The sequence below is a fragment of the Argentina silus genome, assembly GCF_951799395.1.
Source record: "Argentina silus genome assembly, chromosome: 16".
NCBI classification, from domain to species: Eukaryota; Metazoa; Chordata; class Actinopteri; order Argentiniformes; family Argentinidae; genus Argentina; species Argentina silus.
Window position 1 is genome coordinate 16,694,184 of NC_139670.1, and position 72,089 is coordinate 16,766,272.

Sequence of the window (72,089 nt, forward strand, 5' to 3'; positions counted from 1 at the left end):
TCTCCCCGCAGCTGTCACTTTTTTTGTCTCTTTGGTTTTAGCTGACATGGTTTGAGGTCCTCCGTGAACCAATCTGGACTTCTTTTTTTTTTTTTTTTTTTTTTTCCACTACAGTCATATCCATCAAAACGACGCGCGGCCATCAACCTACTGCAGCGATCGATTGGCACGCTCCTTCTCACGCATAGCCAATGCCCCGCTCTAGGTGAGGCTCGGGAGAAGCTCCTCATTTTAGCTCTTTAGCCTGGAGCAACCACTGTGATCCCCGGCCACGTTATTACAGTTGCATTGTGATGGATATCATGGCATCCAAACCATGAGTGTTTAAAAAGAGAGAGAGAGAGGGAAAGGGACGGGGGGGTCACTGACTGTTGTTCTTTTCTATTTTTGTTCTTACTAAACAATATAGCCGCTAGTTTAAACATGTTGCTTATTTTGCAAAGTAAATATGTTCAATTATCTGTGCATAACCTTCTCTGTCTGGGAAAAAGGTCAGCCACCAGTGGTAGTACCCTTCCACAACAGATGGGGGCGCTCCAATTCCAGGGATCACACCAGCGCCTTCTCTGAATCTCTCCTGCAAGACAAAGACTATTCAGAATAACACTGGGAGCTGTTTCACACCAATGTGACATCCAACACATCCACACATTTGAATGATAAGATTGTTTCAGATTTAGTTTAACTGTAACTTTACTGTAAGTGTTAATAGTAGCAGAGGAATGACAATAGATTCCATGAGAGTGTATTGCAATTTCAGCACTTTTGATCAAATGGCAGCTTGATGAGAAATAGAAAAAAAGTTTGTTTATGAGAAAAGGTAGATTATTCAGCCTATTGTGCGGTTATTTCATGTTTGGGAAGAACTGAATATCTGCAGTAGCGCTCTTGTACTATAGGAAGGAGAAAACACGTTGCTTTGTCTTCATCAGGTGATTTTGTTCCTTTTATATTTAGCTTTACATGTATCAATCAAAGCTACAGACAAATACTTTGATCCATAGCAAATTTTGAGCATTGCATTGACAACACAGAACGCTTAGATTTTTCTGGAGTGGTTAAAATGTGCTAGTACGTAAAGATCAAACAAACAATATTATTATTACCATTAAGCATGTAGAGTCTCAGAAGCGTGTCAGAAGCACCTCATTCCAGAGTTTTATTCACTCAAAAGTTTCATATTCTAACAAATGGAAAATCTATTGTGTTCAATCCAAACCTCAGTACCCATCTAAAAGCAGGAAAAAAAATAATAGTATTAGCTATTGTCAAACCGTACCAAAAAAATACATCCTCCTTTTTGAATAGAAGAAGTGTAGGAATAAAAGAGGGAAAGGCATGATTTGTGTATGAGATGGGACACCTCTTCACATTTATTATCTAAAGTATGGAAAAGAAGGGGAAAAATGACAAAGATCGTCAATGCTGGCTGTCTACTCAATTACACATTTAAAAGGACCTTAGATCCATCTGTTTAAAGGGATACATGAGCCTTTGTGGTCGATTCCCTAAATTACATCCGAATCAGCAGTTGATATCAAACAGGATTAAACGTAACATAAAGATCTCCTGCTCTTTGGTTGTGAAGGACAGCCCCACCAGTGCATTGCAGCTCTCTGTGGCTGACACATTCAGTGCTGTGACTTCTCCTGTACTAAAGGAGGAATTACTTGTTCATACTGAAAGCGCTTGCTTTTGAAACTAACTTTTATCGAGTGATTAATTAAACTATCGACAACTAACTTTGTAACTATGTTACACTCCTTAGATAGAGGACGTCGACGGTGTGCACACAGCATGGAACTTATGAATGACTGGTGAAAATGCAAAGGGTTATAAGTTACGAGTTAAAAGACAAGCAACACTTGACATTAAAGGAAGATTGTTTTACCTGCGTATTACAGGTAGAACAACAATTGTATTGCAAAATTATAAAAGTGTTCCCACACACACACACACACACACACACACACACACACTTACTCAGCTACTGTTGAATATTACAATGCAATAGCCAAAGTACTATGTAACAACATGTTTATACAATGTTGTTACCTAGATATGTACAGTATGTTACTAAACAGGCATAACTTAGGACTTTTTTTCTGATCCCATTGATATTATCTACTGTTTAGTGTCATGATATTCCGTGTATCAAGCCTGGGTCCACTAGGAAATAACAATGACATGCTTAGGACTTGGAGGTGAAGTCCAACAATGCGTGCACAATGAATGAATGTCGTACAGATTTATAGACATAACCTTGTCAATGGAATTAGATCACCACAATGGTATAACACCAATGAATGCAATTTCACTAATCCTGTGGCCTTGTTCAGCAGGCAGGAAAGGGCAGATGTGAGGAAATAACTCACTAAAATCCACTTATTGTGGAGAAGGCAAGGACTGTCAGCCAAAGTGCGTACGCTAATGTCACGGAAAAAAACCCATGTTCACCACAGAGGCAACTTAGACGAGATGACAACTCTTAGAACATTTCAGGTCTTTGGAATCAAAGTCGTTCCAACTCTCTCAAGTAGCAGGTAGCTTTGAGCTACAACAAAAAACTTGTCAGCCGTGCAGGTGACACTTTTTTCAGCAAACAAGGAAATCACAACTCTGGGAAGTGTTGAATTTTATGCCAACAACAATATGACAGTTCTGTGTGTAAAAGAAGACAAGACAAAAAAAAAGAAAAAAAAAAAGAAAAAAAAATCGACATGACACATTTCCAAATATCAAAAGATGCCTGTGTTGCTCAAGGGATTGCGCTACTGTCACAGACCCGGAAGGTCACTGGCTCTGCTCGCTCTCTCCAAAGTCTGGAGACACGGCGCTGGATCGCTGGCACACTAAACGCTGCAGGGCTTGGAGGGAAGCTGGTGTCTCCGGCTTTTTGAAGGGAATGACAAGATGCACAAAAAAAAAAAACACACACACAAAAAAAACACCCTCTCCCTTTTGACAACCGTAACCTCTGAGTTCAAAGGTCCTGCCACGAGAAACTCCAAGGTAAAATTACCCATGTAAATCAGTGGCCATGGCTGCCACGCTCGGCCGAAGCCAGAGATGGTGACTGTCAGGCATATTAGCCACAGAGATAAGATGGTGCCAAGTTCAACAGTCTTTTTCCCCCTCACTCACGGTCTTCACTCTCACTCCTCCCTTTCACACTGATTTTCTCTGCATCTCTTTTCCCTTCCTTCATCTTCGTCTCCTTTTGGTGTTTTTTTTTTTGAAATACAGAAGTTTGGGAGGGGGGTGGTGGGGTCCCAGCCCTGTGTGAGATCCAGCAGGATCACAGTGCGAATGCTTGGTTAATTAGCAATGAACAGATGAGAGCCGCATTCATAAGCGGGGCCGCAGCCAACCAGATAAATGTGGCACCGCAGCATGTAAGAGCTACACGCATCCTGTGTAGGCAAGCGGGGTGTGATAACGTGGCAGGGAAGCAGCCGTCTGATTCATTCCTTCAAAGTCTGCCCCCACGCTCCATGGATCAGTGACCTGTCCCAAAGTCTCCTAAACTGCTAGTCAAAGATGACATTGTTCAGTCTTGCTGTAAATCTTTTTTTTTTTTTTGCTGTGTGTGTGTGTGTGTGTGTGTGTGTGTGTGTGTGTGTGTGTGTGTGTCAGAGAGAGAGCAGAGGGGAGAGAGTAGAGAAGAGAGGGGAAGGGGGAGAGGGAACGGGGGGGGGGAAGGAGAAACAGGCTTGAAACTTTTCCGGAACCTTGATGTAAAAACTTTACCTTGTCAGGGTTTGCTCAAGGAGCCAAGTGGCAGTCACAGTGTCACTGACTTCCTCTGTCACCGAGACCCTCTGTCAAGACAATACAACTCCAGCAAACCTTTTGTTCGGAGCTTACACAAGCCACACTACCAGGTTTATGCAGTCTTGATAGTTACTGGATATTGAATATCCAGGTTTGTGGACTAGCCGGTTCACGTAGGCCAGTATTTACTGCTATTGTATGAGGTATAGACATCTTCAATGTCGTTAGTCTTGTTAGAGACAAGTTTGCACGTAAAAGCAGCATATCAACAACCTTACTTGGCTGCAATGAGTGAGGGGGAAAACAACAATGAACTAATGGTGCATTCAGCAGCTGTAGGAAACTTGGAGATACTAGTTCCCGAGTGGGAAATAACCACTAGAATGACTCTCCAAGTTGGACTTCCAAGTGGGAAAGTCGGACCAGTACAATGATACTTGAGTTTATGAGTTGTGACGCATCCAATGTGACCTTTCACCTTCTCGTCAGAAAACAGACGCTGATTTCGACAGTAAATAGTACAAATGTCAACAGTCTTCATCTTTCTGTACAGTTTCAACATATTTAATTGTTAACAATCACTCAAATGTTTATTGTATGTTTGTCGGTTTTTTTAAACGTTCAATTATGAATTGCAAATAAAATCCCATTGGTTGAAGAGGTGTTCCCACTTCAAAAGCACTTGAACGCTTTCATGTCGGAGTTATGACTTCCCCAACAGGGAGCTACGAGTTCCCGAGAACCAAACAAACATACCAAAAGACTGGTATTTGTGTCACGGATTCATTGTTCTATATGATTTCCACCAGAAACCGGAAAATCCCCCCCCCCAAAAAAAATAATAAAAAAGAGACCGTGATCACTTTTCACCTTGAATAGAAATAGAAATCTGACCCAACGAAAGACATCAGCTATGTTATTTCCATTTTCTCCCTTGGACAAAAACAACCATGGAAAAAGCCATTGGATATGAATGTAATATGGCCATGGGAGGAAGTAAGGAGGACACTGGTCCTCGGTCTCTTTTCTGTTGTAGCTGGCATCACATCAGCCCTCCAAAGCGACTATAGTGCATCCCAGTTGGGTCGTGTTGGAGAGCTGCACACCATGTGGCTCATTGAGACAGGGGGGCTGGAATTAGCCTTTATCAGCAGTCCCATACTGCAACACTGGGCCCTCGCTCTGGAACCTTCTGGAACCACCAAGTCAAGCCAAGCCAGGCTGATCAGGATTAGAGATGGACACAGCTACTCTGTGTGCTCCCCCTCCAAAAAACATAACCCGATTCAGTCTATTGTGCCATTGAAATTAAGCTGCATCAAAAGCAAAATAAATAAATAAATCAAACAGTTTGGATAGAGGGGGGAAAATATGTTGCGGCGTATTCCACTGTTGTTTTAACCTACTTAACTGTGGCCCATTCAGCCACAGTGGCAGAGTGGCTGTTGGATGCCGGGTGATAAGTGCTGGATCGCCTATTAAGACTCCAGAGATTTATTTAGGAGGGGGTATGGAGGGGAAAGGGGGTGGGGGGGGGCTATCGCATTGAACTCAAGCCGGAATGCCAAACACATTTCCAAAGGATTCCCAGGAATCCAGCTGAATGTAGTTAATCGCCTGCCGTGCTGCATGCCATCTCTCTCTCTCTCTCTCTCTCTCTCTCTCTCTGTCTCTCTCTCTCTCTATCTCTCTGTCCTCTGTGCTGTCCTGCTTATGGCTCCGACACGCCACCACAGTAAACCGTCCCTCTGTCTCCTGTCTGTCTGTCTGTCTGTCTGTCTGTCTGTCTGGCCTTGCTCCATTTCAATGGGCCTTTTTCACCTCCTGGCATTTGCCATCAGCATTCTCTCACCTAGATATTTACAACTAAATAAGGATGGAGGGGGGGGACACAAACAGCGCATCAACTAACGTTGAGATGAGTTGCAGCCAAAAATAATACATTTTGCAAAAGATGGAAGGAAGAATTCACTTTGACTCGGTTAAAGAGATTAAAAAGAGCACCAGTTTCACATTCTACATGTAATACGCTGCAGTGGTGAAGTATTCATTTCCCCTGTTCTACCTCTCCCTCTCTCTCTATTCAGGATCGACTGCCTTCATTTGTCAAATTGTTGACACCCAGGTGTGTCTCTAACTAGTCTTATTATGCGACGGTGAGCCTCCGCATTGTCTCAGACAGGAGGTGACGTGTTAATGGTTTAATAGTGTAATCCGACTGATAATGACAATAATACCCTGTCACATTAGCTGAGACGTCATGTTCACAAGAGGACCGGTAAATGTAGGATGACAGCGAATGGCGCGGGCATTAATTCACTGCTGTTTTCTCCATTTTAGGTGGTGTTCACGTCTCTCTGTCACTGCCACTGGGTGAAGCCATTGGTGACGGTGTTTGTTACCGTTCTTCATTCCACTTCATGCATTACAATGAGCCCATCCTCCGATTTCTTCGACCTCCACCAGCCTCCCCTGATCGCACAGTCTCTCTCTCGCTGGCTTACTCAGTACGACAAGGTTGCTAGATGGTTTCGCTCTAGCTAGCTTGCTCAGTCAGGAAAAGTCTGTGTGTGTGTGTGTGTGTGTGTGTGTGTGTGTGTGTGTGAGAGAGAGAGAGAGAGAGAGAGAGAGAGAGAGAGAGAGAGAGAGAGAGAGAGAGAGAGAGAGAGAGAGAGAGAGAGAGAGAGAGAGAGAGAGAGAGAGAGAGAGAGAGAGAGAGAGAGAGGGAAAGCGAGTTCACACCATCTTTTCGAAAACTCTCACTTAATTTTGCATGCTGGAGTACAGATGTGGTGTCAACTCGGCTGTTTAATTAATATGAGCTGGAGGTGCCGATTGAAATTCAGACACGATGCCATATGATTATGTATTTACAATCTGCAAAATGATCACCATTAAAAATGTGTCAGAGAGAGGCAACTTGCACGGTGCTATCCATGGAGGAATTAGAGGTGTCTGACTTGGAAGTTTGCACGGCCACTGGAGCCCCGAAGTTAGAAGGGGGAAGAGAATACATCCTGTGTTGTGGATTGAATCCGTGGTGAGAGCTTTGGTTCTCAGGTGACACTGACTCCAGATTTGTTCATTACCTTGTACACAATATGAGTTACATGCAGAGGGTAAATAGGGGAGGGTTGAAGGGGGCAGGTTGGGGGGGGGAGGGGTTGGCAACGTTCATTAGCAAGTGTCAAATACACAATCTTAAACAAGGTATGAAAAGCAATTTCTCCCCATATCACCTAAGAGGAGGATGTAGTATGCATTGCCATTCATTTGACAAAGAGACATTTTGGCCTATGTGTGATGCTGCTGCTATTCGATTATTTGCTCAAAAGTTTTGTTATCGAAACTAAAATATAAATATATATACATCATCTATACATCCTTGCTCCCCCCCCCCCCCCCCCCTCTCTCTCTCTCTCTCTCTCTCTCTCTCTCTCTCTCTCTCTCTCTCTCTCTCTCTCTATATATATATATATATATATATATATATATATATATATATATATATATATATATGCAGGAGCAAGGATGATTACTATTAAATGGAGTTACAACTTGTATCTGCATCTGAGAACACAAACATATTGGATTCATGTCTTATGACAATCAAATTGGTAATTTGAGAACGAAATAGATTGCATTTTACCCATTTAATCAGTGCGACATTAGTTTCATTTATCAAGCATTGTATAATTTGTCTTTTGCTGTTCCCTTTTACTCTTCAGTAATAACATATCCAGTTCTGCTCTCTAGGGTCATATACAACTAATTAGTATGTGGCATCATCCCATTGCATTATCTAGATTGGGCCAGGAGTACACAACAATGACTACAATAACAATTCACATAATCATGTCAACAGATAGCAAAAATGAAGCCAGACTCTGCATTCATCTTAGAAAAACAACACTGCAATAAAACACCATACAGCCTAATTGTAAAATGTTCATCTAATGTTTTCATTTGTATTAGTTTCTTGAAACAAAGATGGTGTTGGTTAAATGTTCTTGTTATATGTTTCTGATCATTTAACGGCCCCAAAATCTTATTCTGATTTTCCGTAGTTTTTTTTAATTTCAGGATCTACAGAACATACTACAGAAAGGCTGAGGTTGCCCAGCTCACAAATGAACACGAAGCTATACTTCTTGTGTCCTTTACAGTACGGTGCTAACTACTGCACAGGTAACACCGCATAGGCAACTAACTACTACTGCATACTGTAGGTCAGAGTGACTGGGATTAATTGGGGCGACGGAGACAGCTGTTTGCATATTTTTTTCTTCAGTGACACAATTTGTTCCTTCTAAATTGATCACACTATTGATGAAACTGCCTTCTCCAATTCAGCAGAGAGAGAAAAGACAATTAAAAGCGCCGCGTGCTAACCCTCCTAGCCGCTGAATACGGGAGGCTCGCATCGCTGATTGGATCGGTAAGTGCACTCTGTCAGATTGATGAATATGCAAAGATGTGCGCGACTAAGAAGGGCACCCAGGGCCAGTGTCTGAGCGGCACAAACTCAGGGAAACAGTTTGGTTGTGCGCAGCAAGCATTTATCAAATGCCATGGTAAAGGTTAGAGACTGTGGTCCGTATGCGCTGCATCCATCTATACACTGTCATGTCTCTTGGTTACTTGGCGAACAATATTTGTGGCCCGCAACTAGATAACACAATTATGTACACGCTCTAATCCGAGATGCATGTTAAATAGCAACTGTTAGGTCAAGTGCTGACAATTCATCATCGACAAAACAACATTTGCTTCGTTTTTTTCCTGGGCTACCTACTCCAGTGTTACTCCAGTACATGTACGGTATGGCGTCAGAAAGGCAGCCCAGGGAAATAGCGACTTCTATCGAAGTGAACTTCTATGATAGGCCGTCAGTTCTCGTGTTTGCTTTCTAGACTAGTGAGAGTGTGTTTGAGTGAGATGTGGTTGGCCTCTGCAGTGATGCTGATACAGTACGTCTTGATGAGGCCTCCCAGTCAAAGTGGCTCGTGGCCGGTGCCTGTTTCTTCCCCCCACACTGATGTTAAAGCAGCAGTCGGTGCATCCACCCAGCCACAGGGCGATGATTATCATCGAAGAGTGAACCAGTTATCCATCGTGGGTTTTTCCTGTAATTCACCCAAAATATTCACACAATATTAAAGCCAAGGAGAAAACAAAACAGAGTCGGAGGTGAAAAAAACAACACAACAGGTGTGGACGGATCCAGCTGAGGAGCTGAGAGGATCTTCTCCGGCTGGTGCTGCCTGGTGCTGGCTGGGCCGTGGAAGCCTCATCTGGAGACCGCTGGTGGACTGGGATTGATGGAACGGCTCGTGAAATCAGTCATGCTACTCTCTCTAGTCCCTAACATGGTTATTAACTCACTGCCAGCAGCCGGGTGCAAAAAAAGAAAACAAATGCCAACCATGAAGAGGATTTTTATTCTACCGATTTTCAAGTATCATCTGAAGATTGTTCAAGCTTGTTGTGGCCATGAAGACAAATGATGATTATTGTAATTTCTCTTTTATTGTTTTAAAGGAAATATCACGCTTGAAATTCACTTATACTGTCCTCTAAAACCACATGCTGCACAGAGCTCTGTAACATTCTTTTCAATGAGCGGCAGATAAAGTTTCAGACCCATATCTTCTCTTTGGTGTGAATTGGTGTTCTCAGATTTCTCTCTCAATGGCGCCCCAGTCACAATGAGTAGGTGTTTAAAATGCTTCCCCACTTCCCCCTCTCTGAATATTCACTATTCCTCTCTTTTCATGGCAATAATGACCCAGCCACTGGTGGGGCTGTCTTTGGGGGAAAGGGCCTATCAGTGACAGATTATTTCAACCTGCCCCCTGAAAGGCAGAGAGAGTGCGACAGAGGGTCTGTCTTTTTCTAAAGCCCTGTTTCCAAGGATGAAATCTTACTTGCAAAACTCCTTATTACTGCACGCTCATGGCCCCGAGCAGCCTTCACAACACCATTGACTTACAGGTGGCCCCGCGTATATACAAGGGAAAGCACTAAAGCCCTCAAGTCTTCAGTCACCACAATCATCCTCAACTCCCAAATTGTCCTGGAAAGGAGAGACGTGTTGGATTTGTCTTGGGCTGTTTTGTCCAAACTGGGGCACAGATGGGATAATGACTTTTACAAACAGCATTTTGATGAGAGGAGGGGAGAAGGAGTCATATGTAAAATGCACAAAGGCTGCATAAACACAGTGAGGCCTGCAGCTGGAACAAAACTAAAAAGATGTTTAATAATTTAGAAGCAAGCAGGCAGGCCTTATGCAGCTGTTGTGTGCAGGGGACCATGAAAGCCTTCCATTTGACAGCTGGCTCCATCTTTTCCCTTGGTTGCCGTGTGGCAAGGAGACGGCAGATTCAGGATTAGCCAATCCCAGCTACTCTCGCCCATCTGCCACCAAGACCCTGGCTTCTGACTCTCCCTCTCTCCTCCACAATAGGACTGCACTGGGGGGGGGGGGGGGGGGGGGGACTATGGAGGACTATGGAGAGTGTGTATGTCTGGGACACGGAGGGGGTAGAGTGTGGTGGAAAACACACACTCTCTGAGAGGGACACGTGTGCATACACAAACATATGCACGAGGATAGGATCCGCCATCAACTGCTGAGCATGTTAAGTTGACACGTGGCCAGAGCAAAGCTGTTGTCATTTCATTGCTGGAGGGCACATTTTACAATCCACACATTTGCAGGAATACAAAATGTTGCTGGCCACAAACAATGCTTGAGCCTAATTGGCTGAATTAACTGAGCCTTGTCTTGCATCCCCAACCTGATTACCACAGCTCAGCTGGGAGGGAAGGGGGGGGGGGGGGTAGGGTGGGAGATGGAGGGGGAGGGTGGGGGGGGGGGAGGGTGGGGAGCCGGATGGGGGGAGGGCGGGGGGGGCAGGTGAAGTTCTGTTTGCCCATGAAAGAGAAGAGATCCTGGGTATGGTCCCAGCTGAGCCCCTGATCTGAGTGCCAAACGGCTAGCTGTTAGCGGTGAGGGGGATTTGTACTGCTCGCAGCATCCCCTCCACAATGCCTGCACTCTTCCTGCCTCTCCAACCCAGACAATACAGCACATACCTAGGGTACCTCTCCAGAGCATCTCCAGCTCATACAGCCCTTCCTGTGATACCTCTGAGCCCTTCAATGTATCCTTACTGTCAATACAACTAATTTCTGTGGCTATAGGCCTACTGGTCAGCAGGTTGATAACTATTCTCATCCTTTCCCACTAGACTTGAAAATGGCAAGGGGGGAAATGCCCAGTGTTTTCGAACACATGCGAGCACAGGGGGGGGGGGTGGTGGGGAGTCAGGCTTCCTAGAGTGCAGGGCCTTGGCATTTCTAACGGGTGTGTGTTATACGGGGTGAGAAAACAATGAGGAAATAGCCATGGCTTGCCAGTCAAATCATCCATAGAGCTCTACATTATTTATGATGTCTCTTAAATATTGAAAAAAGTATAGTTGAGAGGGTTAAGATATACGCTGTAAGAGTCTGTCATATGCATGTCTGTGAACAATTCAAGTTTTGAAATGCACTTTACTGTATGTGCATATATTTATGATCTGTAGTATGATTAAATAACAATAAGGTCATGGTCATTTGACATTTGTATTTGTCTGATGTGCCATTTTCGGTAATGTGGAAAGATGTGTATTAGTCTTTAATGTCTGCAGTCCTCTGGGGAAATATCAAAGAATGAGACATGAGATCACCAGTCAGTAGATTTAAAAAAAAACTGAAATCCAACCAAAAAAGAAGAAAATGGGAATAAACCTTTTTTCTCAATAATTTCCCCCTACTGAATTGGCCATGGGAATATTGTGTTCAAGGTTGTGGGACAAGGTCCTGAAAGTGATAAAGTAGAGTAAGGAGAAGTTTATGGTCTCTGATCTCTGCGGAGCACACCCAGCTGTCCACTAACCTGGCATTGACTCTGTTACCTGGGTCCCATGCTGTGTTCATCACATCACATGCTGAATCTCTCTCTCTCTCTCTCTCGGTCTCGCTCTTTCTCTCTCTCTCTCTCTCTCTCTCTCTCTCTCTCTCTCTCGAAACCCTCACTAGAGCCAACCGTTTGAGGCACATTAAGCATTTTTCCTCTCTTGTGGATCGTACTAGAAATGGAAACAACAACTCCCAGAGTCAGAAAGCCACGGAGGATACTCAAAATAAAATTCTGTACCGGTAGTTAATACTTTGATCGCCTTGGGCTATCTGATTACCCCCACGTACTACTGAATGTACTTCTGTCGCCCGTTAAAACACACTTCTACAGCTAAGTTCCAGATTTCAGTTATTAATTATATTTCTCTTAATTCCCATGTCTTCCCGTCTATTCTTTTCATTTGTGCCGTTTTCTTTCCTCGACTGGCGTTTGGGGATCGTCCGATGGTGTCCTACTTAACTTTTCCGTGATCTTCAGATGTGACTCGTCATCGCTGATCAATCGCAAACCTCTTCTGGAAACACCTTAGTATAAACCCAGGACATTGCTTGTCACAAACGGAGGAAAAGTAATTAAATCCCCCAAAGATTTGCAAACTGTATGTGATTACAAGCCTTTTTACTGAGGTATGTAGGTGTAGGCATGGGACCAACAAGCCTTAGAGTAGAGATGGGACCAACAAGCCTTAGAGGAGTAGAGATGGGACCAATAAGCCTTAGAGGAGTAGATATGGGACCAACACACCTTAGAGAAGTAGAGATGGGACCAATAAGCCTCTTTGTTGTCTTCCTTCAAAGACACATTTCTTCTTTACTTCACTCTAACAGGTATATTGCTGTTCTTTAACTATACGGTACATGTCTGTTTGTGATACAGTACTTGTAGATGACATACTGATGTTTGGTCTCATTTGGGGAGATTTTTCCTGCTGGGTTCCTCCTCTCCCAGCCTGGTTCCATGGACAACTCAGGTGGACTACAGCAACTCGGTCTGACCCTGTCTGCCAACAGTGAGACCGGAGGTGCCTTGCCACGGGACACGTGGCACTCAAGGTGACCATGACGCTCTTTCATCAGTTTCACGGATCAATACCGTGTCGAACAGAAACCCAGGCGTCCCCCGGGGGTTGTCTAGGGACGCCAGCTGGGGGCAAGCCCCTCAGCAAGAGCCTCAGAGAGGGGCTTAGGCTGGAGAATCATCCCCCTCTAGGAAAGACATAGAGAGGAGAACCAGAGGGGACGATGAATACTCTCCTCTGCATGGAATACAGTGTTGTCAAAACATATTCCTAAATCATGTCACCGTATTACCGTGATGAATGATATTGACTTAGAGTATATTTGGGGATTTACTGTATGAATTACCCTGCCTGGGAAAGGATCATGCATCTTTACAATGCAGTGTCCCTGTAAGGAGCTGAATGTGTAGGCCTGCATGATAAGATGTATGTGATCATAAGCCCATGAAGACCAATCCCGCTTACTATCCTCATTAACTAAAGGCAATGACACCCCATGTGATTTTGCACCACAGCTCCTGTTCCTTGGTATTTAGTATATATCATGTTACAAACTGGCGGTCACGACGGTTACATCTTGACTGTATTATTTAATTGGACTAGTGGTGGTACTCTACTTTGGTGATGGGTTAGGGAGTTAAGAGAGATGGGGTCCCTGCTTAAATTGATCACTTGAGGAAATATGTCCACCCCCACCCAACTAGCTAACAACCGCCTCTCGCTCCACGACTACGCATAGAGGCAATTACTGCACCACGCGGCGACAAAAGTGCAATGCCGAGTTTGGGTTGCAGCTGGACAGATATATTTGAAACAAGTCAGTGTTTAATTAGGTTATGCAGTGATTTCCTCCCCGCAAATTAAAGCCCCAGAACCTTGGACAATTAATCTGTGTCTCCTGGTCCCGCGCAGGGCCCTGGGAACAGCCTCCACAAGCTCCACAGCTCCTGACCCTCTGGGTATGTGCTGCCCTGCCGCAGGGAGAAAAGCAATTATAAAAACAGCTCTCTCCTTCATCAGACCTCAGCTCCACCACCGAGCTGGGTTATTGATATTGCACGAAGACTTAATTTACCCCATCATCTACACAAAATAAGATTCAGTGTGTTGTTATTATTATTATTATTATTATTATTAGTAGTAGTAGTAGTAGTAGTAGTAGTAGTACTAGTAAGTATTATTAGTATTGTTATTACTACTAATAATAATCATACAATTACAATGCTATTACCGTTTTACTACGGAATGTCTCAGTAAGTACCAGGTAAATAGCAGACTGTAAAAAAAAAGCTTAACCTATCTTTTTCTACCGATTCCCTTGATAACCATCTCCAAACTGAGCTTCTCAACAAATGTATCTAATGTATCTAACTATCCATCCATCATTTATCGATGATATTAATCGCAGACCACTAAGCCGGAGCAGGTGGGACATGCGCTGAGAGAGAGAGAGAGATGGAGTGAAAGAGGGTTGGGAATGCTTTTGAAAGATAAAAAGTGTTTGTGTTTTGAAGTGAAAGTACACAAGTGGAGTACAAGAAAAAGCCATTTGACCACCCATCACGGGCCCTGTCCCATTTTAGAGGATAATGTCCCCCAGAGTCACCTTTAATTGCTGCTCGACTGACCTCAATCTTTAAACATCTTTCATCATTTACTTGAGTGTCATTTCTTTCTCAGGTCCACAAAAGACCCAAATAGAGAGAGAGAGAAAAAAACAAAACAAAGATTGTGTATTGCATAATGTTCAACTGACTACAGTCTCAACGTTACAGTAGCTTATAAATACAGTATTAGGATGGGGGGTGGGAACTATCATATTATAACTGTGCTCAAGGCAGAGGAAAAGTATTTGCATCCCCTCCCAAGCTGACTTTGCAAGTGTACAGTATTTGTCTACAAAGCACTTTTAAATGAATCTATACATGATTCATGCTGCTACTTTCAAGTTGCTTGGTGATGTGCGGGACAGCATCACTGTAGGCTAATTATTTGAAGCTGTCTTCTGGTGAAGAGACAGGTTGTCTGGGCAGGGGGATGTGGCACGAATGCAAACTATGGATCTATCATGGAATAGTCCGACAACCTCAAGGTACTGTCTCGAAACGCACTGTCTTTGTGTTGCCCATACTCAAAAAATAGAGTGCTGATGTTTTATTGGACGAATGGGAGCAAATTTACATGCAAATGTGAGTGTGTGTGCAAATGTGTTGTGCGATCGTTGGGGGAAGTTAACTTTGGATAGTCCCCTAAGCCACAACTCAGACTAACTTGCTCAGTGTAGACGTCCCATGCCTGAGGTCTAAGCCCTTTCTCGTACACAGGGAGGCCTGTGACCCTCGACCACCCAAGGGGGCCGAGGCAGGGCTGCTACACACAGATAACTCCTCCTTCGATAGCTTCTCTCACTCCCAGTCACTGTTCTTTCCATCTGACAATATGATCCTACTGGGTAAACATCCGCTGTCAAATTCACCTACAGTACAACATATTGCATCCTACTCCAACGTAGTGTCTTGACAAAAAAAACTTTCCTCCTATTACTTTTATTTTGACTGGAACGTCTATGCGAAAGACCAGGACAAGGTTATTTTCTGTTTGTGTATCTTTTTTTTTACAGTCAGGACAAGAATATTCAGTGTTTGTCACATTTTTGGTTAGTTTATTATGCCCCAGTGTCTTTTCACTAGTTGCGGAGAAGAAGCTTTTTCTGGCAGTTTTATTGTAAGCCCTCTGCAGGTATACTAGACTGTGCAACTAATGCTGCTCAGGGAATATCTGTCATGGCTTCCCAACAAAGGCTTCCTTTTTTATCATACTCTACTCAGTCCTTAAGTATTCATATTCATCACTTTGATTGTTTTCCTCAACTAACTAGGGATTTTGGTGGCAGACTAGTCCTCGGTTTTTCGAGGGGGGGTGTGTGTGTGTGTGTGTATGTGTGTGTGTGGGGTGTGTGTGGCGGGTGGGGGGGGTGGCTGGGGGGGGTAGAGACATTCCAATTGGAGCGTTGTGTCTCAACTGTGAGTCTCAACTGCTTGAATAAAATATGTATAAAATGCAAACCCCCTCCTTGACGACAGACTGATGCCTGATAACTCATCTAACCCAAAGACAAGATTATAGTTAGACAGATGTACAGTATTTGACAGGGAGAGGTCTTTTCGTACTGTCTCATCAAGTGGAAAAATACATCAGCATGTGTCCCTCCACAGGCATTGTTCCATGTCGAACCTTTGTTCCTTGTGATAATAGTCACAATGAAAGGTTAAGAAGTTCCGGAAGGAGATCTCTCATGCTCTTATCACATTAGAAATCTCTTTTTGGTTTTTATACATTGACAGGTTGGCACTGTCACTAAGGACATTGTTACGGGATACAGAGGCTTTTAGATAGTGAACAAAATATATTTTTTGTTTTCATAAGTAATTTAATGTTTCCGAGTTTCATTCGCCCTGGCTGGTGCGATAGGAAGAGAATAGAAAACGCATGTTTTGTACTCAAAAGAAACAAAAGAAAACTTAGTATTGCTTGATTTTAGGGCCATGTTTCTGCTGGTAATTATTTTACTAAGAATGTGCACACAAATAGCTTTGGTTTGTTCCTAAGAATGTATTAATTTATCATTCTGAAATGGTGTCTTCACTACCTGCAACACAGTCAAGACCGTTTGATATTTTAGGCAGTCATACTGCCTTTAAGTGGAGTTAAACTTGTGTCTAATAACCCTGTTAGCAGCTCCAGTGCTTGACACACCACATCCTTATCAGTCCCTGCTGCTGTACTACATGGATGAGCTCAAAGTGATTCAACCAGGGAAGTCTGTGGCTCATCCGTAGGGTCCAGGGGAGGCTGGTGGAGGTAGAAATCGGAGGAAAGGATCATTGATTTCTCCCTCCACCAGCCTCCCCTGTCAGGGTCACAGTACCTATCACAGCAGCTTTGGAATCACTGGCAGTAATATGTCAGAATAAACCCATTGTTTACCGCTCAGACTCAAACAGTACTTTCTAGAGCTATTGGTCTGAAAGACTAGGAAGTGTTGATAAGTGGTTCCACTCATCCTTCCACTACTACTGACCACGGTCGTGATCTTTTGTCTTCTTCACTTCACTTTTCCACAACCGGTCTTATCAAAAAAGCCTACACGTTACAGTCTGGACCACACGTGACCTTCATGCTGCCATTTCAACGAAAATAATTCAGAAATAAATACATGAATTAACAAACGTAGGAGTGAGAGCCACAGAGTCTTGTCGGCTTGTTTCCTCTTGCGGTGCGGTGTGGAGCCTGGGAATGCTTCATTAGGTATGCATGTGTGGTTGGGGTATGGACGGGGCCGTGCCCTGTGGACAGATAAGGAAGTGATTGCTCATTGGGGAATAGAGCAAGGACACCGGGCTGGCTGCCCCTGCTCATCACTGACAAGTGCTCAGGGATGTTAAACACACATCAGCCTGACGCGGGGGCTTTGATTTAATACTTTAGCTCGGAGGGAGAGCGAGCGAGCATTGGACTGTAGGAGGGGAGGCATTGTAATGGGGTTAGCAGACCTCCGTCATATCATAAAAGGTGGTCAGGGTCTAGGGAAACCCCTACCTTGTCAAACAAGACTTGTGTCATCCTGTGTGTAGAGGTCCTGTCGTCAGTTACCGCCTGACCCCGCCGGAGTGGGCAGTAAAAGACCTTTGTGGTCACAGGAATGACCCAGGGTATCACTAATGGGAATGCCACATCTGACAACAGCCTTGCCTTGTGGGTCACACTTCACAACAAGCCGCGGTAGAGATAGGAGTAAAACATCTGAGCACGAGAAAACTTTGCGAAATGAATAAACATGAGGTTGTATCTGTATAGTCCCAACTACTCTCAGGATTGATTCGGTTTGCAAATACCATTTTTTTTGGTATTAGTTAGTTAGGAAAATAATCAGAGTTTTCAGGCAGACAGGACTATGCAATATTTGAATAGGATCATAACAAAGCGGACTGTTTGGCTCATGGGCAGTTCTTGCAAAGCTAATTCCAGTCTAATTAATTTGCTCTTATTAGATAAATAAGTGGAAGGGGTGGGGGTGCGGGGAGGGAGGGAAGAAGGAGGGGGGGGACTTTTCCCTGTCATGACACTGTTTGCCCAGCGGAGACCCAGTAATAAAGTGTACAAATTCACCAGATAATTGTTAGCTGATACTGGCGGTGGCCCCTCGAGTGTGTGCACTTGAACCAGGCTGCTCCAGGCCCTGAAGGGAGACGCGGCCAGGAGTGGGTGTTACTACATTATTCATTCCCCTCCGCTACCAGCCACAGAAACACAGGGATGGGGGTCTTGCGCTCTGTCTGAAGTCAAGGAGAGAAAAGAAATTACCAGGCCAGACTTCTTCACATGGACTAATAGCCAAAAGGCACTCTCAAAGACAGATAAATGGATATTTAAATTGCATTTACTTTGGAAATTCAACTGAGATAGTTTTCATTAGATATGTAATCACTGCAGCGGTACGAGTGTGAGGTATGACTATGCTTAAGATGAAGGTATTATGAAACAAAACAGCACCTGGCACTTACGGTTAATAAGCTACATGATCCATACAAATTTGGCTATCAGAATAATAATCTAAGGTGACAGTTTCATCAGAAATTGAAATCAAACTGTGCTAGACAGCATAAATTGACTAAATAAAGGGAAGGTGTGGATTATTATTATTTTTATTTTTTTTATCAATTACGTATATCATAAAAGTCTCTTTACTTTTGAACACCATTCCAGACAAAATATTTTGATGTTTTGTGGACGTTGAACAGCTGTAGTTGCAATACAAACTGTATCGAAACAGTTTGCACAAGACAGACTATGATATCCCAGAAACCGCAGTGCAACTATCCAAACAGGAAAATAAGGAGACAGTGCAAGGCTTTTTTTTCCAGAATTGATTGTTTGTCTCTGACAGTTTTTTTTGTGAATCTACAGGCTTCCACCGCCACCGGTTACTGCTGGGCCTTGCCTTTACACAGGGGAGCTTCCATTGTCCGTCTGAAAATTCTAAAGAAATAAAGATTTCATTGCTTTTCCCTTCATTCTCTAATAAAAGAAGATACATGGACTTACTGGAGTTAGGTAAATTCCACCTCAGCATAAGCCCTTGTCTGCAGAAATCATTCTTGAGGGGCTATAAAACGTGTGCATGTGGAATTAACCCAGGGGAATCAGATGAGCAGAGGTGAGCCGCAGGTTTAGCAAACTGAATTGACTGGACACTGTCACTTAATTAGGCATTTCAATACACTATTTTTCAGCCGGGATTTTCACAGGCGTCAGTAGCTACAGAATATATTTCTGTCTTTAAAGCTTTATGGCCGGGCTCTATATCAAAAGCTTTACTAAGCAGGAGGGGGGATGCTGTCTCTTACAAGGATTGACAGAGAATAGCGGCTCAAATGTTATCGCCCGAATTGGAGAATAGGTAAATTTGTCAGAAGACAAAGAAGCAGCAGATTTCCGAGCAATATGTGTTCTATATTTTTCACATAATAAGGTATTAAATAGGTCTGAACAGCTCTAAGGAGGATCTTGTCCGTTATAAAGGAACTAGAGCTCCTTGAAATCCCAGACAATACCTTGTTCAGACAGTTTTACATGGTTTCAACATGCATTTATCATTCCGCTCCCAGCGACAGGAATCGTCCAGCTTGCTGAGCATCACCTCATATATTAAGATATGCCAACCATAATCTGTGCTTCTCCAGGAAACTTTCTCATGCTGCAAATAAATGGACCAGACCTGCCAGTGCATACATACTTAGGCTCCATCAGACTCCAGGCTATGGTGTCTTTCCTCTGAATAACAAAGACATACTGTAGGAATATATCCTTGCTAGACCTGCCTGAACATAAAGAAACAAGTAGCAGTGACTGTCCTAAAGATTTGTTTTCATGTACATGTCACCAACAGAATACAGTTTACATCACTGGGTATCTTTGAAAATGTCAGGAAATACTGTCTGAGAATATCTGAACCGCATAAGATCAAGCCGAACAAGACATACTGTACATGACAAAAACCCCAGAGGGTTTTTGTTTTTTTTCTCCCAAAGATGGCACTTTTGGTGTCAGTCGTGGCAACTGTTTTCCAGAAAACACGCTGGCACGCGCATGGCAATCATAGACAGAACTCATGCAGTCTACACGTCCCCCTGTCTCAGCCCTGCGCTGAAAACATGTGGTGTAGGAATCAAAGATGGGTGTCACGCCTCTTGTTTAAAACACTTAGTCCCTGGTTTGTCAGCGGTATGTAAGAGAAGCTCAGCGTGGAATGCGACACTGTAGGTTGCCGTCGTATTTCAAGTTAATCACACCCTTTGTCCTCGTACAGTGACAGAAACACAGACACATGCAAGAGAAACTCAACGCTGTACAATGACACATTGACATCAGAGCCTGCTCGCTGTCAAAACCAAACAGCTCAAAAACCGGTAGAAACGTACATGTGTTGTGGCAGCTCTAGTCAAACCCTATGGAGATGTTTGGGAAACACAAAGGTTCCTGTTTATTTATTTTGGAAACACGACTGTGTACGGGATTGATAATTCACAGTTTGTCAGGGGTTGGATGTGCTACACGACTGAGTCTGGCCTGACAGTGCTTTCCACCAGAGGCTTTCAAGTCTACTTACATTGGCTTCCCAAGACTTTTCATGTTCTTATGGAAAATATCCCTTTGAAATCCCTGAGCTGCACATTTTAATCTCATTTGTGGATGTGACTGATGCTGAGACAGGGCCAGGGAGAGGGAGGAACACTTTTTTTTTTCCGAGCATAATTTCATTCGCCAGGAGAATCCTGCGGCTGACATTGGAGGAGTGATTTAATTGATTTTAATCATACACCTGAGATTGGAAAATACGCGGCCTCTGTCCTGAAAGATAATTCCAGTCGTCTAGGAGGATATCTCACTCCTTGTTAATGGGGCCTCCTTTTCCTGTCATTGAATGAAAGGGAACTTTCGGAAATCACACACCATCATTTACATAACTAATTGCATCTATGTGTGTGTTTTACCCCTAAAGTGGAGTCAAGCTGTGGTATATTGTGTGATTTATTGTGGAGTCTAATTTATGGTTTAATGTAAGACTTATTGTGGAGTTTAACTTAAAGTAGGGTTTACTGTACCACTTAACATGGAGTCTAACTTCAGGGGTATTGTATGACTTTTTAGCCCATCAGCAATGACTATTTGGGACAGATATATTTGGGACAGTGTATGATAATCTGATGAAGAACACCTTGATGTTAATAGTCATTCCAGAGAATGATACAGTTCTATTTAGTAAATGCCAAAGAACAATAAAACGACTCTTAATGATTTGGGTTCTAGGCTGGGTTAGTGTGATGTTTACTAGACTTTAGAGTCCACATCGGCCCCACCAGGGGAATTAGGAAAGTTATGTGATGTGATTAATAATTTCTCAACTATTTAAATGCATATAATCCGGGATGAAGTTTGTTTATACTCATGAATTATGAATTTCTTTTTGATATTCAGTCCAAGAGGTTGCTGTCTATCTTGAAGGCCAGCCTTTAAAAGTCAATTCAATTCTCTTCATCATGATTAGTGATACATTTTCATTGAATTTGATAAACAAACACTTACTGTATCTGCCAATATCTTATCTGTCTACGTGTCAACTGTCTGTTTTTCTCTTAGTTGACATATGTGTCAGAACATGCATATGATATTGTTGCAACTTGTTTTGTAAACAAAACACAAACATACTGTATCAAAATAAACAAGCAAATCAGAGCACAGTACACTCACTAAGATCCTCCCCTTCAGCCCTGACGATACCATACTTTCTGTATATTGCACATGCAAGTGAAAGCAATTCTGAATGTCTTTTTGCATAGATAGTTTCAATTTCTCTCCTCTCTCCCTTTAGAATACTTTTGCAATTGGTTTATGGGAGAACCAGAGCAAAAGCAAATAGAATGCAAAACCCAACTGTAACAAGCTATTAGTTGGAAAATGGGTTGGTGAATATTATAGTACACAAGAATGGCAAAACAGGGCATGAAAAATGCCTGGGGAAATATTCAAATATGTGGTATACTAATATTTAGTTTATTTCTTCACATGGGAGCTGGGCATTTAGCAAAAGCATTTTTAGATAAAAGACAAGAAATAAATAATAATTAATGCCTCATCCAAATGACCATGATTTCTTTCTATACACAGGCCAAAGTAAGGAAAATGATCGCTGGCTATGCTTTCAACAGCACTTAACTGCACCGGAATCTTGGTGTTGCATGTAACTTTCAACAATGATTTATTGTAACGGAGAAACAACCAATGTTATTCTCATCTTACCTGAGTTCCTAGGTCCCCATGCAGGCATTGGAGGACTGTTGGTGTGGAGAATTAGTGCTCCTGTTTAGCCATTTGAACAGATTTCTAGTCAACAAGAAGCATACAGGTGAGGTGTTTCTAAAACCGACACTTACGTTTAGCTACCACTTCGAGCTTCTCATGGCCCTCATCCTCTGGAAAGATGTTTTCCTTTTTTTTTGGTGTGAAAATGTGCTGATAAGTAGTATCTTTACTGATTAAAAAGTGAAAGCTGTTTTGTTTAGATTTTGTGCTGCACTTTAATTGGACAAACATAATCAGCAGTAGAATGGGGCATGTTTAATATTGCAATTTGTGAGAGAAGAAGAAGAAGAACTGTCTTATCCCCTCCCGAAGGGCAGTTTGGCTCTCTGCTGAACTGTGTAGACTGGTTAGAAGGTGTATTTTTTTTCTATTTGTGATACAAAACATATTATCATTCTCTTTGAGGGATATTACCTCCCCCTCCCCTCATTTCCTACCCCACTTGTCGTAAAAAAAAAATCATTCATTAGTTTAAAAAAGCCAATTCACACCCATATCTGCTATATCTAGTTGCTACGTGAATTGGACATTGACAGTACTTGAGAGTGAAAGACATGACTACATGTAGCAATGGTAGTGGGATGTTTGAATGCTGTGAAACAATAAGTGAAATATTCTGGCATTATATATAGTTTATATGTATGTATTGTTTGGGTTCACAACATAACCACATAGCCATGTAAACAACATAACCTAACACATAGTATGTGTATACATGTATTGTAGGTGATCATAATTGACCACAAATACCCATCCAACCATATCTATTTAAATACTGTGATGTGTAATGTGACTTGACTGTAAAGAGAGAGGTGGATCTATACTGACATACATGATACAATACAAAGGGCTAAAGATCAGAATATCTTTAGATAAGAAGTTACAGTTTCAACGTGATCGCTACATGTATGTCGTCTACTGTAGCTACAGTAACAGCAACATTCCCTATTCTGTGTCTGTCCCAAAACAACCCCCGCCCCCCCACCCCCAAACAACCCCCGCCCCCCCCACCCCCAAACAACCCCCGCCCCCCCCACCCCCAAACAACCCCCCCCCCCCCAACACCTTTGCAATGCAAAAATGCAAAAAAAATCCTTGCTGAATATGAAATGATAGCGCGCGTGGCCTTGTTTAATTCACTGGTTTGATATTCTGATCACTTTCTCCTCTACAGCTTTTTTTAAGGGGCTTCATTAATCTGTGTTGAATACAATGACATACATCTTTAATGTGCTTGCTGTCACATCCTATTTCTGTTAGAGAGCTGCAAACTGAATGACAGCAAGCAATATTAATAAATTTAACATGGACTGTATGAATTTTTAACGTAACAAGAATGGGAGGCTCAGTTTTCTCTCGTGCTTTTTTTTTTTTTTTTAATGCTTGGATTTATGGCTTGCTCAATACACGCAGTTCTTCCAAGTTGAGGGCCTCAGTATAAATAGATTTACATGTCATTAATAAGTAAATTAGGAAAATGCCTTTCAAGTAGAGACAAGTACATAAGCATAATCTCCATATTAAAGGAATAGCCTTTGATAAACCACTGTGGAATAACAGCACTCAGACTGTATGTCATGCAGCTTGTGTCTGAACCCTCCACATGCCTACCTTTAATTGCTGTGGAGTGTCTCACCACCTGGCTGTCTCCCCACCTGGCTGTCTCCCCCCCTACTGTGGATAGAGTACGTGTCTCACTACATAGCCATCGCCCTGTTTAGCTGTCTCACCATCCTAGCTGTCTCAACACTTCACACCACCAACAGTATCCATCTCTCCACCTACTGTGGAAGTAAGTGTCTCACCACCTCCCTGTCTCACCACCTACTGTGGATGAAGTAAGCGTCTCACCACCTCACTGTCTCACCACCTATTGTGGGTGAAGTAAGCGTCTCACTGTCTCACCACCTCCCTGTCTCCCCTCCTACTGTGGATGAAGTAAGTGTCTCACTGTCTCACTACCTCCCTGTCTCCCCTCCTACTGTGGATGAAGTATGTGTCTCACCACCTCCTTGTCTCCCCTCCTACCGTGGATGAAGTAAGTGTCTCACCACCTCCCTGTCTCCCCTCCTACTGTGGATGGAGTAAATGTCTCATCACCTTGGTGCTGTAAATGAGCAGCATGGTGAGTCCACCCTAATCATTTCACACCAAGAGGAGGAAGAAAAAAAAGGTGGTAACAGTTACGGAAAACGAATTATCGACAGCTCTCTCATTTTCTTCCTCCTCCTGTAATAACATTAAAATATTAAGATTAATTCCTTCAAAGCTTGTAAAAAAATGTACGATTAAGGATGCCATTTCAAATTAGAAAAAATTACTGCTGTGATTTCAGGTTTTCTTGCCAAATCCCAGCAGAGATAATTTGCTGTACATTTAAGCCCGGTGAGAACTCTGCCTGTCTGTGTTCAATATGAAAGTTACGGTTGATATGAGACATGTTTTTGCAGTAGCTTTAGCGATTATAGGAAATTATATGCAAAGCCGGAGTTCTGATCCGAAGTTAATTTATAATTGTGTAGAACTTATTAATTAGCAATGTTGTTATTAGAGGAGCATGCGGTACAAAGGATTTATTTTCTCGCTGACAACATGGGCAGGAAACACTTCTGGAGTCACCTTTCTTCTTTCCTGTTTTTCATTTGTTTATTCAGACGAATCCTCGAAGAGAACACTCAACAGAGCTACTGTAGGGCTTTAGTGCATTACTAGCATAACAACAATATGTGTATGACTACAGTTGTCCAAATACGATGCTCTTCCTGAAGTACTGTGAAACAATACAGGAACATATTCTCGATAACTTCATACGGAAACTATGCAACACAGGTGTCAGGATAGTCAATGGGGTGGCAAACTGATGAAAAGCACAAACAGAACAAAGACACTGCATCCTTAAATCTAGAGATCCAGCTCAACTCTTCAATGTCAATATGTTTGTTGTATAAATTCACATCGTATGGTTGCAAGGAATCCCTTATACTATAGATGACGTGTTAAGTCAATGATGTACACTAAGTACACCAGAAACAATGTCTTTTTGAAACCCAGTATAATCAATACATGGGCTAAATGACAATACTGCCTGGGCAAACCTCCAACCAACCACCACCAACCCCACCCTCTCCTCCAAATAATAAAAAATTAAATAAAAATGCCAGAAGCTTCATCGAAACCCTCTAGAAATAACATATTGGGCCTAATTTCCGTCACAGGCTCTCTGCCAAACTAATTAATTTGGTGTGGAATGGGCAGTTTGGTCTCAGTATGCCGACAGCAGAAGACATAAATAAGGATCATCCTGATCCTACATACCCTGAGGACCAGATTGGGCTCACATGCATACTTAGTGTCACTCAAAGTAACTTTGAACATGTGTTGTTCCTCCACAACATAATGATTTCAAGGCTGAAAGAAGCAATTATGGGGAAAAGGGACGCATCCATGTATCTGTCTATTGCTTACGAGAGACACCTGGACCACAACGCACAATGTCAGCAGTGGCAACAGTTAAACCAGATTAGATTTTGGTTTGGAGCCTAATCCTTGATGTCGCTATCTAAACCCGGCAAAGCGATGCTATGTCTGCATAAATGGTAGCAGAACGTTTCAAACATACGATACCGATGCCAGTAACACATGATAATCAGACCCAAGCTTAATGACTGTATATATGTTAAAGTGTATCTTTTTCAGCGTGTTCCAGGAGTGCACCCCACTGCTTTATGTGCCTTCATGCATTGCTGTATACACAGCATTAAATTATTGTGAAGTGGTCTCTGTATCAGAAAATGCTTTGGATATGCTCAAAAGAAATCCTCTCTCAAAGGAAGTGCATCCTCAAAGAAGTCTAGGATATCTGCTATTCTTTTTAATGTCTGGATAGGCAGCAAAGCACAGCTCTGGTGGTGGCTTCACCATTACCAGCTGGCCTAGATTCCAGGGACCAGAGATACATGGCTCAGTGTACTGATAATCTACACGGATACGGACCTTCATTGGTCATTAGGCCTGCCTGAGATGATATCAGTAAGGACAAATAGACCCAATAACTTGTTCCTAGTCACCGTAATCGTGCAGCTCAATGAAGTGGTTTGACAATATCGCTACAGTATAAGCGTTTGGCACTGTATACCCCATGCTGCACTTATATACAGTAATTGGCTTTTCTCAGTTTAGCTTGATTCTATTCTTTAGTGCTATTTCTGGAGTGTTAGTATTGTACATTCAGACGCTGACAGCACACACGTAGCTTTGTCAGTACATTAGCAGCTCTGTCTGAAGGGTTTTTTCTGTAATGTTAGTATACTGTATAGTCTGAAGCTGATCTCACTCACTTCACATCTCTCTCTCTCTCTTTGTACTTTGTATGTCCAATGGGTTTTTTCGTACCTAGCTCATTTTTCAAGCTATGTTGGTTAATCAGTCAATACTGATACAATTGGTGTCAGGACAAAGGTCCCAATTGGGTCTGTAACCCTATTTTTCAACTTCTGTAATATACAATATGATGGACTATAATAGACTAACCCAGAACAATGACAATAGCAATGTGAGATGTGCAGGTAGGTAAAAAAAACAACAAAACAAAAAGGGAAAATAACTATTTTAAACCTCATTTGTAATGGTATCTTTAACTATTATGGTATTTTGTGTTATTATTTTATATTATCACAGAACCACATTTGATATTGCATATCTGATGACTAATGTATAGATGATTCACTTACTTAGTCAAATGTACTTGTTGTAAGCCTACTTTGGATAAATGCGTCTGCTAAATGTCTAAAATGTAAATGTCAAATATCAGATATCACGCAAATAAAATCTGTGACATTTCATCACAGGTTTAATAACAGATTATTCCGGCTCCATATACTGCAAGTGGGGCTATTGTTACTTTCTCTACATATCAAGAATAACAGCAATACTATTCTCCAAATCAAAACAGATTTTTGAGCATTGTGGACATGCAATCAGTCTCAGTTCTCTGCGTACCCCTGTGGCCAAGAATCACACAATGACACTACTGGTCCTCACCCCACAGAATGACACTTGTACTTCACTCTCTCGACACCTCCTAAAAAACATGGTCCTTGTGCTTAGGGAGGAACAGTGTGTCTGATGCATGCTCCTCTGTCACAAAGCCCCTGTAAATAATCTCAATGGGGGCCCATGAATGTCACCATCCCTCTAAAGAAATGAAAAAACAGACACCTCCCAATAAACCGAGGCTTAGCTAGCATCTTAACCAGGGAGATAGCCTATGACTTAAAAATAAGGAGAATCTTTAATGCTGAGAAACGCTTTTGTTCCTTGTCTTTCTCTTGCAGAACACATTCCGTTTAAAGATTTTTTTGTTGTTGTTGTTGTGCTCAAGTCATGATAAATGTAGTCGACAAATTATATAACACCCATTCATCATCAAATAACACAACATGTAAAGGGAATCTAATTCCATTCTATCTGGCTCTTGTCTTCTGAGTGTTATTGTATGACGTTAATTTATGACAGACTCAAGGAAAATATGATGCTTGTACCTTCCTACTGAATTAAGTACTTCTACATCAGGTGTTTGGGGGGCTATTAGAAGTGTTTATAATGTCAGTGATCAAGCTATCATTGTTGTTTGATGTAATGAATATGTATTACTATACATATATACACTATCAACAGTTAGTATTGATATGCACGGTGCATAGTCGAATCTTGGATAAAGGGAGACGTACAAGGTTGACACACAATATCATGAAACACGAGGACACAGTTATATGTATGTCAAGATCTGATATGAGGGAAAGTAAGATAATGACAGTACAATGTACAAACACATTTATTAAAGACATAAAAAAACATACTGAGCAACTACTGGCTACTTCTGCCCAATGAGACACATAATCTATGCTAGTGATGTAAAGCAAATCCATTGGAGAAGATCTACTCAAGGTCCAATGTGACACAACAGTGAAGTCATAACTTGTGAATATCAACTTTCCTAAGAATTAACTTTTGAAATGCATCCATAAAGGTCACTGCGAAAGAGATTTAACTAGGTGCCATAATGTGGTAAGAGAATAAAACATAATGGGTGGAATAAATTGTCATTAGATGGGCAAGGCACCCTGATTTACTGTGATATTCTACACATTTTGAGGGTATTAAGAGTGCCCTAAAAACGAACATTAACAAGTCACATAAAAAGCAAAATTAAAGTAGGTGCCTTAATGTGTGGGGGGTGTAAAGAATCACGAGAGATATAAATTGTCCAGAAATGATACTGTTTAAGTTTCTTCCTGGTGGGCCGCCTTGATGGGAGGATCCCCTTTTAATTCTCAAGGATCAGGTCAGTTTTTGGAGCTCATTAAAGATACTTGCTAACAGGGCTAGTAAAAAAATGAAACGAAATTAGCGGTCATAATTTGACAGAAGAACTAAGGCAACAATAATGATGTGAAATAAACTGACAGAGCAATGCTAAACTTAATACCCTCCCCTCCATTAGCAGTCTACTGGAGCAAATGTCATTCATATTTTAGCCACAGAAGCACCTCTAATTGGGTCTAGCTTTCTTCTCCTGAATTACATTTTCCAGATTCTCTGCCTCACCTTTAAAGCCAAATTTGAATTCAAAAGAACCAGCGAGTGACAGGGAATGAAGAGAGGCAGGGAAAAAAAAAAAAAAGAAAAAAAAAAAAACTTTTGACTTGGTTCTTTTTAATGAGATAAAAATTCCCGCTTCTCCCCATTTCCCTGCTATAATTGCTGATTATGTTGTAGTACAGTAGGAGCACTCCTCTCCCTCCTCCCCATCATCGTGATTTAGGCTGGCATCTAGGGTGCTTCAAAGGCAGAGGCTGGAGTGGAAGTGGGGCCTCATTTGGAGCCCTCCTTTAGGGCCACAGGTAGGTACCAAGGTAAACACTGCATGGTTACTGGTAATTACCCCTAAGGCCCGGCCAGGCTGGCCCTGTTTCAGCTGACCCCTATGATAATAAAGCGTAAGGGCATATTGTATTTCTTTTGACAGTTTAATTAGATATTCAGCTGTAGGGGCACAAAGCAAGGCTCGGCTATGAATATTTAAATAGAATGACATGCGGAAAAAGAAGATCATGAAAGGACCTGCTGAACTACATGACAGACAGGGGGATATTAGGCAAGTGATTCTAATCAATAATCTCTTGATCTCTTCCATATTAATACACTGCCTGCTGTTATTAAGCTCCATAATAAGAGGCAGGGGGTTGGAGGAGGGCTGAGGAGGGTGGGGAGGAAGGACTAGAAGGGCTAGAAGGGAAGATGAGGGGGAGGGGGAGGGTGTGTGTGTGTGTGTGTGTGTGGGGGGGGGGGGGGGGATCTGGAGGTAAGATAGCTAGGAGAAGGGGGGGGTAGAGGATAACTGTGGTAAGGATGGGGGGGGGGGGGGGTAGGGCCATAAAAGGGAGGAGGGTGGAGGTGGGGTAAGGATGGGGGGGGGGGTAGGGCCATAAAAGGGAGGAGGGTGGAGGTGGGGTAAGGATGGGGGGGGCATAAGAGGGAGGTGGTGTTGGAGGTGGGGTAGCTAACAGAGGGTGGGGTTGGAAGGCTGTGAGGGAAGGGGTGAGGGAAGGGGTGAGGGAAGGTTGGATAGCTACTGTAGGATGATGGAGTTACTGAGCACTGACGGGAGGTCTTCATCGATGATGAAGGGGTGTTGGGAGGGCTGGAAAGAGGGGAAGGTTGGGTGGCGAGGAGAGAGGGGGAGGTGAAAGAGGACTGAAGAGGAGAAGAGGGGCTAGAGAGCAGAGTGGGTGGGGTGTGTATGTGTGTGTGTGTGTGTGGGTGGGGGGGGGTGGAGTGGAGTGGAGAGGGGGGGGGGGTAGTGTAGCGTCGTAGCTCTGCTGTAGATCAGAACCCCTGTTGGCCACACTAACTGACTGGGAGAATGCACAGAGGGGCTAACTCAGCCTCGTCAGTCTAATCTGCTCTGCAGGAGTGGCAGCTGCATGGGAGCGTCTCCTGACTAGATTGTTATTTGGCCTGACAAGGTGAAGGCGTTTGCACGCAAATGAGATAGGAGGGACCACCCAGGGCCAGCCAGGGCAAGGGCACTCCGCCTCTGTCTGTGTCTGGTTATTCCAAATATAACACCGGGGGGGGGGGGGGGGGGTTTAGGTCCTTTTGGTCTGCGGTACCGATCGGTCCGCGGCTCTGCGTCCATCTGCCGTACTAGCACAGGTGGCGTGGGAGTCGGATGGGTCAGGAGAGACGCAACAGGGTCAGTGACAGTCCAACGCTAGTTGGTTGCGCATGACGGCGGAAACTTATGAAATTTATGGTATATAGCTCCAGAACCCCTGGAATAGCAAAAAGCCACGCGATGAATTATGAAGTGCCAGATAACAAGTAGTAGGAGTCCCCTACTGTAAATACATAATGCTGTAGACAGTGAACACATAATGCTGTAGAGAGTAAAGAAGAAAATGAAAATGTCCATAACAATCAGTGACGTGAGATGAATAGAACATGGTGGGTTATGTGCACTGGGTATTCTACCTAGGGACACTGAATCGGGTTTGTCGTTCTAAAGCACAGCCACAGAGTCTTATTGGAGCTGATGTGTATCTTTAGCTTTACGTTAAGGGAGGGAGGAGAAGAGTGTGTGTGATGTCAATGAATGATTCATTGAGATCATGTCGGCCCTATGTTTTCAGAACATTAATACCTCATCAGGACGGGGATGTTAGGCATGGGGGCTATAAGTTAGAGACAGCTGTCTTCATTGAGGAAATAATTATTATTGTAGAAACAGAGATGCACAGTACGCATAGGAACTGACTTAATCGACAGGATCATGATCCAGGGGTATGTTAATACAATTGTAATCAGTAACAGGAAACAGTAGGCCCCTTCGAGATCCATTTTTCAAAAGAACAGACTTGACAATGGCGATTTTGTAATGTCATTACGATTTTCACTCCCAAATTCAAAACACGCTCTTGAAATACCCCGTAATAAGTGAATTGTTAGATTCTATGAAGTTGTCACTCTACGTCAGAAAAACTGTTTTAAAGAGGTAAGCTCTGTGGCTAATATTTGACCACCTCTCCAACAAATTGATGGTGCCATGGAATTCTCATAGGTATGGTTAACATGAAAACAAACAATTGTGGTTTTCAAAATAGAACATTTGACAAGGAGCAAGGGGCTGCACCAGAAGTAGGAAACCACACTTGGTTGGAAGATGTTCTTGGCCGGCCGTACAGTGAGAAATGTGGCTCTCCAAGTACAGGGGAAGCCTCAATCTGGAAGCAATTACCCACAGCCAAAAACAAGTAAATTCCATAATACCTCCATGGACGTCTGAAAAGGCAGTTTGTGAGAGGTATTTGGTTGAGGTTTACTTCTTGGAGCTTAGCAACATAAATTTGTTGTCACTGAACTATTAAACACAGCGGACATATGTTGGCAAGAGGTACAGTGTGGATGAATGGAACTGATTACGGGCCAGTCCATGAAATAATAACCTAAATGGGCCCGCTGCAGGACCTTAATATCCCCTGACAACACTCAACTGTCAGAGGCCCACAGCGGCTTCCAGGATGTTGGGTGGATTTTGCCAGAACTTCAGGATTTATCCTCCTCCGCATGTAGTCAGAAACAGGAAATGCCAGCAAAACGCTGGGAATCAATAAAGGAAACCCCCGAAACGTGGAGAGGAAGAGGAGGAGGACAGTATGATATGAGATATGAGACTCCTCTTTTTAAACCTATAACATATGTCCTTCAGCCCCCTTTCGATGCACACACACATAGAAAAATACATACATGTGCAGAAACGCACGCACGCACACACACACACGCACGCACGCACACACGCTTGCAAGCACGCACACGCGCACACGTGCACACACACACGCACACGCACACGCACACACACACACACACACACTCCAAGGAGCAATCTGGGATTTGATTGCCCACTCCTTGGAATTCTCCTCTTCTGATTTAAACCCAGGTCATGTTTCATACAATAACAGGAGAGCACCTGGTTAACACGTTAGATGATACTTAACTGTTATAAATCAGTTGTTTAATAGATACACTGCAAGGATATTTACTGCCTTCCTCATTCAATAGGAAACACAAAAGGTTCAAGAGCTGTTTAAGTCTTTAAGAAATCCTTTGGCTTTTCTCTGCTTGCTTTAGTAGTCTGGGGGAGCAGTTAGAAATATGATATTTCCAAGTGCCGTGGAAAAGCGATATTCAAAAAGACAAAGGGATCAAATGAAAGATGTGCATTTTGACTCTCCAGGATTAGAGTTGAAGCACATCTTCCAGCTAAACAATACAACAGCAGCAAATGTTTTGCTGTATTTCAAGAATAATCACTGTTGTTTCGAATCCAGTGACAACAGATCTAACAAGAGATCAATTAATAAGAGACTGAATACAGAATCGGTACTTTAGCCTGTGTATGAAGACGCCGTGTATTGTGTTTGGAATCTGAAGTAATTGGTACTGTAGGTTACCACTGCTCTATCACAGCAGAGCAGACACAGGCTAAAATAGGTTAGCATGACTGAGGTTGTGATAGTCACTCCCAGACACTTGTTGCCATGTGTTTTCACGCCAAGCGTCACCGCAATATGTTTGACAATTCTCCCGGCAGATAGAACGTGGAAATGCGTGACACATGTAAATATGGGCCTCTCCATCTCCTGTACATACCACCAACAACGCACATCCCGAGGGACTTCATAATAGCAGGGCTTAGTTTCCTTTTTATACCCCATTACTGTCTTATCAAAAGTGTTTTGCTGGCTTGAAATGACAGCTTGAAATGTAGAAAAAAGAGAAGAGGATATAAAGAGAGGTAATTAAAGCATTGGAACAGGGACTGAAATTTGTTCATAAAAAGAGATTTTATTTGGCATGAAAATATAATAGAAGTTCTATGAATATGCACCATCCTACCCCGCCCTTAAAAAAAATCAATTGTCAAACAACATTAACCCCTGCTATCAATAATAAATATGTAATCATTCTGATTATTAAAGTGGAAACATATGGGGTTAGGAGTCGTGAGGAAAAATGAAATCAATTAAGACAGCGATCCTGAATGACATTTTTAATATAAATAAATGGGCCATCGGGGAATGGTTTCCTATTAAGTGTCAGGAAAAGTTAGATTAGGAGGGCTGTGTTGCACCAGCGTGGTGAACAGACACAGATCTGCAGCTCTCTCTCTCCCCCTCTCGTTCTCTCTCCCTCTCTCCTTCTCTCTCCCTCTCTCTCTCTCCCTCTCTCTCTCTCTCTCTCTCTCTCTCAGGCAGAATCCCTATTCCCCGAAGGAGGTCCCCCCCCCGAGCAGCCGTCACTGGCTCCCAGACGGTGGCCTGGAAGGATTCCTGACAACAAGGTACATTTTTAATGTGGATTATATATGTTCTATATGCGGTCGTGATGCGGTTGAGAGGATTAAGGGGGTAATGTTTGGTTCACGCTCGGGTGGAACTGAGTCCTGCTGGTAAGAGCTGTGTGGAGTGGTGTCATGTGGTGCGGTGATGACATCACTGGGTCCCCCCCCCGTAAACAGCTTTCACCTCTGACCCCAGAGCATGGGACCCGACCCTGGATAGTCAGGTTATTTCCACGAGAATGATTCTAATAGATTGTGGTTGAGAATCAATGAATAATTAATGTTGGGGTAATTAGTTATACTGCGAAGGCGATACATTTCTTTGCAAACATTCATCATCAAATATTGTGTAAGGGACACAGACCTACCTGTATAGTGGGTAGAAAATAGTATTTGATCTTTTAGCTTGCTCAGTGTAATGGAACCAAGAAGTGTCCCATAAGTGCAAACCTCACACACCAGGCAAGCTAAATCAACTACACCTCACCTATTTAAAAAATAATCACACACTATTTTGACCCAGATCCTGTGGCAAGGCAACCACATAGGCCTAGACATTTTCTCTTTTTTTTTCCCTTCTATATTTCAATGAGAGCTCTACTATCTCGAGTGGTTGTGTTGGCTGCTATTGCCTACATGTCGGCAGGTAGGGCACGGATGATCAGCGAGTGAAAAAACAAACAGAATCAAACCACCAGTACAGCCAAGACTTCCAGGGTTTCCAGGGCTCTTGTTGGTGTGCCAGCCTGATGCCAGGGCCAGAGGGTTTCTCTCCTGCCAGAGGAGAGAGGAGCCACTGAAGCACCAGGACGAACTACGATGGTGCCCAGATGTCTGGGCTTATAAACAGCTCTATGGTGGAGGAGTGCTCACAGTTCCAGCACATATGCAGACCCCCACCACCACAGAGGAATGACAGTATGGTGCAGCATGACACACAGAAGCACATGTACATGATCCAGGTTGGCACTCCCGATCCCGCCATGATGTCTTTTCACTCAAACATTTTTTTTTGCAAAAGAAATGGAGTAAAATCGTGACTTTATAGTATCTTCAAAAGGAACATGCAGTAATCTAATTATTCAGTACCTCACAGATAGCAAGTTGATTGGGATTAGGTGGCGCTGTGACTTCGGATAGCGCAGTACCTGGGGACAAGTGGCGACCAGGAGATAGAGTTAGCGGAAGCCCAGGCTTGCTAACAACCATCTTGTGCCCTGCAAATGACCCCGCTCTCATTAAAGTGTGCAGGCTCAGCCATTTATCTTCACCATCAGAGCAGTTCCTTAAAGGCCCCCACTGATAGACAGTGGTCCGTAATTGCGGCAAGTATAAATTCACGATGAATAATGAATAAAGCTGCATTAAGGATGTATTTAAAGCTATGAATAATGTCCTCAAACAGCGGGGTCAGGTAACGAAGGGAGGGTTGGATAGATTCTTCTTTTGTTTGTTTTCTTTGCCAATTATACATAATATGTAGGCGTATTAGGTTTTTTTTTTTTTCATGTTTTGATTGTTGAACGCAGACAAGCTTGACAAGCTCCTCGTTATAAGACATAAGAGGTCCTGTGAATACAGTGCGGTACAATCTGTATGTACACACAGGCAAGCAGGCCTGCCTTTCTTTGAATAAACTCTTTAACCCAGTGTACAGAACTCTGGCATCTAATGCTGATAATATAACATCGCCTGAGGCATCATTTTCCTCCGACTTCCTGAAGAAGGCTCTGCCCTCCCTCTGAAGACCCAGGGGCGGTGGTAGACCGCACTGCCAGAGACGCATTGCAGGATCAAAAGTTCACAGCGGTGTGTGCAGGTAACAGAGAACAGCCCCTCAGCCCTGACGCTTTATTGCACAGTGGCACGAATAATTACTATTCTATTGGCATAATCATATGCAATACCACGCTGCTTTCGGATAATGTTTGATCTGTACGATATGCAGAAGAGCTCCAAGGTGACATGTTTTAATTTCTGTAAAACAATTAAGAGCTTTACACATATCGTATTTGGTATGGAGCGAAAATATGACTTTTAGCATACGCAAAACCTTATTTAGATTTGAGAATGTAACTATTTATGATACCGTATGGGTACAAGGGAAATATTTACCAATTCATAAACAAATCTGATTACTCAATCCCACAATGACTGACACTACTGGGAGTGTTGTCTGGAAGAGATGTTATTATCAAGTGGGATCAGTTTTATTTCACAACACGCTTTTAATATAGATATATATATATATATTTTTTTTTGATGAATCCTATTATGACTTGGGAGTGTCACAGTGCAGTCAGAGCTTGGCCAACCCTGGTGCTCTTACAGCACAATTAGCGTCAGTAGTCGTGCTCTGCTTTGAGGTGGTGGCCTGGGGATTTACAGCAATAATCCCTGCACCGCGGCTCACTTACCCAAATCACTCCTGCTTCAGCCAGGCCAAATTGTTTTCACAGTGAGCCCCTTACCAACTACTAAAGACCTGCCTTTTCATCCAATAACATCAAAACAAAACCTGGGGAAAAGGCTACCCTCCGCCATTAGAGCCAATTGTCTCTCAGGTTTCCTAGGGACCCACTGTTTCTCCTCATTTATCTTCTCTCAACTGATGGAACTTGCATGCCACTTTCTTGTCTTGAAAGACGGGGGAGGGGAGAGGGGAGGCGGGGGAGAGGGGTGGGGGGGGGGGCGAGGAAGGGAAGGGGGGGGGGGGGGAGAAAACAGCCGATTATTGATTCGCTTCCGACGAGAAGACCAACCTAAAAGCCCCAATGAATTGTCACTCATTATTGAAATTACTGAACACTAATTAAACTGGCAGCTCAACTCCCTGCAGGCTGCGCTCATCTGAAGCTGAATTTCGGCTCCGTGGACAGAGCAAGAGAGAAGGCATTAGCTGCTACAAGGACGTTAATGAGCTTTGCTTTCGTCTTTCTTACCCTCCCTCCATTCCATTTCATAGAAGGTTTCCCAGAAAAAAATGTTTCTACGTTGAAAATACTCTGTGCCTTTTTGTTACACCCCATTACGTAGACAGCCGGCCTTGATATAGTATTTACATTCAGTTCAAGGAATTAGCCCAACGCTAGTTAACCTAGCATATTCTGAGGAGACCCAATCAAAGCAAAGGGTAGGGGGGCAGTGAAAGCAATGGTGTGACACTTCAGCTCTTCACAACGTCCGTCACACAAGGGGACAGTTAGAAATCTGCCCAGATGGAACCCTCCTCTTTTCGTGCCCCATGTGACACAGACAATCTGAGGCCCTGCTCGCTCTGCCTGTCTTAAATGCCTGGGATTAGGACATGTACCTAAATTCCCACCTGTGTGATTAATCTACACATGTGCAACATGTCAGAGGCTAGCTATACTATCCATGAACTGTAGATGATGGGAAATCATTATATACAGTAGCATATAATATATAGTACCCTATGTTACAGCAGCAAAGTTGGCCTTGGAACATACGGAGAGACATGTAATAGAGTACTGTACATCTTTATGCTGAAATACACAACATAGAGGGATATGGTGCAGGTTCTTGGACATATTTTTGTTTTAATTTCAGAGAAAATATCACCTGTTCTAGTTCTCTCTCCCGTGGTCTGCCAGGGATGACGTTGCCTGTCTCTACGCCCCCACACAACACATTATAGCCCTTCAGGAAAAGACCCCGTCAAATAACTGCATCTTTTATGTAAGGGATTTGAAGGACGCCCTCGTTGAAAGCGACTCTTCCAGCAGAATATACTTCCAAAGTAGCCTTTTCACCCCGGCAAATAGCACTGCACTTGTGCCACATTGGCAGGCGTCCATTATTATTAGAGATGTTGACTTTCAGGGCGTTCACGTTTTATTTTTATTTTTTTCCATATATTAAAAAAAAGGATGCTTTTTGAAAATCAACCAACAGAGAGCCTGGCAGTGTGTGGTACACAGCTTGGTAATGGCTTCCCCTGACAATTCCAACTAATCTATGCTGATGACCAGAGGGACGCCAATGATTGTCATGTTAGGAGGGGAAAAAAATCAAAACAATCATGTTACGTCAGTTCTACCATTAAAAGACTTGCTTCTCTGCAAATTTTCAGTGCTCAGTAATTAATACTCTGGGGCTTGCCGTTTGCAAGCTGGTACTCCAGGCAAAGAGATGCCACTCACCTGATAATTATTTCAGGAAACCATGCACGAATGAATGTGATTGACAAATGCAGCATTGCTGTAATTGCCTGAAGCACAGTCAAAGCGTGGGAGAAGGGAGTGAAGTTAACCAGTTATGTGCTTACCTTTAGAAATGTAAAGGAAGGGTAGAGAGGTCATAACTGCTTCAACAAGATTTGAGATATGCCCTGGTCATAAGGAGGTTGACTTCTCTTCTCACTTTATTCATACAATGTATTCTTCATCTGTCCTTTTACTGCACTGCTTTGTATCTCGCACAAATAAGCCTGTCCAAGATATCAAAATAGACCGGCCATATTGTGAGGGGGGGGGGGTAGTGCTTGAATTATAGAATTGGTGCCCTATCAGATATGTTGAAGTCGACTTTCATGCCTTTAACAAGCAGGGAAAGCCTGTCTGGTGGTGCTTCTTAATTTGCTACTGTACAGTACGTCCCCAGGCTCCGTAGAATGTAGGCTCCAGAATTTGGAACAGAGAAATTGGAGTGTGGTGAGGGTTACTGTACTGCTCTCCACACATTTCGAGGCATCCAAAAATGTCAACCAAAAAACTGGGCAACCTAGATCCAATACATTTGGGATATTTTTCGAATCAAAAGTGCATAATTTCAATTTCATGTTAATTTTTTTAATGGAAATTAGAAATTATTCTTCAAACGGGATAATAATAGGGCAGTACACTGCTAAATATGGGGTAAGTACACTCACCGAACACTTTATTAGGAACACTATACTAATACTGGGTAGGGCCTCCCTTTGCTTTCAAAACAGCCTCAATTCTTGTTGGAAATGTTGGAAACATTCCTTGGAGATTCTGGTCCATGATGACATGATTGCATCACGCAATTCCTGCAGATTTTTCAAGTGCACTTTCAAGCTGTGAATCTCCCGTTCTACCACATCCCAAAGGTGTTCCATTGGATTCAGATCCAGTGACTGGGAAGGGCACTGAACTCATTGTCATGTTCATGAAACCAGTTTGAGATGACTTTTGCTTTGTGACATGGTGCATTATCATGCTGGAAGTAGCCATTAGAAGATGGGTAAATTGTGGCCATGAAGGGATGCACACACGGTCAGCAACAATACTCAAATAGGCTGTGGCATTCAAGCGATGATTGGTTGGTATTAACAGACCCAAAGTGTTCCAAGAAAACATTCCCCACACCATTACACCACCTCCACCATGAGAAGGTGTACAGGTGTTCCTAATAAAGTGTTCGGTGAGTGTATTTCAATGTGGACCATAATCCTGATTTACAAACAAGCTGGAAATGTTCAGGCTAATGATGGATTGATTTAATAAATTGCACTGGAGTCACATACTCAGTTTTAAGCCGGCGCAAAAAGGACGTAAGTCCAAACGCAGGTGTATTGGCAATTTGTGTCGACGTTAACTGGTGAAAACACCACAGCGTTGAAGTGGTAACTCGTCTGCGCTCAGGTGGGTGGAGTAGCAGTAGTAGAGGTGTGTTCATAACAACGAGCAGGTCAAGTGCCATCAGATGGCGTTGATTCTGGCCTTGAAAATAGCACTCATATTTCAGACACACCCCCTAGCGCCACCGCCAGCACCCCTAGCCGGCGGCCGCGTTTGCGCTAAGACTTGTTTTCACGCCGTTCAGATATAGCCCTGTGTCAACATGGCCTCGAGTGTACAGTTTGATTATTGTTCCCTGTTAAAAACAACAAAAAAAGACAAATAATAGCAATGGAGTCAAATGATATCTGACACTTTAACATGGTAGTGAAACACACTAATAATCCCAAATTCTCTCAAATGTTTGCTTAACTTGTCTTTGCCTGCGTAAATTGAGTTAAAAATGCCAGAGACTTCAAAGGCTAGAGAACTCATAGGTTTGGGAAGAATTAACATGAGCATTTCTTTTTTTTTTTTTGAAGCGAAAGGAGGAGATATGTAATTGCTCGGCTTTTTCCTCAGCTTGTGAATATCAGACAGATGGGGAGGATAAAACAAGGCACCTAATAATTAATGTTCATGTTTCTGTTCTAGAGGGAACTCTTATCTGCGTCCCCCTGATTACAGGGAAATACAGCATTTGGAAAATTCCCCTCATTACGCAGCTCTTTCATACAGACACCTCTGGATGGAGTGGTAATGAGGAAGCTCATCACCCTGATCAGCTAGTACCATGTGCATCGTTACGGTCCATCACCAGTCAACCTTTCACTTGTCAATGGGTCAATGAGCACATATTTATATCTTTATATATATATTTATATGTCCCCTCCATGTTTGAACTCAAGTGCTGAAATAAGGTAACGGAAAACCACAGCTGCACAGCCCAAACTGAAGAGTTTAGATAATAACACCCGGCCCCCTTTTTTCTGCGCAGGATTATACTCTTGTCCTTGCTAAATTGGTGTCAGGGCAACTACTATATAAAATTATATCAACTATATCATCTACAAATGATATCATTGCTATGCACAGCGGTTGGCAGTATACAATAATTTATAGGCAACACTTAACATTCAATTGCTTACAGTATACCTCATATTTAAACCGGAATAATCTCGGAACAGCATTTCATCAAGATTTTAAATGGGTAAAACCTACAGTATTACGTTTACATTTACATTTATGGCATTTAGCAGACGCCTTTATCCAAAGCGACTTACAACAAATACAGTATCTACTTAAAAAAACATGACTTAGAAAGACACATCTTTCGCAACATGTAAATAATACTAAATACATTGATACATAACCCCTCACTCAGGAGATCTCTACAGTACGGTATGTACCAGGGGAGGCTGGTGGAAGTAGAAATCGAAGGACGGGCTCATTGTTATGCATGGAATGGAATAAGGAATAAGGAAGGGATCAGACGTGTGTTTGATACCATTCGCCATTCCATTTCATGCATAACAATGAGCCTGTGACACTTGTTTGATACCATTCCTCATTCCATGCATTATAATAAGCCCGTCCTCTGATTTCTACCTCCACCAGCCTCCCCTGGTATATACTGGAGAGATCTACTGAGTGAGGGGTTATGTATCTATGTATTAAGTATGGATACCCACTGGCAATGCTATGTTTAGTACAGGAAAACCCTGCCTCTATCACTAACCCGTACCCTTGACATGATGACATCTCCCCATGTTCCTCCATGTCCTCCCCCTCCCTTCTGTGGGAGGGGGTGACACACACGCGAGCCACCGGTGGAGACCCCCCATCCACAACAAAGAGATGCGGGGAAAATTATGTTTAGCTATTTGTTTTAGCACAGAAATGAAATATTTACAGACGCTGAACACCTACCAGGAGCAGAGAGTGGACAGGAGCGATTCATCTCATGGAGCCTAGTGCTTGGTCTCCGCTGGGAACCAGGCAGAGGGCCCAGTGGGGGTTTGCACACACTCATGAAGTTCACTTTGAGTCTGGATTTCAAAGATAGTTTAAGCATGGGGGGGGGGGGGGGGGGGTTGTTGTGAAATTTCCTTGAGTCCAGAGAAGGACATGGATGCAACCTGAAGGGGTCATCCCCTTCTTTCCTGGTGTTCCATAAAATGCCATGTAAGGCTAACTATAATATGTTTCTCATTGCCATTCATGTGATATGAATATCACCTCAAGCCACTCGGTGCCAGCTGGATATGGACACATGTGGTATTATTCATTGCCTTCTGATGCCCACGGCTTCAGGCCGCGCGGAGTCAGACCACGTTGAACAGCTCACCTTGATGCAGATGATAAAACAGAAAGATAACAGACATTGAGGAGAGCAAGAGCCGGCTGATATGTCACCTGTTTTGATAACATCAGGGTCCATAATGAGACTGACAGCTTTGAATTGGCCTTGCATGCACAGCTCAATTACAGTGATTGATAGTAGGCGATTGACTAGACAGACAGTCTGACATACTGGCAGACACAAAGACCAGGGGACAGCTTCAGCACATTGGCTTTACCGTCTTTGTCGTTATGAATTCATCAAACTCGGCGATCTACGTGGAACCTTGGTAGGTTTCCATTAAAGAAAATGAAATGTAAAATATATTAGCATGCTGAGCCTTGATATGACTGTTAAACAGGATACTTTTTAATATTCAGATCCATTTAAACTAACGAACAGTGCTTTTCATTTTTTACATCTCGGAGATACATCTTTTGCTATTATAATGTGACAGAGTAACCTGGGGGAATGAGCTTAAAATATTTATTAACGTTTTATTAGAAGAAGAAAAAAGAGACGAGAAAGGAGACGATTGATAGGAGATATGGGGGGTTTGGTGGAAAATAGTAAAACATTTAAATTAAATAAATCTTCTGGAAATTGTCCGACGGTCGTCAGTAAATGGGAAGGAAATGTGCTGTGAGAATACCACAAACAGAGGTTTGTGAGTTTGTGGATGTCAAATGAGGCCAATCTTAGTTTCCCATATTCAGACAAAGAGCTGTAAGGGTGTAATGCAATTCTAAATGTCGGAGAACATCACGTTAGTTAGAACGCTATTTGAGTGGCTTACTGTGGGGTCGTGGGTTGAGGCTGTGGACAATTGCGGCCGGGGCTGGGGTTTGGGTTGGGGCTGAGGAGAATTGACGCTGGGGCAGAGGCAGGGGCCAGAGTTGAGGCTGGGGTTGGGGCTGTATACCTGGGACTAGTAGGTCTATGCACACTACGTGACATTCTCCAACACAGCCCAGGAGTTATGGCCAGGGCCCATACTGGAGGACTTGTGGTTAGGGACCGTAGTGGTGTACTGGAGGGGTTGTGGTCAGGGCGGGCCCATAGAGGTGTGCTACGGCTCTGATTACCATCAGTACCATGACCCCCTCGCCCTGCCCTGTGTTTGTACAAGACCCAAAGTTTCAGCCCAGACCCCTGGAGTGTCAAGAGACACCCCACACCAGTTACGCACGCCCCTCCCGAGACGAACACGTTAGCATATTTATAAATCATTCAGAAATCTGCCTTCAGCCCTGGAATGGGAAATGGAGCCGCTTTTTTCCACATGTAAATGACTGACCAAACATGCAGCATCAAGACGTATTCCTACTACCAACTAGACCTGATGACATGCCACTACTGGAGTACAAATTTCCTCCTGCTCCTCCTCCTTAATCATTATCCTCCTCCACCTCCTCCTCCTTCTCCTCCTCCTCTTCATCCTCCTCCTCATCATCATCTCCACGGAGTCCAACCTTTCAACAGAAGTCATTTTTCCATTGCATGCAGTCAGAACCTATGCCTGAGAATACATTTGACTCGTAATAACTTTGGATTCCTTTACAGGAAAAAAGGGATTTAACAATGGCTTCAGCCATACTCGAACAATTAGAGTGATTCATAGTTCGCCCTATAAGCTGATTGTTTGGCCAGAGGTGGGCGGGGTAAGGTTAGGGTTCCACCCTATAAACTGATTGTAAGGGCCAGAGGTGGGTGTGTGTTGGATAATCTACAGCAGAGCTTCGGCGCTGCACAGCGGAGGCAGGCCTGGAAATGACTGTGGGTGTTAACCTTGTCAAATACTGTTGGCATGGACGCCGACTCCGGAGCCCCAAGACAAACAACAAGTAAGTGAGAACTGTGAAATCCATTCAATTGTGGAGCTCACTGCCCTATGCTCTTACTAGGCAAGGATAAAAACAATATGCACCTAATAGACCAGAGCTTCATTATGCTGCTTTAGTTTTTATGGCTCCGACAGCCTGTGACTTCCATTATCCAGAGCAAAGATGAACACCTGGCAGTTTGAGTACAGTGGAGGAGAGGTCTGGATAGGGCCTGTTTACGGCTTAAAGTAACGTTATGAAACTGTCGTCCTCTGGGGGCGCTATTGAGCTGTCCCCCGAAATGGACAGAGATATTGCCAAGAAATCGCCTGATTGGACAGACATGGGTATACCTCCCCACACCCATGAGCAAAAGGTTATTTTATAAACGTTTGTTAGCCTTCAACTAAGGATTGAAAGAATTAGCGACAAAGATTCTGTATATAATAATAATAATGATAAAGACTCATTCTCAGGAGAGGCAACAGCAAGGGATTTACTGAAGAATTACTTCATAGATCGGCTTTCAGATCAACCGACAATCTGCTTTCATAGACAAAAGAAGAAAACTATGGCATCACATTAATATGACATGATTGTAATTGCTTACTGTAAGTCCTAAAGTTGATCTTTTATGATGGACTAAAATGCTTAAATAATGGATGGACAAACACACAATGGTGACTGTACTGTAAAATACCCCTCGCTGCACAAATGGCAGTCAAGTACAAACAAATACCATGTGAATATTCTGCAAAAGGAGCTCCCCTATTCCCCTGAGCTCTGCCAGTGGGGCGTTGGAGTTGGTGAGTTGAATAATTCACTACTGGTCTGTGTTGAATTTGGAATGGTGAATAAACAAAACGCTTCCACTTTCTGCAACTGTTAAATCCATTACAGCACATGAATGCTAAACACATTAAAAATAAATGGGAAAGGGGGAAAAATAGGGAAAAACGGAGAGAGAGAAGAATGGTCATACTTATATAAAAAGCCAGAACAGTGGTGACCCTCCTCACATCAAAGTAATAATGATTGAGTTGGTCTCATCGTGGAACTGTGTCCCCAGCCGATAATTCTACCTGGAAAACTTCTTTTGAATGAGCTCATTTGATCATGTATGCAGGCGACACATGTCACACCGGGTTATTCCCACAGTTCATATCCTTTCATAGCCTGCCATGCAGGCAAAACTTGATTATTTTGGCACCCGGGCAAATAGCTACTGTGGATTTCAATAGCGCTGTTCGGAGGCATGCAGTGCAGTCACAAGCAATCCTATTTCTATTGAAGGAAGACATTTGTCCAAACAGAGAGCACCTCTAGAGAGGCCTTCCTGTTAATCCCTGACCACCGTGGGGTGTCATAGGGTTATGGGAAAATACCTAAGGCTTTTTGAATCGTAAAAACTTTTCTCGTAACAGATGTGTACATTTCACATGCATAGTTTTTGTCAATAATATTTCACATTAATCGATTGATTGTGCCCAGTGATAACAATGGACAGTGGATCATGGTATGTACTGTGATGTACATATCCTAAAGGGATGTAGCCAGATTGGTGCACCTTGCAAGGGTAATACAATGTTTTTTGTAACTTTGGCATAGTAAACCTCACAATACTGTTTATATCCAGTGTTGACCAAATTATAAAATTGAATAAAATAGAATAATTTAACATTAAATTATAAAGAGATATGCAAGACACGTCAGCGTTTTCTCAAATAGAGCCCTTGAGACTGATGTCACTGGAAGAGTGAGTCTGACGGAGAGTGATTGACAGACACAATTACAGGTACTGCATATGAAGCAGGACTTCAAATTAAGCAAGCCTTCAACAAAGGACAAGAGGCCTTTTTCCTCACTGACACCCCATGCTCAGCTAATATGTGAGCAACATTTCACTGGACCTGTCAGAAACCAAGTCTGTTCACCTGATTCAGCACTATATGGACAATATTCCATATAAAAATAGAGAGTTTATTTTGTCTTAATTACTGATGTCAAAAAATCGATTTAGAATTAATGCATAAGATTACATATTTGAAATCACTTGAGAGCATGAAAAACACAGTCGTCACTGTATGAAAACAATGTATCTACACAAACGATGTTACTTGGTGCTGAAATAGTCGACTGTCATCATTATGGTAAACTGGGGTTAATGACATTTATTTTTTCATTTAACAATTCAAATATATATCTGAGAGACTTGGAAAGACCTTGATCCTTTTCTGTGCCAGTTAATAGCCCAGTGTCCCTGTCTGACTACCTTCAATCTAGAGCCTTGGGTTATTCACTGAGAGAGAGGAGGACATGGAGCCAGATCCTCTCTGTACTATAGACCTCTCCATTTCTGCCACTGTCGGTTATTAGCCAATCAAAGTATCTCTCCCCCCCTTTTTTTCCTCTGCCTTTAAAAGAGCTGCAGGCTTGAAAATAATCATAATGAACAATTCAAAAAGAACAATAATGAGGCTTTTATATTCTCCCACAGAAAGATTGTAATAATCAGGATAATTAGGGTAGATTTCTCCAGGTCATCCCCCATTAAGATGAGAGACTCTAGCTGTGAAATGGTTCAGTGTTAATTTGGTGTCCTCGTTGTAAGAACAAAGTCGTCCTCGGGTCAGGTTAGGCAGAGGACAATCAAATCCGAGCACTGTGTCTAACCATCCCTGTAGGCAGGAAGGCCGTATCAGGAGTTTGACTGAGGAGAGAGAATTAATCGAGGAGATGGGGGGGGGGGAGGATGGGGGGGGGGGGGAGTGTCATTGGGAACTCAATGTAGGGATTCAGCACTCCATCAGCGGGACGAGGCAACACTGACTGAGAGTGTCTCATCAAACTGTGAGGCTACTGCCCATGCTAACAGCTAATGTCAAACGAGCACAGAAACCTCTTCAATTCAAATGTCATAGTCTGAGAGAAAAGAAAAAAAAAAAAGACTACCTTCTCAGGTTTCACGTTGTGGAATACGATCCATTCCTTATGCCTGTATCCCTTGTCTAAACAGAAATCGTTGTCAGGATTCACACACACAAAAACACTGGGAATTTGTAGGGGGGGCGATTATGAATGGGCCTTGTAAAAACATTGCAATCAGAGAGGCGTGACCGTTTCATTGCTGGAGGTGCAGAGGAGAAAGAGTACAGCCAGGCTGACCTCTGTCAGCGGCTGGCAGGGTTTCAAGGCAAACCCAAAGGGACAGGAGATATTGCTGACCTCGCCATTAATCTCTGCTTCTCCTGCTATGCCGACAGAAAACATCACTCTCCATTCTACTGATGCAATGAGAACACTTCCTAATAATAAACTGCTGGCCAAGGAAAGAAAAATATATTAGCAAAGGGCCAGCAAACTGGCCAGGCCTCAGTCTCTAAACCTTTTGACCAAGCGAGTTACACACCATCTGGAAATCACATGAGAGATTGAGCAAAGAGGACGAGATGCTTACTTACATAAGACAACATTAACCCGAATCTCCCTTAGCTGCATGTCCTGTTCTAAAAGGTATATGAATTCTAGGTATTCACCAAATGTGTAGCACAACAGCACTGATTTGGTTCCTTCGTATATCACTTCCTCATCAAGGTAGCTCCGGTACACACATTTGCATCACATTTGTCCCATTTCAACTGATATTCTCTCATACGTTGCCACCGCCGCCATTTTTAATGGACCCTTACAAACCCTCTGGTTGCCAAAAGAAAAGAATGAGAGGCTGTTCAGGACAAATGCCAGATCCACATCCACCTTCCCCTCTCTACCTCTCCAGATCTAAAGCCACCTTCCCTCTCTCTAGCTCTCCAAGTCTCTGGCTCGGCTTAATTATGATTAATTACTGCCTGGATAATCAGATACAGCTTCAAAAGGTTGGAGATGACAGTCCAAGGACACAGGGAGGAGGAAAGTTACGTATTCATTAGCAAAAGAAGCAGCTTCCCGCCACATCAGACCATAACCTTTCTTATTTTAACTATTCCAAATAGAATTGCCTCGGCGGTGATATGGGCAGGGCCACAGGAGGATTGGTCTCGACTGAGCGTTCTCCACACTGCCACGACCACTCCCTTTAAAACGCCTGTCAATAAGCTGATGTTGGGGGTGCCCTTACCATTGATTGACAGCAGTTTCAAGTTTCTCGCTTTCAGCCGGTGCTTTCTGGGTGGCAGGGCATGATGAGAAACTGAACTAGAAGAAGAGAAAAAAAAAAAAAAAACAGTTTAAAAGACTCTACTCTTGACTTAGCTGGCCCAGAATTAATAGACTCCAGTCTCACCCCCTCACTTCCTTTGCTCATTTCAACACACACTGTGAAAAGTGTAGGAGATTTTGACTTGCCAGCTCCTTCCTACATTTAAATCCCTTTGGCTAAGGCGTGGATCACAGTGTGCCAGTTCCAGCCCTTGCTGAAGTGCTGGGTTGTGTTCGGCTCCTATTATTACTAGGAGGCAAATCCCCAGGTCCAGGCGCCAGGCGTTTCTGCACTCTTGGCTCCTTTCCCAATATTGTCTCCTTCGTTACATTCCAGAGTGCTTTTCAACCAGTTAATGTTTGCACTGGGAGGTCCAAAATACCCCAACAATCAGTCTTTTGAGAGAGCTTTAAAGTTCAGAATCCATCCATATAGCAATACTTTACCTCTTTTCTTTACCCAAATATAAAATACAGGTGACCAGAAGGCCAGTAAGGGGGGGTAAACGATTTGAAACACATCTGTTCAACAAATAAGTCTGGCAGTTAGCTGGACATATTGCCCTGTGCTGTTTTTCTATTTTGTATGTTTTTTTCAAGTATGTTCACCATCAAGAAAGTGGGTCCCCAGCATTTCAAAAACCTTTAATGACTCTAGTCTATTGAACTGAGTTGCTATGACTCAAAGTCTGCTTTTTACCCTACTCTATACGCTATTTATCAAACTATCTGCTCTAGCTCATGTCACTCATAACCAAGTCAGCGATCCTACATGCACTTAAGCATTTCTTAGCTTGAAGCCAGATGAGGATAATCAAATGAGCAACAAGATTGAGAGTACAGCCAGTAGAGTCTCGCTATGGGAGTAAAGTCCTGGAGTTGTCTTTGGGGGACCAGGCATCATGTCTCAGGAGTGCTAGGAGGACAGACAGCCAGTCCATTAATCCACCATATATGCGTATGCCTAATATGCCTAATTGCTATTTCTACCCTGTTAGGCTTACAGACGGACACTTGGAATTCAGAGTAAAATGTATAATTCAGCTGTGGTAATGGATTATGTGAAAGTGGGGGGAATTTATTTATACATGTCATGAAATGCCTTAAAAAATATAATGAAAGACCCTCTTGAACCACTTTCTTCATAAAATATTCAATGGTCAAGCTCTAATGTTATTCTGTATCGTTTTACCTCTGACATCAGTTACTAAAATAATTTAAAGCTTGAGTAGTAACCGGTATTTTATTTCCATTTGGTAGATTAAACCCATGATTGTGTTTAATTATGAATTTTATGGTATGTTTTACTTAAACCAGTCTACTAGAGAAGATTCGTTAAAACAATCTTATTTGTGGGAAGTGCAGTAGATTTGACACCATGTAAACCATAGGCTAAATTATTGGCAAGTGGATATTTGGCCTGTGATACTGGGTTGAGAAAGAATCACCCCTTGACCCCATGAATATTTAACTACATTGTGAAATGAATTTAAATGTTTAGGCCCAGTTCTCGGTTGAATGCATAGGTCAATGTGATGTGTGGTGATGGACTCTTGATTAAATATGCCTCTTCTTGAATCATTCGAGTTGCAGTTGCAGCATGTTGAATTAAAAAAGGGGATTTTAGAAAACATACCATCGTTTCACATAGAACGTGTGTGTTTACAGTGGCTTTCATATGATGATTCTACACAATTAATCTCTTTAAAAACTGGTGCTACGGTTGGGATGATGCTGCTGTTAACCTCTTCAGTCTTCCTGGCCCCTCACTGCTTCACAGTCAATTAATATATTACAAAAGTGTTCCGAGAAGTAAATCAGAGGAACTTCAATGAAGTTGATGAATCTGTCTGTTTATTAGACTGTGGCCCAGCTTAAGCCGTTCACTTGATAGGGCACTTGTGGCACTTTTTCCTGGACATTTGGAGGTAAAGCTGCTCACCCAGGCTGTTTTATCGATGCTGAGGGAGTAGAGTAATAAATACTTTTAAGCATTGACGGATGGAGTTATTCATTATTTAGCATGTGGAGCGATGAAGAAAGTCAGGCTTGATAAAATGAACTATTTGTACAGTCCACAATCAATATGCTGCTCTCTTTTCCCAAGTGAGTGTGTGACAACCATGGCAACTTCAGTTGTTCAGCGAAAATACCCCCCCACACACCCTCACACACCCTCACACACACACACACACACACACACACACACACACACACACACACACACTTTCCTTCACTCTCTCACTCAGACAACTTCTCCACTCACCTACTTGGTGGAATAAATCTTCTGCGTGAGGTCATTTCATAAAGTAATGTGGAGAGAAAGAATTTCATTAGGTTAAAAGGAATTCAAAATGTGTCAATTGGATCCAAATGAGAAGTGCAGTGAAATGGTGTTTGATGTCCATGTGCTATAAATCTTTTACATTTGTCTGTAAAATATTAGGGTGCCCGGGGGGGAAGGCAGTATTTGTGATGGCTCTCCGTTTCCAGATGGATTTTTCCTGTAATCCTTTGTTGACATTTATCATATGGAAACAGGGAGAAGGATTTGGAGATCAGAATTATACAACTTGGCTATCTGTCCAATTCAACCCCTCAGCCAAACATCTTACGAAACACACAATGACCAGCTAAGACAAAAAACAAAAACACAGAAGTGACTGATGCTATTGTTCTCACTTCTATGGAGAAAATATGGAATATGGACCTAGCTGTGTTTGACTGAAATTAGCTTTCACCCTGGTTCGGTAACGAAGAAGAAAGGTCTACACGTATGCAAACCTTCATGTTGATGGTGTTTATTTACTAGCATGCCTAGTTATATCCTACACTTGTTACATGGTGTATCAGATGCCAGTCTGGAGACATGTTCAAATGCGTGTTACAACAAGCAAATGAAGAGGCATGCATGGAATCTAATTTATGTTGCCACGGCACCTCTGTCTGGTTAGTTAGTTGGTGGGCTAACTGTAATATCTGTGTCTAAAATTGCCTCCGAGCTTTCATAATGAAGTCCACAGAGATAGATCGGGTGACTAGATTAACTTGTGAGAGAGGCGCAATGTTGATGTATTGAGCTCTGGAGGGATGCCTGGAAGTAATAAGACCTTCAACATATTGTTTACCTCTTAAGATGGCAATAAACATACAGTCACTTGTAATGCTAATATTGTAAAAAAAAAAAAAAAAAAAAAAAAAATCATTTTTTTTTTTAGGGTCATTTGAAGCTGCCATCACGAGTGGACCGATGTGCTTTCGTAACAACCGGTGTCAAGATTTAGAACAATGCTCACTGCAAGTGAATATGCCATATCTGTCTGAAACCTAATCTTATATTCGCTAGTACAAAAAGAGCACTGAGAGAGAAGCGCTGTGCATCTGATTCTGGTTATTATTCATCTCTACGGCAGTAGCCTGAACAGTGGAGGCCAGTGAACAGAAAGGGTTACACGCGGTGCAGCAATAAAACGATGATGATGGGAGTGGGAAGGATGTGTCTGTATGTCAGCACTGTGTAGGAGGAGAGACTGGGCCAAACGGTAAGGTGATCCAGCCAGATGCCATTCCCATTAATGCTGTGGGATTCAGAACTTGAGAACCACCTACAGAGAGTACATCAGATAGTGAGGAATTGTTTTCTTTTTGGAAAAGAAAAAAAGAAAATAAGAAAAGATTGAGCTTGTCAACCTCGAAGATGGGATAAGGATGAAAATGTGGTTTTTATTTTCTTATTTAGCCCCCCCCCCCATTTTTCAACTCTACTTGAATGCAATGATCTCTGATACAACATTGTTAATAATGTACATTATAGTGGACATTAGTTGATCTGTAACATGAACATATGTTTATTTACTATGTTTTGCATTTGTTTATGTTTTTCAACAGAAATGTGTGTCAGAAGTGTGGTTCAGGATTCAATCTCACACAGACACAGGCATATGTTGAGATTTCCATACTAACTGCTAGACCAACCCCAGGCCACATCATCAGCACACTACTGTTTATTTACAATGGCTGTCTCCTTGAACCCTGTGGTATATCATAAGATATCTGTTGTTTTACATAGAAAACAACATACAACAAGCTGGTTTGACCTTCAGGTGTTAGTACTGTATGCTGTGACTAAGCAAATGAATATTTACATGATACCATGGAAGGGTGAGGGGCATAAGGGGCATTAGTAGGGCCCGAAGCCAGACACACAGGAGATGGTCCCTGAGTACGGAGACTGGGAATGAATAAACAATATAACAGCGTTTTAACAGGGCAGGCGTATTTTAGAAGAACATGGAGCATAATTCTCTCTTACTGTCATTTTCTTGTAACTTAAAGATTCATTATGGTCTGGATGAGACATAAAAAATAAATAAAAACACAAGGGGAGTTTATAAATAACACAAAGCCATGCCTCAGTAAGTATCACTGCATTTTGTAAAACAACACTTAAACACAAATTAGTGTCACTCTTCAGTTGGCATCTATAAACATGGCTGACATATGTTCCATGTGCCGAAGCACTTGTAAACAAAAGAATAAACAAGCTTCAAACGTAGCACTTAAAGCAGCTTAAGAGGAGTTTGTCTGAGGGCCTCATTGTCTGCAGGAGAAGGGAGAGGAAAAAATCCCTTCCATGCAAAGTGTTTTCACTGTAAAGCATTAACATAATTTTTTCGACTGGGGTTCTCCCAGGACCCACTGATGAAGGCTCTACCCATAATTTTAATTGCATGGACTGCATTCTTAATTAAAAACTGTACAAATGGATTTTATGCCATGCCAAATTAAATCTAAATTCATTAGATATAAACCCCCTTTAAAAATTGATGCAAATATGTGAATTTTTTAAAAGTTTGAACTTGCAGTCCCCATTTTATATGAGCATGCCGTAATGCAGGAAAAATGCATGTATATTTTTGTCGATTAATTATCCAGTCTATATGAAATATTAAACAAATCTTCTGCAGAACTCCCTGCTGCTTATTTGGCATGTCCGTCATACTAGATTGTTAGCTGTTCATTACCTTAGTGAAAGGGAAGTCATTGAGTCATGAGGCTCTGTAATTTCAAGGGCCTGTGACAGACATGATATGCTATGGGGTTTACTTCTTTATAGGGCAAATTGACAACTCCATTCAAATACTATCTTCTAAGCTATGGCAAGTCAGTAATCGTGACAGAAAATCCAATCAATAATAACCCTTTTATTTGTTTGCATGTTCATTACCTCATTTACATAGATGTTTTTGGCTGCGACGTCTTCCCTGATTCTCTCATCGTTGGCTTTGCATGAAGTATAACTGGCTCTCCACACAGAGGCCCACTCCTCTGTTCTCATTATCATCATTAATGGTGGATTTTTTTACGGCTTGGATCGGGGGAGGGCAGTCACACGGATTCAGGGGAGGAGGAGGAGGAGGAAGGCAAGTCGCTCGGTTGCGGAGCCCCTCGGAAAATGTCTGGTCACCAGAGGCTGGAGATTTATTGATGGTTCTTGCTCTACTGTACACTGCTCCAGCGCTGTGTGAGTGTAATGGATGGAGCAGATGTTTGACACAGCAGCACCTCTTCATAACTCCACTCTTCAGGAAGGCTTTTTACAAGTGCTGCCTCTCAGTAGTTCCCATTCCACACAGGAAGCGAAGGTCACGGTGAAACACGAGGCCTGGGCGGGGAGAAGCTGAGCTCATGTGTGCAGCAGCTGGGCCTGCTCTTACTCAGCGCCTACACACTGCTCTCATGGAAAAGTCATATTTCATTCCTTCTCCTTTCCTTCTCTCTCTCTCTCCCTCTTTCTCTCTCTCTCTCTCTCTCTCTCTCACACACCCCTCTTCATGCAGACCTTGTAGCTGTCACCATTTGAACCATTTGAAAGTCTCACATTGACCACAGTTCTATGAGAGATGTTATATGTATGGAATAATCAGTGGCATACTATTATGCATACTGTAACTGAATATTCAGAGGTGTCATACTAGAACGTAGATGATATACTGAATAATCAGTGGTACACAGGATAGCGTATAATGATGTATTCAATCCGGATACAATCTAAGACATAATGAATATTTGAGGTGTTCTTTAAGTGCTTTGCTTATTGGGCTATAGGAGACTAGTGCTAGTTGTCTCTGTCTTCTCACAGTCGGATCCGGAGGGTGGGAGACAGATTTGGGTCTGCGTTCGGCACCTGAGGCACCCCGGTGTCAGGAGACCACTGAGGAGCCATATTCATTTGTGCAACATCTGTAACACACAGACAAAATTATTAATAACCCTCCATGCTGATCTGCCAGGGTGTTTGATGAAGTGGAGGCCCACCACTCCCTGTGATGTAGGCCAGCAGGCGAACCTGCCAAGCAGTGAGAACACAGGCTAAGGAGAGCTACGCATCCAGGTCCACGCAGAGAGAACACAGGCTAAGGAGAGCTATCCTGGTCCGAAACAGTGAGAACCTGGGCTAGAGATAAATATCCAGGTCCAAGCAGTCAGAGGCACAGGCTAAGGAGAACCTACAGCATGCCATTTGAACATACACTCCATACAATTTGTGTGGAAAGAAAATACTAAATACGGTACGGTGCATGACTTGGTGTCAACCCCCCTGGGAGAGACAGGTGAGGGGCTCATGGGAGCAGCGTTGCTTTTAAAAAGGCAGAACAAGTCGATGCCAGAGTGTGCCCCACGGGTTTAATTGTCTAAGAGACAGAGACAGTCATACATATAGAAATGTAAGCCCTTTAATATAACCTTCTGACATGAACGTGTGAGCATTTTTTTTTTTTTTACCGAGCAGATGTGTCTCATGTTTCTCATGATTGTTTAAACGGTGCGTGTTTTGTGTTAGATATTTATATGTTTCTACAGTAGCAAGAGAAATGTAAACAAAACTGACAGCTGGAACTGGTTACACAGGTGCATTACATTATGCTTCATAAGGCATGAGAAGGGGTTCCTTTATCTGTTTTATATGAAAACAAAGAAGAAGTTGAAATGACTTAAATAACTTCACTTGAATTAACAAGCAAAAACTTTTTTTTTTACATTTTACAACACAAACGTAGCCAAATTGTGCATTGAGGGAATACTACACAGTACGTACTATACAACCTTTATTACATTTCTCCAAAATAAGAAAAGAATGTTCATTAACATGTTTTAAAACGTTTTGACTCCATCATAAGTGCTTTGCATGAAGGTGTGACAGCCTTAACTTATTGCTGTTCACTTTACACTTGATGCTATTTAAGGCTGGAACATCTGTGCTACCACTCACAAACTTCCTCTCCCTAGAGAGTTCTACTACACGTGTTTGATACCAGTCCTCATTCCATTATAATCCATTCCTTATTCCATTCCATGCATTACAATGAGCCTGTCCTCTGACTTCTACCTCCACTAGCCTCCCCCGGTGTACAGTACACAGTCAAAGCCTATATAAGAGATGTGAATTTAATGGATGTGGACAATATGGACAAATGCATCCACTGTAGAATCATTCAGTGCGGTGGTTAAAGACCACTCCACCCCACCCCACATACATCAGTCTCTCTTTTCTGGCTTTGTCATGCCTTGTTACTTTCTCTGGCCTATTCATGGCTTACACAAGGAGCATCAGGCAGGAGGAGAGTCATTGCATCGCACAGTCGTGTAATAAATACTTAATTTAGCTTTGACTGTAATGCGTTCCGAGTGCATGATTAGTGTGCTCAGTGGGCAAATGAATCAGGAGAACGAAAGAACAGACACATCCTGAAGAATCAAAGGGTGAGTGAGCAGGGATTCACAGTGAGATACCCAAACAAAGCTAACTAGGTGGGAGGGGATGATTAAGACAATTCAGATGTCTTTTTTTGGAACAACATTTTGCGATATTGCAGATTTTCCGCCCATTCTTAACCGTAACTGCTTAATATCAATATTATTGCTCATGTCTGTATATCTAGCCTGAATTTCCCTGTAATTTATTTTTTCAGTAGCCTTGTCTTGCTGGGGGGGGGGGGGGGGGGTGGAGTACAGTACTTTAAGTATTGCATTCTAAAAGGATAAAGACAGTTATCGTTACTAGTGACAAAGTAGACGTTTAGACAGCAGCGTACCGGGGGAATTTGCATGACATCAGCAGAACTTCAACATCACTGTTTAGGGTTTTATCCGTTTTATTTAACCTATTCCTGTATTACTAGAGTTTAAATGTCTGTCTACAGTAATTGCTTTCCAGAGGGTCGTCATGTTATTTCTTCTGTTCAAGCAAGGGAGCTAAGTTACACTTCTAGCTATGTATGTTTTCATGTGAGGTAGTGCATGTGTTCTGTGTTAGGCCTGAAGTAGGTATTTAAACAGATGGCCAACCAGAGTAGGTGGTGAATGTAAATAAAGTATTGTGGTTTTATTATCAATCTTACATAGAAGGTTTGTTTAATCAGGTAATGCTCTGCACAGCTGGTTCATTCACAGAGAGATTTTATTTAAAGGCCTATACAACTTTTACGGTAGAATTATAAATCCAACAGCTTTAAGGACTTCCTTAAAGCATATGGCTTGACCTACAGTTGTCAATGTCATTTGCAGGAATGTACACTCTCACCCTGAAATTAAACAACTGGCCCACAACTGGGGGGGTTGAGGGGTTGTTCCATCGTTGTTCCACCTTGACATATGACCAAACCCCATCAACATCTCCTTACAGGCTATGAACAAAAAAATAACATTCTGCATTCAAATCCACTTTATTACCAAGTCCATCTGGAAAAGTGACGTGGTTGAAAAGTGCTTCACTGTCAAGTTCCAATGGACTGTTATTGCTTTGTGTAATGCCTGCCAAACATGGCAGTTTTTGCTTTGTCCGTTTTGGACTGGTTCTCTGTACTCTGCTACAGCATGGCTAATTACCACTGCTAATAGGTGTTATTTATGACCGAACTAGGACTCAGCTAAGGTAAAACACACACAGATGGGAGTTTCCCACCCATTCTTTCAGTATGATCAAATAAAAGGTATATCAATTTCATCATGAAATCTGTTTTATTTCCTTACTTTTTTAATTTTAGTTTATTTTACATAAGAAACACAATTAAAGTATTAAAGTAAAGTATTAAAAGGACATTTAATTTCAAATGTTCATATGACAATAATCTTAAATCCTTCAAATTGTGGAGCATGCCAAGTCAATAAGCTTCCAGAGAAGCAAAGCAGAGAGAAAGCTCTTAAGCTGTTGGTCAAGTTTTCTCTTACCTTTGAGGGAAATAATTTAGCAACTAGCAATTATTTTTCAATTAAAGGGATGTTCCATGTTTTTAACCTTCGCTGTAGTTGGTAAGCCCAAACCCTTTTAGTGACATATTTTGCTTCAACAACTACACATAATAGCATTTTGTTACTGTGACAAACAAGAGGCAAACTATGCAACAAAATGACTCCCCCTCCCCAAAATAATAAATAAAAATAAAAAAAAAAAAAGCCTTCAGAGAGGGATTTTGTTATAATATGGAGTGTCTGAAAGCTGTTTTGGACATATTTCCAGAATGAATGACTCCTCTGTATCTAAGGAAGAAATATATGTAACTAAAAACTGTCGGGCTAATTAACTACAGACAAGGTCAAGGCCAAACCAGGAACAAATGTTTCAAAAGTTGGAACATCCTTTTAATGTTTTCATTCTCTCCATATCTTTCAGCCTTTCTTGATATCTGGAAACCTCCAAACTTTTTCCGCAATGTATGTCCCATTTTGTGGGATCGGGAGAGAAGTGAGGAGGAAACACGGAAATACCGCACTTCCCACAAAATGGAATATACTGTAACATCGCGTGAAAAGGTTTGGATCGCCACCATTTCTTCTGTACAACATCGGAAGACCTGCATCACAATACTGGGAACTTTGCGGTTTCAAAACTGATGTTTACAGTTTTTGGAGCCTTTGTTCACGTTTGGACAATTGCCCGCAGTACTTCCATTGTAGCCTGACGAGGGTATCGCATGGTACCTGTTAACTTCTTAAAACCATTTTTTCTTCTACAAAATGCCATTTACATGAAAAATACAGATTTGGTTCAAAGAGTCCAAACTGACTCTTTAAGTGCTTAAGTCTGGTGTTCATTGTTATCTTGGTGTCAGGCGGTAACACCTCAGGCCTCTGTCTCCCCCTCTCATATTCATCATCATCTGTCAGATAATCTGCAACAGGGCAAGTGGTTTAGAAGGAGTGGAGTTGAGCTGCCTCCCATGCCGGGACCCTCCCAAACACTAAGTGACATCTTAAATGGATTTTATCAGTGTAGTTCAGACATGCATTCTGCAATACATACCAAAATAGTTTCTTATGGTTCTACAGTCCTATTACAGTAGGGGGGGACTGTAAAAACCTGCACTGCAACAGCATCTTTCTCTCTCTCTCTCTCACTCACTCTCACACTCACACTCACACTCACATACACACTCACACTCACACACACACACACACACACAGACACAGACACAGACACACACACACAGGAAGATGAAAACAAAAATCATTACATAAGCATGGAATATCTGGAAATTGATTAGGTCGCTTTTAATACTCAACATAGGTCAACAATTTGTTTATCTTCCTTTACAATACAGTAATTGCGTTGTTGTTCAAAAAACACCGTTTTGCGTTAATTGAAACTATCAGTGTTGTTTTCCACTGTACAGCATGTGTGCAAACATCATTAGCTTTTTGAACTTGTTCAGTGAAGTAAAACTACAGCACTAATTAAAGGCCGTATTTTAACCCTGCGTGGTCTGATAACAGCGAATCGTGGGGGGTGTGGGATTCCTGAGGCAGCAACTTATCATTTGCTTGTCAGGGGAGGCAAATCGAACTCTTGGTGGGGCACTGAGATGGGTCAACAGGCACAATTCTTTAGCCTTCGCCCACTTTTTGTTTTTTTCTAGCTGAAAAGCCCAGGAAGGGGGAAGAGGGCGATTGTCAATCAAACAGCGTGGCGATCATTACAGGTTTCCAGTGAAGCAGAAAAACGGCGTAATAAACAGGTCCCGCTGCCTCCATCAGGCCATTCATCCTCGGCGGTGAGGGCCTGCTCCTTCTGGCCTGGCTGTGCATTAAATCCCCATCCAGCTGCTTGACCCTATTACTGGAACATGATGGGCTCTGCTGTCACTCTCGACGGCCGCAACAGTCGGCCGCGCAGAATCACTCTTCCCGACAGGTAAGCCCCGGGATCATTTATTTTTGTATCTCGCCACGGTCGGCTGGCGGCAGTCAAGGGGTGTCTTTAACACGCCAAAAAAGTGCAGGAAGCCACCGGTGCATCGCAGATCTTTAGATCAACTCAGATATGTGACAGCTCAGAAAACAAGAGAGACGCTTTATGAAAACCTCATGTTGCGCTAGTCCTCTCTCCAGGTCTGACGCGGACACTGTAGGAGCTGAGGAGGGATGGTCCTCGCCACCGGTTGGAACTGGAAAGTAGCAGGAACACATTGATGGGACGAATGTTTCAATACAGCAGTTGGAGTGACATTTTTTGGAACTTTTCTATTCAATTCACCATGCAACATTTAGAATGTGCAAGAGACATTTCCCTTGCTCTGCCACATACTGTACGGTACACAGCACATAGCATACAAACACGTGTCTGACGGCCTCGGATATTTCTAATCTAAAATTACCTTTGGTCTTCCCTCTTCCTTTGAGGGAGAATCGTGGGGTAGAGGAAAGACTGTGTTTGTGACCCCAGTGAGGGCATTATAAGTCTGGTGCAGAGCAGTCAGAGCAGACAACCCTCTACAAAGGACAGCCAATCTAAATAATATGCAGTATACATGCCTTCCACTACAAACAAGGAATCTAAATGACATGCAGCGTGAGCCAAAGTACAAACAGGGCAGAGGGAAGCACAAGGCCTTTTGATCCTCACGGCCTAGTGCAGCCCTGTCCTCTTTCATCTCATCTGACTTCTCCAAAGTTGTCCCCTCTCTGTGCTGCCTCCTATCTACCGTCTCTTCTCCTATGGAGAGGGTTAGGGTTTGTCTGGCCACTCGATTTCACAACAGGACATGTCCTCTATCGCTATAGGGCACGACAAGTATGATGTCATTCGTGTCATTCATATACATTCATCTCCAACGTGGTCTGAACTGTGTCGATGTTGTGTGCCATTGGTAGCTACGTTGATGTGGAATATTGTTGTATTGTGTATTATTGGATGCATGTGTATTATGTTGTATTGTGTATTGTTGGATATATGTGTATTGTGTTGTATTGTGGATTATTGGATGTATAGCGGATTAGCATCGCCTGCACTGACTATGCCCCTCTAATTGCCCCTAGGGGATAAATAAATTCATCTTGAATTGAATTGAAAATGTCATATACATTCATGACAACAACTTCATTTTAACCCAATCACCCCATTCTACGTCCCCATGTCGAATGGCGGTGTTGGATATTGACATGGTCCAATGTAGTCACACTGTAAATTTAACCCAAGCATGCAGCCCCACACTGTGTGCTGTTGTGTAAATCAACTAACTGTAGTGTTGCCCCAGATCAATACAATTTAGTGAATAAATCACTACTTTCAATACTTGAATAATGTATGGGAGCTTCATTGATTAAAAGGAGAGCCTGTGAACCCAAATAAACAACAAAGTTACCACCACACGTTGTCATTGGGGGATGGGAAATCAATAGGCTCCCGTCTGGAACCCTGGAACAGGTTTATAATCAATGACTGCTCACCCAGATGTGGAGGTATCCCTCAGACTAGTTTAGTTACATGGACCTTAATGCAGAAAAATGCTGTACATATCCTTCATAGGTTTGTTCCATGAAGCTTCATTCAAACTGTACACACTTTCCTTCAGAGTTCAGTTACATGAACTGTAATGCAGAAGATATATCCTTCATACAGTAGTTTAAGTTACATTAACCTTTTTGGTCCCGTTTTAAACAAAGAATAACTTCTAAGGCCTGCATATATGCTCACAGTTTCGTGACATGAAGCTTAATGCAGCATACTATATCTTTTAGTTTCATGAACCTGCGCGGTCCCACCTTAAATGAAGGAGAAGTGCCTAATGAGGCCTTCATAAACCCTTCATAAGGTCCTGCATAGACACTATCAGTCCACAGTTGCTAATTATAGAGGAGACTTGCCAAGTGCTAGTCAATATTTACATAGCCCATTTAGGAAAAGGGGCTTGCTCAAGGCTATCAGTCCATAGTTACATTAGAGCCTCTTAAAGAACAAGCAGGGATGAAAGTAGTGGAATTGCTGCAGGTCCTTCTTCTCACAAAGACATTGTAGAATATCAAAATAGGTTTAATGCACTTTTCAGTCCAAAACAAATGGCTTCTCAGTCACCCTGTTCATTGCCATTTAAACTTCCCTTCACTAACTCTTCTGTTAAAGTCCTCCAAACCCAATCAATGTGTCAGTTAAATTGCTCTTCATCTGCCCAGATTAAGTGTGTGACTATTACCTTCGATTTAGCCCGAGTCTGGAATGCTGGCACATTTCCGCTGGGCTATTAGTAACACCTGGGATCATTCGCATTAGTTTAGGATCTGGCGTCATAAATTTCTGCCCATTAATGATTATTCTGACTTCTTGGGATAAATGGCTCAATGTTTTTGATAATGAAAATATACACTCTGCACTGAGCCTTTCCTAAATTCACATTACCTTTGTAATGTACTTCATGGTTGATCATATCAGATGATGCCATAACTTTTACCAGCGGGCTTTTATTAATTCCGAACATATTTCACAGTTGTTTCGTTCCTTTGTCTTAGAACTTGGAGATGTAGTTTCATGAATGAGGTTTTCACCCTCTGTGCTTACACAGAGGTACATACTGTATTGGAATAGTGAAAACAGTGGCCTTCGTCAGATGACGAGTGAATAAGAGATGAGATTGAAAACCAAGCTATTTGACAACACATGTTGTAATGTCTAATTACATCTGTTGCAATCGAAAATCCTTGTGTATCACCTATCGAGATGGAGCTGAATAGCTAGGATAATGTTGCTCCAGACACTGAAGAGGCAGTGTACAATAAACCGGTTTTTGTTTGTATTGATTGGTTGATCAATGAATTAAGTGAACATATCTATGGAACATTTATGCCAGTCTACAGTCGGTGCCATCAATCTTTCTTGTTCATCTGGTAATTTTATCATGGTTGTCTGACTGACTGCCAAGACCTTGTCGGGTTGCCAAACAGCCAATGTAGAGAAATCATTCAACAGCATGGGGGGTCACAAGGGTTAAATGGTTATGGTCAGTGTGTGTGTGTGTGTGTGTGTGTGCGTGCGCGTGCGTGTGTGTGTGTCAATGTGTGTGTGTGTGTGTGTGTGTGTGTGTGTGTGTGTGTGTGCGTGTGCGTGCGCGTGCGTGTGTGTGTGTCAATGTGTGTGTGTGTGTGTGTGTGTGTGTGTGTGCGTGTGTGTGTGTGTGTCAATGTGTGTGTGTGTGTGTGTGTGTGGGAGGGGGGGTCTCTTGAAACAAAAGTGAACTAATCCAATGGCTAGTCATAGACGGAGCTGGAAGGTGATATGGTATGTTATTTCAGTCTTAGGCGGGATTTGCAACATGCCACATCGTTTTTTGGCAACTCTTATCTGGAAAACAACATTATCAGCTGTTTTATACAGAAAACCAGACAAACCGTACACTCACGGGACATTCTATTGACAAACAGTGATCCAAAGTACACCAGGCGTGCTTTCTAAGATATACCTACAGACACATTAAAGAATGTTCAAGTCAAACTGGTCTAGTGAAAAGACATGTTAACACTTATGACTGGTGGGTTTAAGGAGAGGATCCAATATTATCCATAATTTTATGGAGCTCCTATCATGAAAATGGATTCGTTCGGGAGAGAAAAAAAAAAAATGACGCAAGTTAATCGAGATCTTAAATAAGAGCCGTAATTCACTCGCCGTGTTCAAAATTGTCACTCTCAGCGCTTTTATGGCCATACCTGCCTTTATGACTTCTAAGAAAATGTCAGTAGCAGCAAATGACATGCCAGTGAATAAAGCAGCGGAGAAGAAGACATTTAGAACTGTTCAGTACTGCCGGGGTGTAGTTCTGCTGAATATACATTTTCTCCCTCGCATAGATTCACTGGCTCCTGCCCTCCCTCTATTACAATTTATCCTTCATACAGGAACATGACTGTTCACCTCTAATTTCCACCTCCTAGAGCGGAGAGCATCGTTACTACCCCTCCCGAGCCAAAGGCCCCCTTGTCCTGGTAAATCTGAAGTACATGAAAGGTGAGCTGAAGTGTGAAAAGGGTAATACAAAGTGACTATCAATAAAGTTTTCAATTCAATGTTCCCATCCAAAACTAAAACATAAGCTCCCATGTTGCTATGGTAATGTCTCCGAGGCAATGTTGTCACTGGTACATCAGGGGTACTACTTCCTGACACAGAGGTTAACAAAGGGAGCTTGGAGAGAGCTTTCCTTTAGAGAGAGCAAGAGCAGCTGTTCAGGTGGTTCAGGTTGCTTTGGTAGCTAGGAGAGGGCATCGGTGCAGGAACTCACACAGTCCCACTGCTTTCCCAATCATCGTCACCCGAATGCAAATCTATTGCGAAAAGTTATACTTGACAAATACCATAATCAAAACAGTAAGCTAAATTGCACATTGATTAGCCTCTCTATTAGGCTACCCTTTTCGACTGGAAAAGTTTTCCTTTCTAAATGCTAATTGTTTAGTGCGAATCTACGGCTAATCTAGTTCAACTAATTAATGTGTTAGAGCTGATGGAATGTTACCTCCGCATCCCCTTCCCCCACCCCCCCATGCTTGTATACAATTATTGTAGACGCGGTAAATAAATCAATATTCCCAATCCAACTGTAAAAAACAATCAAGGAAAACAGTGATTCCCAGGGAAAATAACAGCGAATAATATTTATTAACCGAGCGCTTTCTGCAAAGGCGCATAAATAAAAGTGAACGCACCAAACATGATGAAAGTGGCACATGCCAATAATTTTGCCATTTTACACAGCGGGGTAATTGAAGGATTTAATGAGAAACAAACCAATAAAAACCAAGCGGCCCATGTCAGAGGTGTAGGAGGAGGCCGGTCTCAGTTCTCAGCTTAGCGGTTGTGTTTGGTTTGACCGCTGAGCCATGCAGGGACACGGCCATGACTCTGACTGGCATACAGTAAATTGACTTGTTCAAGTCCATGTTCTGTTTTCAACCTACCGGCAAAAACCAGTTCCTCTTTTTCTTGGCTGTTTATAGATCATAGTAGCCATGTATTTGGGTTAAGCTTATGTCAATGCTTGTCTGAGCCCCAGTCATTACCTTACATTCCATTACCTTGAGGTACTTTAATGTGTATGTGGGCAAACGTTAACTGGTTTAATGATAGCATGGGATCCAGTGAGTCTGTTGGTAACCAACTACTTGATGAAACATCGTGGTGTACATCCGTGACACGGAAATAACAACAACAATGTCTGTGCCATTATCTGTCACGTTGTTAACAGTGACGCACGCACACACACACACACACACACACACACACACACACACACACACACACACACGCACGCACACACACACAGGACATCAGCATACGAGCTTCGGAGGACGGTGGAACCACTGTTCAGTCTGATGTATAGTCTACTGTAATACTGTTGAATTCCTGCACTGTCAGATTTATGGGTGTTTCAGGGTGAGGCCAGAGAGACAGACCATGCCAACGACCGTACAGCGCCAACGTCTGGAATGGAATGTCAACACACCACACCACACACTGTCACTTTCTCTCCGCTGTTAGTTTCATGGGTTGAATTTGGCTATTTTTTCTATGTGCATATGGGTGAATATTTCACCATTTCAATCGAGCAAATGCTATGTTTGGAGTCAATACACCATTGACTCAACCATTAGCCCCTAATAAGAAAACACCACGTTTTGTAAACATCACTACCAGGGGCAACAGGGAGCATTTTAGTGAGCGATTCGGCATGTCAAAAGACAAAGCAGGCTCACGCATGCACACGCGCATGCACGCGTGCACGCACACACACACGCTTGTTTGCACGCGCGCACACACACACACACACACACACACACACACACAGAGAGAGCACTGTCTTTGAGAAATAAAGGGGCATCTCCTTGGAATCACTGGTGTCCTTTAGAATGACTAAGAACAGTCTTCAGTGTCAATAGTCTACTTTTTTTTAATAATATATGCCATTTAGCTGACGCTTTTATCCAAAGCGACTTACATTGCAGTGAGTGCATACATGTCAGTATATATGGTCCCAGCAGGAATCAAACCCACAACCTAAGCATTGTTAGCGCCATGCTCTACCAACTGAGCCACAGAGGACCACCTGTGATGAAGCATGTCAAATGGAAAAGTCTATTCTCTCTCTCTCTCTCTCGCTCTCTCTCTCTCTCGCTCTCTCTCTCTCTCTCTCTCTCTCTCTCTCTCTCTCTCTCTCTCTCTCTCCCCCTCTCCATCATGTCTACCTGCCACACTGTACAGTACATAGTATGTGAGATCCACACACACATATATGAAGGCATGATCTGCCATCCTTAGCTATGTTTCAGGAGTGAGCCTTAAATGCAGAATTAGCGGGTTAGCTGCACGGAATTATGTTAAACATGACCTCCACTGGAAATCAATATTCTGCCTAAGTAACTGGCCCTCCAGTAATTTAATGAAGGTAAATGGCATTCCATGGAGGTAAGGTGGAACGGGACCAGTTTGTCTCCAGACCTCCATTACCAAGTGGCAGAGCAGAGGACTTACTGTAGTCGCCTCATTGGAGGGGTGGCCACACTCTCTTTCTCTCTCTCTCTCTCTCTCTCTCTCTCTCTCTCTCTATGTCCCTCCCTCTCTCTCTAGTTTTCTTGTCTCTCATTCTTTCTCTCACCAGAGAGTGTGTGTGTGTGTGTGTGTGTGTGTGTGTGTGTATGTGTGTGTGTGTGTGTGTGTGTGAAACCAGGGTAGTGCTATGTGACACTCCGGTGTTTGTGTAACTACAGTAGGTATGTGTGTGTGTGTCACAAGGGGTGGGGCCAAAAACATCCTTCGGGCACATTTGGGAGATGAGGGAATCTGCAAATGGATTTTCATAATTCAGCATTGTCATGAAAAATTGAAATAGCAAAGCAAAGTAAAAAAATAAATAAATATGTAAAGCACTTCTCGTGGGTATGCTATTCTTTTTTATTTACCTTGGTACAGTATACAGTATGCATACATTCAATATGCGTGTCCTTCTGTTTCCTCGCTGTACCAGGAGCTTTTGGTTGAGTAAAGCAAGTCACATCGCTGTAGGCCAATCTGCAACCAAATCAGAAAGATGTAATCAAATCACTTTCATGAATCTTACTCTATCGTATGTATATCAAACTAACAAAGGTCTGTTTCGATATACAGTACGTCATCGTTTTATTAGGGGGTGTGTATACTTTTCCACACAGCCTCTCTGAGGCCCTGATTGTGCCATTTAGAAATGTATTTTATTGGGGAGGGGTGGTGGTGGTGGTGGTGGTGGGGAGAGGGGGGGGGGGGAGCACCATATGCCCTCTCACCGTGCAACACGTTTGACCTAAGGCTCTTCTCAAAGGAGAGCAAGGATATTTACCTTAGTACCCCCGGCCCCTTGTGTACTCCCCCTTATGATACACCAGTGCCTGGGGCCGCGAGGCTCTCCACTACTCACTCATCCTTGGTGTGGAGACCTGGGAGGCAGCAGGGGTGTGTGGAGGCCTGGGGGGGCAGCAGGGTTGAGTGGAGGCCTGGGGGGGGCAGCAGGGGTGAGTGGAGGCCTGGGAGGGGCAGCAGAGGTGAGTGGAGGCCTGGGGGGGCAGCAGGGGTGAGTGGAGGCCTGGGGGGGCAGCAGGGGTGTGTAGAGGCCTGGGGGGGGGGCAGCAGGGTTGTGTGGAGGCCTGGAGGGGGCAGCAGGGGTGTGTGGAGGCCTGGAGGGGGCAGCAGGGTTGTGTGGAGGCCTAGGGGGGCAGCAGGGTCCTGAGAGAGGGAGAGGTGTGTGGAGTGTTTACAGGTCCAGCGTCAAGACACTACTGTCATTACCATAACATTATGGGTAATTGGTGTGGGAGTACATGCAGTAACTCAGCACTTGTCTTTGTGTTGTTTTAGGTACAGTACTGTACATGCCAGCGCATGACTGAGGCTTGGCTGTCAGATAAGCCCTCAGCAAAATATTATGACACGCAGCACATGTGTTGCGGAAAATGCCTTCGCCACACACTCCCCACCCATGTCTGTTGTGCTATATAGGCTAACATGAGGAGACTTGGCTGGGCTCCGCTGACTCTGGTTAGCCAGTGACGTGTCAAATCAGCGCTGAAAAGCGTCAACTGTTGCTTGAGAAAGAGCAGCTTAAATTCAAGACGTAATTCAAACCAGCAATGACTTCATTACTCCCCCCCTCCCACACACACACACACACACCCACCCCACCACCACCGCCCTCTTATCCCCTCCGACTCCTGCGACACCACCCTTCCATTTACCACATAGCGTAAGTGAGTGTTATGATTTGAAACAGGATTTACAACTGTGAGACCACAAAACAACCCCATGTGACCGCTCCAGATCCTGAAATAATAAAACTTGTTAACCATACAAAAAAAAAAAAAAACTAAACAAACCGTTCTGATTCATGTCATAGAATTCTCTGGAAAGAGTTTGCACACTGAAAAATGTTAATGTGTGCCTTTTCTTTCCGAAACACACATGCACGGTGTGGTTAACTGTTTCACCGTATGTATTTATATAGTGGATGACCTTTTTAATAAATCACTCATACTCTGGCTGATTATAGAGCTATAAAGAGTATCAAATTTATTGGCAAATTATGAAGCACATATTTTATTGAAACGGTGGGGCCCACAAGTTTTTTCCAACTACAGACGGCTGTATTATTTTCTCTCTTTTGGGGGGGAAAATGGCACAGGGCTAAGCGGCCACTCTTTTTTTCCCCCAAAGTTCTCTGTGTTTCTCCGCCCAGAGCAACTCATGAATCAAGTGACTAAAGTGGGTTGCAGTATGATCCATATGTTTGTGACTAGGTCAGAGTTAGCTATTCCCACTTGCTTTTTGGGTTCCCACCCTGCTCTGTGGAGGGGTGACAATTTGATACTTACAGGAAAAAGTTAAAGGCTGTAGGGATATGGTGTGTTCTCCTTGTTTAAAAAAACACATGCAATTGGCATAATGTTAGCACTCTGACTAATAACGTAAAAGCCGCCCAGGAACCGACATTTTTCCATGTAGTTATTTCCAACACTCCTGGAAATACATGCATGCAGTAACACTGGTACAAGGCCACCATAACATGCTTGTCTACACGTTATGGTTGTGTGGAATCTGCACGTTTCCACAAAGCACTACTAAAGGGTTAAAAACAATACGTTAGCAACGGAACTACATAGTACTTGGGCTTATGTAGCGCTTAGGCAGTATTAGGCATTAACTTTGAGTGGTTTAGGTCAGCGTTAGGGTAAGGGTTAGGTAAGGCATTAACTTTAAGGGGTGACAGTGAGGGTAAGTTGTCAGGGGAAGGTAATAGCCAACATTAGCATGAGCAACGCTAATTAGCAAACACAAACACTAAAAGCACTTTGGTCAAAATTGCCCCAAAGCCGACTTGAACTCGCGACATTTGGGTTGCAAGCACTTTTGTTTCGCAGACATTCTTTGGACACACTTAGCCGAAAACTCAGGCACACATATCCTACCATATACTGTAAGTGACTGGCCTAGTTATTTTACCGACAAAAAGTTTCAAAGCTATTGGCTATGGAACCCTTAAAAGGCAGCATTTTAAATACTATGTTCAGCATGACAACACACAAAGATGACACACTGTATATTTAGTTTTATTTTAAGTAACAGTATGAAAGATGTAGTCCTGTGTCAATTGAATGGTTGTAACAGGAAATATAAATCATTGTATTACAGAGGCTACTTCACTGTGGTGATAAGAAACCTTGGACCTCTTTAATTGCAAGGTTAGAATGTCTGTTGGAGACAATAGCTGTTAATAGCTCCTTTGTTCCAGAAAATTGGCAGAATATTCATTATAGCTATTTTAACTTGAGTTGGTGGTTAATTTGGATGATGGTTAACCTACTTTTTGGAATCACTCCAAAGTGGGTCTTAATAAACAAATGAACAAATGAACAAATGAACTTCAAAATGAAAACTTCATGAGAACGAATGATGAATGTACTGTACAGTATTAAGTAGCCATATCATAAACTGTTTTTATTGGCATTTCCAAATGAGTAAACACATCAATTAACATTCTGAGCCAGCATATAATACACATACTGTACACACTTAGCAGTCATTTACTTAAAAAAAGGTTTATGATGCTATTCATGAGAAAAAATGCCAAATAGGAATAACATTTTTCTCTTCATATTATATCTTTTGACAAATATTAAATTATAAGGGTTGACTAACTTCATTTCAAGTTGTGGGATCAACATTCAAATGGATTATATAAGACTGACTGACAACTGTTCACCATAATCTTACCGACTGAGGCACCAGTGAACATTGATTTTTATGCAGGAGACATGCACAAATCAATTGTCTGTATGCCATAACTCAATATTGGCATCCAGCTGAAATGCATAAATAAACACATGTAAAACAGTATGGATTGGCAACAGGATGTTTTCCATTCAGTGTTTTCCGTGCCAAATGTGGGCTTGACACGCACATTGCCCGCCACCCCAACTCAGCCACCGTCCCCCCACCCCACCCCAACTCACCCATCAACCTGCCCAGCCTTGCCTGATACAGCAGGGGTTTGACTCTGAATATGGTCCTACTGTATAGAATCATTACAATGAGCCCGTCCTCTGATTTCTATCTTTACCAGCCTCCCCCTGGTATGTTGTGTTGCTCTGCCTGGGCACAAGGTGCGCCTGTATACCGAGGACAATAGTCTTCATGGTGTGAGAAGACGGGCACTTCTGTAGACAGGCATTGCTGAATGGAGGAGGACAGTCCCGAGGGGGGCCGGTAGTTATCCGCCCACTAGCCCCCCCCCCCCTCTCTCTCTCTCTCCTTGGGGCGCCAGATGCCAGGAGGAATGCCAAGCTGCCACAGGCCCGCACCAGGACTAAGAAGGGTAGGTGGAACTGGCAAGACCGTCCCGTGAGGCATGGCAGAGAGGGAACAGCCAAAGATGACTGAGTAATATCTGCCCAGAGCCTCTGAGCATTTGCTATATCCATCCCTGGTAAAGATGCAAATGTGGTGAAATCATCAGCGGTGAGGCCAGGGGCTGTTTTTACCCCAACTCGGCCCCCCGTCCTCCCTGTGTGAGAAAGGAATTAGTGTAAGGAAGACAGAGAGGCAAAGTTCACTTTGCTCAGAGGAAGCCCCTAACCAAATTCCACCAATCACAGGGAAGGAAAGGCTTAACTGCTCAGCTCGCGAAACCAAACCCAACGGTGAACAGAGTGGAGGAGGAACTCAGAGCAAAGGCACATTCAAGGCTGGAGGAAAAATTATCCTTCAGGCAGGTTGTAGTGATGCAGGAAGTCATAAAAATATATATGCATACATGAAAGAGAAGGTGGAAATAGTCATTTGAAAACAGTGTGTGTTATTGTAAAAGTCTATAAGTATATAACCTGGTCTCTGTTCTCTGTTTTTAGAACATTTACTAGGAAATGAGATTTCTTGTTCATGGTTATTTAAACGTCATGAGCGAATCCTTCCCGATAAGTTATTATTTATTTTCTGTATTTCTAACCCATTAAACGCATTAAAAGGGGAGCAAAATATGTACTCAAAACAACCTCATGTTTATTTACATTTGTAAATGATACCCCTAGTGTTTCACAAGTTGAAGTATGATGTCTTTGCCAGTTAACTAAGTGTGATGGAAGTGTCTTAGTGGTACTGTATAATGTTCTCTGTCTATTCTTATTTCATGTGGGAAAATGTAACAGCATCAATGTCGATAAAAAGCAAAGACTGAAAAATACATTTATTTGTTCTTTACTTAACATTGAACAACATTATGTGAAAGTATTGACAGGTCACTATAAATGCATACACATTATTATAACCATTCTGTGCATTTTAACACATGCTTATCATTTCCAATGCCTGTAAATGTTTTTATTGTTTACAAATGTGTATACAATGCTAAAAAAGGTGTACAGTATCTATAGTGCTTTTCTCTATATCCAGTAAACAGATTGATTATCCTTATGAATTAAAGTGTTTTTTAATTTTAAATATCTGATGCTTCTAGATGTGTGATATTTTTGGTCAACCTCTCTGTTAACATAGAATATCACATTAGCAAACACTGACCTGTACAGCATCAAACATTTACAATCCTCTCGTTTCAGATGCAAACACATCTGTATGTGTGATATATATATATACGTTCAATGTTTTATTTCAAACCGGCTAATTGTGTTTTTCAGCTTCGGTTCCTGTAATTCTGCGAGACGAGGTGTTCCGTTGAGGAAACATATGGCGGGGGATTTGAACCCTCTGAGCTGGAGTGCATCATAGACACATCCTCTGTAGGAGTGTCACAACTACCCACCGCTGAATAGATCCACTCACCCATTAAAGAAAAAGGCAAGGGGAGGACAAGGGGAAACTATCAGAGGCTGGGCCACTGTTTTAGCTGTAAAGAAGTTACAGGTTCAAATAATGCCACAGAGGGTTGCTCTGTGGTAAGCTGTGATCTGTGGGGACACGATGATCTAAGATTGCTTTTCCCACCAATCTCTTCTAAATGTCATTTTCTTCTGAGGAAGAAGAATAGGAGCAGGCTGCAACAATATACAAGAGACACTGTACACAGGTGGCAACATAGCTCTGTGTTCGACGTGACCAGGGAGAAGGCTAAAGTGGTCCGGACTGGGTAAGAGTCTCTGTAGTAAGAGAGAGAGAGAGGGCGAGGGAGAGGGAGAGAGAGAGAGAGAGAGAGAGAGAGAGAGACAGAGAGAGAGAGAGAGAGAGAGAGAGAGAGGGGAAAGTGCAAGCTTGGCTACCATAGCTGCTAGTCCTCCACTGGGACCAATACTGTAGGTGCACTCAGATAATCTGACAGAGGAGAGGAAGAGACCAGTGAAGAGGAAGTGTGTTTTGTATTGTCTATCACAATAACATTTCTACATTTCTACTGTGTTCATTGTGAATACAAATTGTATTGAAATTATTTTCGTATGGTCCCTACAACAACTGTAATTGTAATGATGTCCTGTTGTTTTAACAACAGACAGATTGTTCAGCATCTAATGCATCTAATGTAATGTTTAAAAAAAAAAAAAAAAAAGCCATATCAGTGTATATTTGTATATTGTACAAATTTCACTTCAAAAGATCCTATTGTTACAATGATGTTTCTCTTATAATTAGGATTACATTTTATAATAAATCATACAATATACCACTCACTTGCATCTTTCCCTATATGTGTGCTAATATGTTTTGAATTCCATAATGAAATATGTCGGACTGTTGAACAAAATTAAACGGAATAACCTCTGTGGTCATCATCATTATCATCATCATCATAATCATCATCATCCACC